Here is a 72089-nt window from a genome sequence, read left to right on the forward strand (position 1 = left end):
TACATCCCCCTACTTCTTCCACTATTCCAATGCTCCCATAGGAATAAGAGAAGACTTCGTGGAGGCTTGGTCTAAACTTCGGAAGAAAGAGGTGAAGCATATGGGTGTAAGGTCCGGTGTTGCTCATGAGGCCTATACACAGTGGGTGATAAACCAAGCTGAGGAGATTGGTATGCCTTACCCCCTCTATGAGATACGTGTCTGCATCTATTCCTACCATGCCTTTGCCTCTACTAACACCTACTCAGGAGATGTATCAGGAGCATCTAGCTATGGAGAGTCGGGAGAAGCATCAGTGGAGGACTAGATACTATGAGGCTGAGAACTTGATCATGACTTTGGACGGAAAAGATGAGCAGAAGACTCATGAGGTGTTGACACTGAAGAAAGAGTTGGCTAAAGCTAGGAGAGAGATTGAAGAAAAGGATAGGTTGCTTATGAGAGACTCCAAGAGGGCTAGGAGTGCTCGTAACTTCTATGCCCGATACTGCAGCTATGAGTCTGAGTCTGAGGATGATGCTTCCACTTCCTATGCTTGAGGATCTCCATTTCCTGTTGTTATTTCCATTTGTTTATGTTGTTTTACATTCCAAAGTCTGTCCCTTGGCTTAGCATTTCAAAGGGAATCGTCTTGTAAAACTATATGTTGGTTGTTTGTTTCCCGTTTATGTTAATTGTTGTTTAGTAATGTTTACAAGAGCTCCAATTTGTCTAAAACCCTTCGATAACATAAAAAGAGTCTTTTTGCATATGCATTAACACATTTCATGCATCATATGCATTCATTGGTCACAAAAGACTTCTCTCGTGCTCATTGCCTCCTGGTTTTGTCCGCCGCAGTCTGAAAAGTGGCTCGTGCTCGTAAGGTTTACCAACCAGATAGAGTTCATCAAACAAGATTTCACAAGAGAAGAATCATGGCTAATTTTGAAGAAGAAAATGCTCAGCTCCGTGCCGAATTAGCTGCTATGAAAGAAGACTTGGCTAAGGCTCATGACGCTATGTCAACTATGATGGCTGCACAAGAACAACCAGCCACATCTGTTCCAGTTTCTACTGAAGTGATACCATCTATCCCACTATCTACTGTGGTGTCTGATGCTCGGTTTGTTATGCCCAATGGGCGTCATTATGGGCTCTCAGCTTTCTATTCTCCTAATACTGCTGCTGGTGTCTCTGATTTTGCTGGTCAAGGACAGATTCCTGTATCCACCTCTATGCCTCAAGTGACTGTTGTCGTTACCGATCCTATTGTCCACACTATGCAACAGGTAATTGATGTCGATACTCCGCGTGGACAAGATCCTGCAATGGAAGCTATGAGAAGACAGTTAAGAGAGTTGGCTGGAGAACTCCGTGAGGTCAAAGCTAGCCGTGGGAACGTTGCGTCTGCTAAAGCTCGTGATCTATGCCTGGTATCCCGATTTGAGGTTCCTAAGAAGTTCAAAGTGCCGGATTTTGACAAATACAATGGATCTTCTTGTCCACATAGCCATGTCATCCGATACGTCCGAAAGATGGCCAACTACGCAGATAATGATGCACTGATGATCCACTGCTTCCAGGATAGCTTGATGGAAGATGCGGCAGACTGGTACACTGGTTTAAGCAAAGATAATATCCATACTTTTGAGGAACTTGCTGCTGCTTTTGAAAGTCATTATGAATTCAATACCCGCTTGAAGCCAAATAGGGACTCTCTTAAGTCCTTGTCTCAGAAGTCAGATGAAACCTTCCGTGAATATGCTCAGAGATGGAGAGGGGCAGCTGCCCGTGTTTCTCCTCGGCTTGATGAGGAAGAATTGACACAGACATTCTTGAAAACTCTGAAGAAGGAATATAAGGAAATAATGATAGTCTCTGCTCCAAACAACTTCTCCGACATGGTTACTATGGGAACTCGTCTAGAGGAGGTTGTCAGAGAGGGTATCATTGTTCTTGAAAAGGGTGAATCTTCAGCCAGTGCACCAAAGAAGTATGGTAATGGCCACCATAAGAGGAAAGAATCCGAAGTAGGAATGGTATCCGGTAATCAATTGTGAAAGACCTGATGGACAGAGGACGGTTGACTTTTGAAAATAGTGTTCCTCATGTTCTTGACAATCCACTTCCAAATCATGCCGCAGTTAACATGATCGAGGCTTTTGAAAGGGTTCCTGTTCCTTGAGAGGCTCCCATGTTGAATGTTCGTAATGTTGTTGCTCCTTTGGGGCCACTACATGTCAAACTTTGTCAGGCTTCTTTGTTCAGTCACGATCATGCTTCTTGTTCAGAATGTCTTCAAAATCCCATGGGTTGCTGTGTGGTGCAAGATGATATACAGAGCCTAATGGATGATAAACACTTGATTGTCAGTGATGTTTGCGTGATTGTGCCAGTATTCCATTATTCCCCGGTTGAAGTTGCATCTCAGACAAAGAGTGTTCAACCTTTGGTGATCAAGTTACCTGGTCCGGTATCTTATGCCTCTACAAAAGCAATCCCTTACAAGTGCAATGCAACCATGATTGAGAATGGAGTGGATGTGCCTCTGGTATCCCCAGCTACGGTTGATAATGTTACGGGGGAGATTACGGCTCTGAGAAGCGGAAAAGTCCGTCCACCCTTGTTCCAAAAGAAGGTGGTCACACATGTTGCTACAATAACTCCGCCAGTTGCTCCTCCTGTTGACAAGAGCCCCGGCCCATCAGGCCAATCTATTGACGAATCTAATCTGGACGAAATTCTGAGGCTTATCAAAAAGAGCGATTATAAGATTGTAGACCAGCTGCTGCAAACTCCGTCAAAGATATCCATCTTGTCTCTGCTCCTGAGCTCAGAAGCTCACAGGAAAGTGTTGATGAAAGTACTGGAACAGTCCTATGTTGATCATGAGGTCTCTGTGGATCAGTTCGATGGAATAGTGGGTAACATTACTGCTTGCAATAACTTGGGGTTTGGTGACGATGAGCTCCCCGAAGTCGGAAAACACCACAACTTGGCTCTGCATATCTCAGTGCACTATAAGTCTGACATGATATCCAATGTGCTGGTGGACACTGGATCATCTTTAAATGTAATGCCTGAATCTACACTAAGACAGTTGAGTCATCATGGAATTTCTCTGAGGGGAAGCAGCTATTTGGTTAAAGCTTTCGACGGATCTCGCAAGGATGTTCTTGGGGAGGTAGATCTACCGATTACCATTGGTCCTGAGACATTTCAGATTACTTTCCAAGTCATGGACATCAATGCTTCTTATAGTTGTCTCCTCGGAAGACCGTGGATTCACGACGCTGGGGCAGTAATTTCTACTTTGCATCAAAAGCTCAAGTTTGTGAGGAATGGTAAGCTTGTCACTGTGCATGGTGAAGAAGCATATCTGGTTAGCCAAGTGTCATCTTTCTCTTGTGTTGAAGCAGGGTCCGCTGAAGGGACGTCGTTTCAAGGCTTAACTGTTGAAGGGGCAGAACCCCGGAGAGCTTGTGCTAGTATGGCTTCACTGAAAGACGCCCAGAAGGCTGTTCAAGAAGGGCAGGCTGCCGGCTGGGGCAAAGTGATTCAGATTTTGGAAAACAAGCGTAAAGAGGGCCTTGGATTCTCCCCGACTTCAGGCATTAAAACAGGAACTTTCTATAGTGCTGGGTTCATCAATGTTGTTGCTGAAGATGCTGCTGAGAGTAGTTATGTGCCTACATTTGTTGTACCAGGAGGCACTGTGAGAAATTGGGAGGCCATTGATGTTCCTTTAGTCATGCATGCTTACATGTAATGTGTCTTGTTGCTCATGTTTTCTTTGTTTTCAAAATAACAATCCTTTCGCTCTGCCCAAGGCGAAAGTGATATCATTGTAAGGGCATGTTTGTTTCGGCATTGTCGTTATCAATCAAAGTTGTCGTCTTTTTCACGAATCTTTGTTTTTTACTTTTTAGTGTCTTTTTCTTGGAAATAATGGTAATGCCAGAAAAAACCAAAACATCTGTATTTTCTTATTAATTTCAAAAATCTGCATGAAAAACATTTTTCTAAAATCATCACAATCATATTATGCAGATTGAACCACAATATACTCGTTGAACACAGTGACCCTATGGTTCCTCCAAATTTTGAATTCCCTGTATATGAAGCTGAAGATGAGGAGGATGATGAAGAGATACTGTATGAGATCACTCGACTGCTTGAACAAGAAAGAAGAGCCATTCAGCCTCACCAGGAAGAAATTGAGCTTATTAACCTGGGTTCTGAAGAGAACAAGCGAGAGATCAAGATTGGTGCCGCACTTGAGCCAGAAGTGAAAAAGAAGATTACTCAGCTTCTCCATGATTATCTAGATGTCTTTGCATGGTCCTACGAAGATATGCCGGGTCTAGATCCCAAGATTGTGGAACATCGGATACCGACAAGACCTGAATGTCCTCCTGTCAAACAGAAATTGAGAAGGTCTCGTCCAGACATGGCTCTTAAGATCAAGGCTGAAGTGCAAAAGCAAATTGATGCGGGTTTCCTCATGACAGCTGAATATCCTGAGTGGATTGCCAACATCGTACCGGTGCCAAAGAAAGATGGGAAAGTTCGAATGTGTGTTGATTACAGAGATTTGAATAAAGCCAGTCCAAAAGATAACTTCCCATTGCCTCATATTGACGTGCTTGTTGACAGTACGGCTCAGTCTAAAGTGTTCTCTTTTATGGATGGTTTCTCTGGCTATAACCAGATACGGATGTCACCTGAATATAGAGAAAAGACGTCCTTCATCACTTCATGGGGGACGTTCTGTTATAAAGTGATGTCGTTTGGCTTGATAAATGCTGGTGCTACCTATCAAAGGGGTATGACTACTCTGTTTCATGATATGATTCACAAAGAGATTGAAGTATATGTTGATGACATGATTGTGAAGTCAAGTGATGAAGAGCAGCATGTTGTGTATCTGAAAAAGATGTTTGAAAGATTAAGGAAGTACAAGCTGCGGTTGAATCCTAACAAGTGCACATTTGGTGTAAGATCTGGAAAGTTGCTAGGCTTCATTGTCAGTCAAAGAGGCATTGAAGTTGATCCTGATAAAGTCCGAGCCATCAGAGAGATGCCGGCCCCTCAGACTGAAAAGCAAGTCAGAGGTTTCCTCGGACGTCTGAATTATATTTCAAGATTCATATCTCACATGACTACTACCTGTGGACCAATTTTCAAATTGCTCAGAAAGAATCAGCCTGTTGTATGGAATGATGAATGCCAGGAAGCTTTTGATAGCATTAAAGAATACCTGTTGGAACCACCTATCCTTGTCCCACCAGTGGAAGGAAGGCCTTTGATTATGTATCTGTCAGTGTTAGATGATTCAGTGGGTTGTGTCCTCGGTCAACAAGACGAGACTGGAAAGAAAGAACATGATATCTACTATCTGAGCAAGAAATTCACCGACTGTGAGACTCGGTATACAATTCTTGAAAAGACTTGTTGTGCTTTAGCTTGGGCTACCAAACGCCTGCATCATTATATGGTGAATCATACAACCTGGTTGATATCCCGAACGGATCCAATCAAGTACATCTTTGAAAAGCCTGCTGTTACTGGAAAGATTGCACGTTGGCAAATGTTGCTGTCTGAATATGATATTGTGTACAAAGCTCAAAAAGCAATCAAAGGAAGCGTCCTTGCTGAACATCTTGCTTGTCAACCCCTTGATGATTACCAGCCGATTAAGTTTGATTTCCCTGATGAAGAGATTATGTATCTGAAAGCAAAAGACTGTGAGGAACCACTGATCAATGAAGGGCCGGATCCCAATAGCAAATGGGGATTGGTGTTTGATGGTGCTGTTAATGCTTACGGTAAAGGAATTGGGGCCATCATTGTAACTCCGCAGGGGCACCATATTCCCTTCACTGCTCGAATAACTTTTGAATGCACAAACGACATAGCTGAATATGAAGCATGCATCTTGGGCATTGAAGAAGCCATTGATATGAGAATTAAGCACCTTGACATCTATGGAGATTCTGCACTTGTTATTAATCAGATAAAGGGTGAATGGGAGACTCATCATGAGAAACTGATCCCTTACCGTGACTATGCAAGACGTCTGTTGACCTACTTTACCAAGGTTGAGCTGCACCACATCCCTCGGGATGAAAACCAGATGGCTGACGCTCTTGCTACTTTGTCTTCCATGTTTCGTGTCAATCACTGGAATGGTGTGCTCGTAATCAAAGTACAGCGTCTTGATAGACCCGCTCATGTGTTTACTATTGAAAACGTGTCAAGTCAAGCTGATAAGGGTGTGAATGATAAAAAGCCTTGGTATTACAACATCAAACAGTTCTTGCAGAATCATGAATATCCACCTGATGCTTCCAACAGGGATAAAAAGACCTTGAGACGATGGGCTAGAAAATTCCTTCTAGACGGAGAAATCCTATACAAGAGGAACTATGACATGGTCTTGTTGAGATGTGTTGATAAACAAGAAGCTGAGAAGTTGATGCATGACGTACATGACGGTACTTTTGGGACCCATGCTTCGGGCCACACCATGTCAAGAAAGCTGTTAAGAGCCGGCTATTACTGGATAACTATGGAGCGTGACTGCCATAAACATGCTAAGAGATGCCACAAATGTCAAATCTATGCTGACAAGATTCATGTGCCTCCACATGCCCTCAATGTTATCTCTTCCCCGTGGCCTTTCTCTATGTGGGGCATTGACATGATCGGAAGAATTGAACCAAAAGCTTCCAATGGACATCGTTTCATTCTAGTGGCAATTGACTATTTCACCAAGTAGGTTGAAGCTGCTTCCTATGCAAATGTGACCAAGCAAGTGGTAGTGAAGTTTATCAAGAATAACATCATCTGTCGATATGGTGTTCCCAACAAGATCATCACTGACAATGGTTCCAATCTGAACAATAGCATGATGCAAGCTTTATATGAAGAATTCAAGATCGAACATCACAACTCTTCTCCTTATAGACCTCAGATGAATGGCGCAGTTGAGGCCGCTAACAAGAACATCAAGAAGATTGTTCAGAAGATGGTCACTACTTACAAAGACTGGCATGAGATGCTACCGTTTTCCTTGCATGGTTACCGTACTACAGTGCGCAGTTCAACCGGGGCAACTCCTTTCTCTCTTGTGTATGGCATGGAAGCAGTTCTCCCTCTGGAAGTGGAGATTCCATCTCTTCGAGTGATCATGGAAGCAAAATTAACTGAGGCCGAATGGTGTCAAAGTCGGTACGATCAATTGAATCTGATTGAAGAGAAACGTATGGATGCTATGGCTCATGGACAGTTGTATCAAGTACGAATGAAGAATGATTTTAACAAGAAAGTCCGACCTCGAGAATTCAAGGAAGGCGAACTTGTATTGAAAAGGAGGATAAGTCAGCAACCCGACCCAAGGGGCAAGTGGACACCTAACTATGAGGGTCTTTATGTTGTCAAGAAGGCTTTCTCTGGTGGTGCTTTGATTCTTACACACATGGATGGTGTTGAACTCCCAAATCCTGTTAATGCCGATATAGTCAAGAAATACTTTGTCTAAAAAGAAAAGAACAGTGTGGTAGGTCGAAAACCCAAAAGGGCGACCTAGGCAAAAATGCGCTTCCCGGTGGATCGAAAACCCGAAAGGGCGATCCAGGCAAAAGTTAGGGACAAAAAAAATGAATATGAAAAAGCTCGCTGAGATTGTACGCAACTCAGGCAAGAATGAGCGCCTCGATGAGCCGAAAACCCAAAAGGGCGGTCCATGCAAAAATGAGGTTGACAATAAAAAGACAAATAACTATATCTGGCAAATCACCAACACTCCTTGGGGCATCTACAACTATCAATGATCGTCTTCATTAGAAGCTTCTGTACTTGTGAATTCAAAATTTCTATGAAATGTAGCGGTCATTGTGTTCAATGTATCACCAACCAATAAAATTACCATTTTTCAAGCCTTGTAAATCCGTGGGGTTATGCCTTTGGCTGACCTTCACTCTTCTACATCAATTTGAGCCTGTGCTTTTGTTTGAAATTCTATTTTTCTTTCTATTTTCAATGCTATATACAAAATATTTTTCTTTCCGTTTTGATAATGTCAATGTCTGAAACAAACATTTTTGAAAAATTGGAAACTCTTTCCCTGTCTATTTTGAAAGCAAACCTGAGCAATAAAGTACATTCCATTGAAACATGCATGAATAAACGAGTGTCAATGCCTATTTCAATACATGTTACGAGCAGGTTACTCCCTAGGATGATCTATGGTCAATGGCAAGAATGAAAAAACAGAATGAAAAATCAAAAAAAATGCAAATAAAAAGCTCGCTAAGTTGAAAACCCGAAAGGGCGGCTTAGGCAAAAATGAGCACCCCGCTGATTAACAACCTATGAAGGCAATTCAGGCAAAAATGGGGCAATGAAAAGAATTTTATTCCCCGGTGAATCGAAAACCCGAAAGGGCGGTTCAGGCAAAAATGGGATTGAAAAATGAAAGAATAAAAGAATGAAATATTGAAAAGCATTGACCACAGATGCGAGCATCCAATGCTTACCCAGCACTGACACGCCTAACAACGGCGACCTGTATCCAAGGATCTTCCAAGGGTCCCTCCTCTACAAGTTTTATTGCCCTCAGCCATGGTTTTGACACGTCTCTCAACGACGATCTCTCCAAAGAGGATTTCTATGTAAATATGTTGCAGCACGAGCCACTACGTGCCCAATCTTCCAATGCTTTGTCTGTCTTTGGGAAATTTCTCTGTCAAACTACGAACCAATCATGCATTTCAAGCATTCGTACATGCACAATCATGCATTTTATGTGCTCATACATTCAATAATCTTGTTATACCATACATACATGTTGCATTTCCAATCTCAACTTTCAATCCAACTCAGTTTCCACTTTTAATTCAGTTCAATCTCCATTTTCAATTTAGCTCAATTCAATTCCAAATTTCTAACTCAACTCAATTTCAACTTCAATTTCCAACTCAACCCAATCTCCAATTTCAATCCAATCTCAATTCCAATTCAATCCAAATTCCAACTGTCAAATTCAACTCATTTTCAATTTCAATCCAATCTCAATTTCAATTCAATCCAAATTTCAACTGTCAAATTCAATTCAATTTCAACTTTCAATCCAATCTCAATGTCAATTTAACACAGTTTTGATTTCCAATTCAATTCAATTTCAATCTCCAATTCAACTCAATTTCAATCTCCAATTCAATTCAATTTCAAACTCTCAATTCAATGTCTATGTCTATGTCTCTGATCAATCTCAATTTTCAATCTCTCTTTCAATTTCAAACTTTCAATTCAGTGTCTGTGTCAATGTTAATCCCCTCTCAATTTGCTTTTGGGCCAACAAAAATGGTCATGTCTACCTTCAAATCAAGTCAATATCAACTTACTCTCAATTTGAATCTTTCTAAATCAAATTTCCAATTTGTATCTTGTTAGTGGTCAAGTGGCTAGTTCGATCCAAAGAACAGCTTGTACCTGCTTATATACCTATACTTCCGGACAAACAACAAGTTCGATCCAAAGAACAGTTTGTACCCAGCTTATGCTTTGTTATCAGTCAAACGACAAGTTCGATCCAAAGAACAGTTTGCACCTACTCACATGATGTGGTGATGATCCAGCGGCGAGTTCGATCCAAAGAACAGTTTGTATCTACCCTTTTGTCTATATCTCCAGCCAAACAGCCAGTTTGATCCAAAGAACAGTTTGTACCTGTCTATCTGTTTGTATCTTCAATCAAGTGTCAAGTTCGATCCAAAGAACAGCTTGTATCTGCCTATATATCTATGTTTCCGGTCAAGTGCCAAGTTCAATCCCAAGAACAGCTTGTACCTATCTCTTGTTTAGTATTCCTTGGTCAAGTGGCTAGTTCGATCCAAAGAACAACTTGTACCCTATTTTCTATCCCCTGGTTTGTCTACCCTGTCAATGTCCACCTGAATCCCCAGTGACATGACACGCTCCATAGACTCCAGTTGTTTGTCTTGCATTCATAATCAAAACACTACATGACATTCATGATTTTGAAAATCCAAGAACGTGTTTTTATGTCCAAAAACAGTGCAAATGTTGATATTTAAGTATCTTCGTCCCGTCAACTCAAAGACTTCGTCTCTTGACTCTCCGGACAAAGAAACTTAAATAGGGGCAGCTGTTATACCCTAATTTTGGACCTAAAAATACTAGCTCCATTCTTCTTTTTCTTGCATTTCAAGTCATTTGAACTGTCTCTGATCAATTACATCTTTCTCTGCATTTTATTTCAATGTTACTTGCAAAATTCATGAAAAAGGGCATTTTAGTCATTTCCTGTATCCAAGCTTATTTTAGTCTTTAAAAAATTGTTTGAGTCTTTTCAATTGATTTGAATAAGTCTCTATTTCAATTCCATGTCAAAATCCATTTCAAAAATTACATTTAAAGTCGTTTTGAGTCAGTTTAGCCCCTAGGGGCATTTTAGTCCTTTCATGTGTTAAAACTCTGTTTAATTTATAAAAATTTGTCTCTGAGTCTTTTCAACTTGTCTGAATAAGCTCTTGCTTTAATTTCATGGTAAAATCCATTTATAAATTGCATCTGAGTCATTTTGAGTCGTTTTAGTCCCTGGGGGGCATTTTGGTCATTTCACATGAAATTTTGGCAGAGAGAGGTTACTTTAAAGTACCTCATTTAGGTAATTGGTTCGTTTTAGTCCGTTTTGTTGTTTTTAATCGTCTCACTTTACGTTATTTTCAATATTAAGTTTTTTAAACCAGTTTTAGTCAATTTTTTATTAAGTCCTCAAGGTCTTCAAAATTGCATTTTGGTCCTTAGGTCAAACTTTTTGTTTTTTAGTCAATTGCAGAATAGTCCATATTTTGTCCAATTTTATTTTTAGTTTTTTTATTATTTTGCAGGTTGGTCCCTTAATATCCAGAAATTGCAAAAATGCCCTTAAATCCAAAATTGGTCCAAGGTCGAATCAAAACAAGTCCAGGGACACATGTCAGCAAGCCATTGGCTATCAGGGACACATGTTAGCTATAAATAGGCCACATCATCAATCACAATGTCAAGGATCAATCACTACGAGCCACATCACCATAAACAATTTACACATTTTCTCTCTCCTCTAACAGAATCAAACAACAGAATCCATCAAGAACGAAGATGAATCTCCATCTTCTTCGTTGAACCCTAACTTTCCAGTAACAACTTTTTCAATCAATTGGAATGAATTCAAGGCAGTTCTCAGAGATTCACTGAAGAATCTTCATCATCGAACCTTGACTTCTGCAATTCGAAGCTCAAATTCGTTACCTAAGCAACAAATTTGAACGATCACAGAAGCAAAAAGAGTGAGAAGAAGAGGATCGAAGCAAAATCACACCAGTGAAGAAGAAAGAGAAGAGAATAACTGATTTATTTTCAGTTCAAGACTTACCAGAAGCTTGCGTGGATCTTTTTGTTCGAATCTCCAAATCAAAATCAGGTAAACATACAAAACCTTCTCGTTGTTGCTTATAATCATCATCGAAGGTTCGTATTGGAAAATAAACGGTGAATCCAAATGAAAACCCTGAAAAGATTTGAACAAATTGAAAACCGAAACCCTAAAACGCATGAATCATGAAGATTCACCGTTTATTTTTTAACTCAGAGTTCAAATTCATCATTAGCAGCGAAAATCAATCAGATTAGGGTTTGGTTCCAAGAAAGCTTCAGAAATCTGAAACGTTTCGAATTTGTAAAGGTCTAAAACCAAATCTGTTTGAATCAGTGTAGATCGAAACGTTTCGAACATCTCTCTTCAAAAAATATCAAGATCAAAGCGTTTTGAACATTTTTCTTCGAAAAATATCAAGATCGAAACGTTTCGAACGTTTTTCTTCAAAAAATATCAAAATCGAAGTGTTTCGAACATCCTTCTTCAAAAAATATCAAAATCAAAGCGGTTTGAACATCTTTCGTCAGAAAATAACAAGTTCGAAACGGTTTGAACAATTTCCTTCAGAAAATATCAAGATCGAAACGTTTCGTGTCCAATCTATGCTGATTTGTGGATTAATTCATGGTTTACGACTCGAAAGTCATGAAAGAACGAGTGAAAAACATGAAGGCGGAGAGGATGAGAGGAGACGAGAGCCTTAGAGAGAGAAAATTAGGGTTGGAATGAATAATGAACCGGTCCTCATACTTTTATAGAGGGGTGAACCAGACCGGTTCACTTGAACCAGTCTGGTTCGTCCTTGAACCTTGATTACCACCGTCTGATTTAGGCTTTGGGATCCTGGGTCAATCCAACGTCCATGATGCGTTTGGATGATCCAGGATCCACGCAGGTTTGGGTTGGGCCTAGTTCCTTCGTTTGTTTTGGATTACCTGCTATGTACACCACTGGACCTTGTTTTTTACACCTCCCGCATGTAAAATTTTGTGTAAAAATTCCAAATAAATTCCCATGAGTTCTTGATAATTTTCTTGGTGTTTTTATAATATTTTTTGCATGATAAAATTTGATAAAAAATATGTGTATTAATTCTTGTTACTTGTTTACTTTTCTTGTTAATTTTCGAGGAATTTTGCTATGATTTTGACCATGATATATTGATGCATGATATGAGTGCTTAATATGTGATTTTAAGATGTGTTTGCCACTGTTTTGTTATGTTCACTCCACTGTTGTATGACTGATTTGTTAGTTTCTTGTTTTGCAAGTCTTGTGAAAACAAAGTGTCAAATGTGTCTAAAAAATGTATCATACCTTTTGACTTGAGTATATTCCTATAATTCCCATATTATGGCTACAATAAAACTCTTTGAAAACTACCATAATAAGAAAATTATAGGTCATGTACTTATTGAGAGGTTATGGTAATTTTTACTACATTTTGACACTTTATTCTTGTCATTTTTACTATTCTTTGTTTAGTATATCCTTGCCTATCTTTCTATCATTTTGTGCCTTAATTTCACTAACCATTCTACTTCATATTTCATACATCATGAGCATTCCACACTTCATCTCCTCCTTCACTTTATTTCTTGCACATTTAAATTTTACCAAGACTTAGAATGTAACACTTAGGAGTTCTTGTACTTTACTTTTATGCAATTTAATTTCTTGCAAAACCATAGAATGTATCTAGGCTAATGATGTAAAGGACAATGGACTCTAATGATGTACACCGACACAAGCACCGACACATGCACACACATCACATAGATATTTTTAGATGTATGGCTAGGATATGCATGTTTAGATGTATGTTTAGGATTGTATGTTTAGATGAATGCTTAGGCTTTACACTTAGAAAAATCTCTTTTCCAAAAAATATGAACAATATTACTCAAACCATTTTCTTAATAAACCTTGGGGTCCAAAACCCCATTGATTTTCTCTTTTATTTTCTTAATCAAAATTTCAATGAATCTTAATCATACTTGACTTCTTTCCAAGATCACTAATCAAACCTCAGTTTTTCTTAAAGTCTCATGCCTTTAAGGCCTCTCAATCTCCATTCTTCAAAATTCCAATTTTCAAACTTAAAATCAACCAACAAAAACTAAAAAACATTTTTTGGAAGAGAACTACGGTGGATTTGATCCCTTAAACGGGTACGTAGGCAAGGAATCAAAATTCCTTCAATTCAAATAAAATAAAAATTTAAACATCTTCTCCTCCCTCCAATTCTTGACTTAGTAAATTCTTAGGTGTAAATAACATTTTCAAATAGCATTTAAAAATAAAGCGCGCGCGTAGAAAGTAAAGACGGTTCCTATAGGTTACTATAGTCGTTATGGGTGCCTAACACCTTCCCGTAGCGAAAACAACTCCCGGACCTCGATTCTCAAGGGTTTTGCTTACTTTTTCCTTTCCCAAGAAAAATAAGATATCACCGGTTAAAAGGTTCAAACGTAATCAATGTTTGACACCCGAAAAACCAAGATAAAACACCGGTAAGTCACCCATCCTAGTACTACTCCAAGCCAAGCACGCTTAACTGTGGAGTTCTTATGGAATGGGCTACCGAAAAGAAGATGCATCTTGTTGATATGGGTCTCTGATACCATTTGTAACATCCCAGACTGCACGTGGAGTCATCCTTACGGATAGTGCCCGTTCCAACTAGCGGGAACCTTTCGTATCCAACTGGCGGGAGAAGATGCATCTTGTTGATATGGGTCTCTGATACCATTTGTAACATCCCAGACTGCACGTGGAGTCATCCTTATGGATAGTGCCCGTTCCAACTGGTGGGAACCTTTCGTATCCAACTGGCGGGATATCGAAAGCCACGTCGTGGGTGTTACATGCCCACCAGCTTCCGCCTGGTTCGTCCCCGAACCACACCGTACTGGGAGAGGTCTGCTCTGATACCATTTGTAACATCCCAGACTGCTTTCAGGATTGCCGACTAACCCCACAAACCAACACGAGTCTTTTCAGCATGCTTTGTCCTCACTCACATGCTTACCGGGAAACTTCCCGGTAGGTCACCCATCCTAGTACTACTCCAAGCCAAGCACGCTTAACTGTGGAGTTCTTATGGAATGGGCTACCGAAAAGAAGATGCATCTTGTTGATATGGGTAGTACCTAACAATTCTTATAAGCCTTCCTTCAACCATGTAGTCCCATACCTACACGGCCTCCGGATCCCTCTCATTCTGATGTGATTTGGTTCCTCTTATTAACGTGGAGTCATCCTTACGGATAGTGCCCGTTCCAACTGGCGGGAACCTTTCGTATCCAACTGGCGGGATATTGAAAGCCACGTCGTGGGTGTTACAGTAAGTTTCTTATTAAAAAAAAAATATTAGTCTCTAGTGAAAATTAAGATTAAAATAAAGATATAGAAGATAATAAGTTAATAAAAAAGAATATGGTTTATTCTTTTGGAAGTTAATAAGTTAAAAAAATGAAGAAGAAACATTCATAAACTTATTTGGAAGTAGGATATGGTTTATTCTTGAAAGAATAATAAGAGTATGAAGAAAAGTATCTTGGAGTATTATAAGTGAAAACCAAGGTTGAAGTTTATTTAATGACAAATATATATTATAAAAATAAAAAGGAGAAATCTCCGGCAAGAGTACAACTAATTATATAAATTAGAATACAAGAAATACTCAATTCAAGCGATAATAAAATGAAAGAATCTATTTCACAGGAAACAAGAGCGAAAACTAGAACACCATTAGATTCATCGGATAGATCGTAACATGTTTTGATGGTATTTTTTATAAGTTGTGGTTATTGCTTCTTCTTCGATGATTTTATTATTGTAGTTTTTTCTCTTGGAAATTAGGAGAAGAAAAATATAAAGAGGTTTTGCTTTGTGTGGTGATGATTGAAAGGTTTAAGTCTATAGTACAAAAATAAAATGTATCATGCATTTTTTTTCACCATTAGATCAATAAATCTTTTTTTTCACCATTAGATCAATAAGTCTCTGATCACTAATGGTGAGACTTATTTATCTAATGTTAAAAACAAATGTTTGCATGGTACAACACATATTCTTTTGTACACCATAAAACTAGCATATTTGATTATTATCAGTAGACAAAATGACAATAGTTATTAGAAACTCACACACACAAGTGGAGGAGCCGGTATTCTGAACTCCGGTCACAGCGTCCAGCCTAACAATTTCAGTATTTTTCCAATTGAGCTGTGATTTGTGAACAATTAGTATATTTGATAACATGGTAGTTTGAAGATATTGGTATATTCTACGGTGAAAGAACTTTGTTACTACACTACACAGTACAAAAATATTTCATACGAAATCTTGATAAAACAAGTAAATTACTGGTCAAACAATTTATGGGATTGAGAGGTATTCATTTTACCTGCTCTAAAAAAAGATTCACTTTTCCTCATTTCTTTTACCTTTTCCAAAATAACGTATAGGCATCACCAAAAAACCAATTCAATCCCAGCCTGGTCAAACAATTTATGGGATTGAGAGGTATTCATTTTACCTGCTCTAAAAAAAGATTCACTTTTCCTCATTTCTTTTACCTTTTCCAAAATAACGTATAGGCATCACCAAAAAACCAATTCAATCCCAGCCAATAATTCAAACATGTAAAAATAAATTCCATGTGATTTTGAAGCAGTGCAGAAAACAATACTCCATGTAGTCCAAAATAAAATGTAAATATTTAACTATTGTATGCCTTTGCTCCACAGAAGGGTTGTTAGCATGAAGAAATACAGAATATAAACAATAAATAAATGAGTACATAACAATCCCTGTAGTAAGTAAAGACTAAAGACAATACCCGAAAATAGTGGGTAATTTGGACAAAATTCACAAAACATGGGGCATCAGAAATTGAAACTGAAACTTTGTATGATTCTATGAGATCCAACTTGAAAATTTGATGGAGTTGAATAAAAACTATAAGGTATAGGGATTGTAGTTCAGACGAAATCTACTTTCCTAACCATAATGAGGTTGACTACCAGGAAAAGCACCGCCAAATGAACTGGGAGGCATACGAGAATGAGGTGAGGCACCGGCCGGAGGTACTATTGCCGAGGAATATCCAGGAGGAGTCGCTTGACCAGAAGGAAAAGTACCGGGTGCTGATAAATAACAATGCGTAACTTCCTGCTGATTTGGATCCCATGATGGCATTTGTCCCTGTGAACCAGACATAGTCGCAGCTTGAGTGGTCTGCCATGCCGGAGCTTGTGTTGCATGGAGACTAGGATCTAGCACTGTATAGTCTCTGCTTTTGTCACTGAATGCCTGAAACCAAAACAATTATATTAAGCGAATGTCATTCTAAGATTAAAAGAAACACTATGAAAGGTCAATCAAGTGTTGAGAAGCATACACTCGAGCATTATTTCTGATCAAGAAAATGTCCAACTTTCTGATATTCTTTCCTCATTAATATTAACTCAAACGTATTATTTTATACCTTAACATTGAGATCAGTATGACGAGAGTATGTTAGATGAAGCTTACAATAGCCACCATCATATATGCAATGTCCCTCCAAAGTTTCTTTGGCCGCTGCTGCTATCGTAATATCTAAAAGGGGAAAAAAGGTTACACTTACACATGATGAATAACCACAAAAAGAATTTATTGTTGAGCAAAGGATGCACAACTACAATAGATGGATAAATAAGAATTTCACTTGATTAATAGAGTAAGTTCTAGAGTTGCAAGAGTGAAAATTTGGTTTAACCATATATAACTATGTAAAACAAACAAAAAAAACTAAAATGGTAATCTATAGGATTTCACAAAACAACTAAAATAAGTCTCATAAAGGGTGAAAGCGAACTAGTACTGAACTCAACTTGAACATTTTTTTATCAAATTCATGTCCAAGCTTGATTCAAATTATGATTTTATAATTTTTAAAATTTGATAAAAACTTTCATTAATAAACTATATCGACATTAAATTAAACTCTATCAAATATAATAATAACATTTTAAGTAATCAATAGATTTTTTGTTGAGCCTATCAAGTTCGGACAGGGTGGACATGTTTGGTTTTGTGTGGAATATAATGTCATGTAAAAGGACCATAACTACTTTCCATCAATAAACAAGAAGCATCATCCGCAACAACCATTGAAGCAGAAAAAAAAAATCATCATATTGCATGAACACGAAAAACACAAAGACCCGCCAATGATAATGAAAATTACTTATATAAGCAATAAGACATGTCTTAATAAATATATATTGACATTTTAGCCAATTGTATACAAGTTTTGGACAATATCCGATCATATTTTACAATCTTGCCTTACTAATGATATTACTTTTAAAAACTTCTTTACATCGTGTGTGTGTGTGTGTGTGTGTGAGAGAGAGAGAGAGAGAGAGAGAGAGAGAGAGAGAGTGAGAGAGTGAGAATAAAGAATACAAACTCAAGAGCTTCAGTCAAATAAGATCAATACCAGGGTACTGAATCAGTGCATGAGTTTGCCCATTCTTTTCGAACATAGCAACTTTCTGAACAGTGCCAAATGCAGAAAACACCTGTAAATGCATGTCAGAAGTATTAAATATAAATCACCTATAAATTTCCCTTTTAATGAGAAATAAAATTCTCACCGAGTGAAGGACGTCTACGGGTACAGCATACTGCATATTTTCAATTGTTGCCAAAAGCACATTACTTTCGGGTTCCTTCCTCTTTCCGTCAGGACCAATTGCAGGCTGAACATCAAGAGTTGTTAGAACATACAAAAATATGCAAAACATATATAATTGAAGAAAAGATGAACAATATACCTGTAACGCACTGTCAATAGCAGCCTGATTAACAGGAAGCATGGGATTAGTATAGTCCCTACAAAAACAAAAACTAGGGATATAACCAAACCAGGCACTTAAATAGGACTAATATCTGCAGAACATTTATAAATTTATAAAATGGATATTTGAATGTGCACTTTCAAACAATCTCATGCAGGAGTTAAAGATCAAAAGAATTTAGTGTGTGAAATGGATATGAATGTAGAACCCTATGAAGCCCGGATACTCCAAAATGGTGCCGTACCCGTGTCGGATACGTATCGGATACCGATACTCCGCGGATACTCCGGATACCGTATCCCAGAAGTATCGGAATTAATTATTTTAATTTAAAATATATATTTTATCGGATACTTAAAAGATACTCGACGGATACACACAGATACTTATAAGATACTTCACACAGACGTATCCAAAAAAAAATGAAATGTATAAAAATGAGATTGTGTCGTGAAAATTTAAGATACAAATCACTATAATTACTTTTCAATTAACAAATTAAATATTATGATTTTGGTGGATGAAAGTAACGAGAGAGGGGAGATTTAATCAATCAACATTAAACAAACTTTGTTTTGAGTTCTTTTATTGATACATTTGTTGATATACTAACATATGAATGAAAATAGAATATGATTTATACAAAAACTTTACATTTTTTATTTTGATCATATGTATTTTTTTTTTTTTTTGTAAATTGTAACTTTTATGATTATATAGTATGAGTAATCAATGTTTTTTTTAAGTATTTTACACGCATATAAATTTTAATATAAATATTTTGTTAACGTATCTTAGCCGTATCGTATCCTAAATTTTAAAAATTTCGCGTATTCGCGTGCCCGTATCGTATCGTACCCGTATCGCACTACGTATCCGGGCTTCATAGGTAGAACCTATAGACCAAAGTTGATGACTAGCAAGATAAGTCACAGACGTGGTTAGACAAAGTGATTAGGTAACCTTTTAATACTAATTCTAAAAAATGCATAGATATAATCATAGATGTTAAATATTGTTTTGAACAAAAAATTCAATGAACAAAACTAGAAGCTTCCGTACACCTGTGATCTAGATGGAAAACAGCTACAAAAGGCAATTGCACATTCTTTAATATCAAAACAGTATCCATAGATACAGAAATCATGGAGAACGAATCAAATAGAGATTTGAGACAGCGTAATATAGTAAATATTAACATTCCAATATAATAAAAATTTACCGACATTCACAAAAATTAGATTTATGCAATCAGTTTCCATATGGAAAAAGGTAAAAGGATGTCATCACAAACAAGACAACTATATTCTGACTGACAAGCTAAACTAACTTCTAGATGAAAAAACTAAAGTACACATATCATTTGGTAAATAGGACAACATCATGATAAATTATTGAATTACATGCAAGGGCTTTGAGATATTTCTGACAACTCAAAGAGACAAACCAGTAAAGTGTAAATAAACACAACCAGAGCAAATAATATATGATAGTTTTGCGTCTCAAATTCTACCTGCTGCGATTGGATTGAAATTTGATATTCAGGTCTCGATGTGCTGAGTACGAGATACGCAAGTTGCAAGTTCCAACATGCTCTGGGAGCAAGTATCTGGAGATGAAAGCAATCACCACAGTTAATGATGAGGGTCAAGAAAGGAGAAAATGTAAAAGCAGAGCTTGCCTTGGTATGCTTCTTCCATCGAGTGAATCCCTAGCCGAAGAAGCAGTCTCAGCATCAGTGTACTGAATCAAAGCCTACCCATAAATAATACTCAGTGAATAGTGAATACTGATAAGATACATTGAAAGAAGTGCAATTCACTATTTCACTAACCTGAAAACCTGCAGTTTTTTCAAATGTGGCAAGTTTGTGTACAAAGCCAAACGCAGAAAACACCTGAGTAAAGAACAAAGAAATGTATTGATTCCACCAGAAGTCAGCTATTATACACTAGAAAGAAAAAAAAGTTTGTACATCGCACAGTTCACCCAAACAAGGTGCATACAACGTCACACGCAAATTCAAATCAACTAGCAACTCAGTATCACTTACCAAGTGGATAACGTCAATGCTCACATCTCCGGCTTCAACACCTTCAATGGTTACCAGCAAGACATTTCCAGGGATATCTCCAGGGGCTTTGCTGTTGACAATTTCATGTCTATTAGAATATTGAATGTAAACAGTCTTGCCACGAACACTAGCAGGCTCTGAAGATGAAGCATAATATGAAACCATTGAAATCGCTTGATTCAAATCCGCCTGGTAAAGCATTTATACTTAAGAGCTTAGAACCTTGAGTAGGAGAATCAATAAAGCACCAGATCAAGATGTGTCATCAAATATAAGAAAGCATATGATGCAGCACATGAACATAGTTTATATTTCGAATCATAATCATTGTTGTTTTTGTTCTCTCGTCAATTTTACATTGACGCAGCATTCTAATCAAGGAAAAAAGCTAAAAGAACATACAGGGAATCCAGTTTGATCACCAGTTGCGGAAACAAATAATTTATGGTTTGCATATTTCAAATTGATGTTCACTTGCAATAAAACTTCTAAAATTCCCATACATACATTTAACTTTGAAATCTGAAAATTCACCAAAAAATTTATCTAAAAACTTCTCAATAACTATTCATGTATACAATCTAGTCTCCAGTTCAATCTTTGTCATAAATACCTAGAAACTTAACTGTGGATTACATTACATTTTTGCTACTCCTAGGGCTACCATGTGATTTCGTCCTCTTGAGTCTTGACAACTTTTTCAGCAACGAAATCCCATCAATTTTTCAAATTAAAACAAATCCAGTCTCTCTCTCTCTCTCTCTCTCTCTCTCTCTCTCTCTCTCTCTCTCTCTCTCTCTCTCGGTTTGGTATCGAATTACCAACAGAAAACAGTGACATAACCAACATTTTACATGCAAGACCTGACATTTTATCACTACTGACTTAAACTTATCCAAATTCACAATTCCATTGTTTTTAAATAGGATCCGAAAATCACACATTGATCAATCATATTCAGGCTTAGATATTGTCATCATAATTGTGCAGTGCTGCAGTATATAAATCTAAAACGCGTTCTGTTAGACTGTTTGACACATACACTAACATCGAACATGCTATGAAGCATTGACACATTCACGGACATTGAACACGGCAGAGACAATGACACATATATAAGTAATAATTAAAGGAAAATATAATTGAATGTAACCACATACATCGGCATCGTGTCAGATCGGACATGCATTCAATCTAAAGTGCCAATGCTACACAAAATCTAATTGCTAGTAAATATGAAGTATCCAAAATCAAATTCAGTAAAAATTTGAGAAAAGGAAATTGATTTAATGTAATCACATGCATCTTTGCCATGTCAAGGTCATGCGCAGACATGTGTCGGACACTAGCTTTCAATCTAAAGTGTTGGTGCCTATGTAGCACCGACACTTCCGATCAACGGTGTGTCCGGTGTCCGACACATCACCGAGACACATGATTACATTCGATTATGTCATTTTCTAAAATGATTACCAGTGTCGCGTCGGTGCTTCGTAGTCGGTGTGCCCGCATACTATGAAGCTCGGATACGGACACTGACATGACACGGATACTACACGTTGACACCGCTAATAATTTGAGTCACAAAATTCAGTGTAATTATATATGATGGTGTCGTCTCGGTGAAAGAGACAATGACACATTCGCAGAAATTGAACATGACAGAGACAATGACACATATATACCAGTAAGAATTAAAGGAAAATGTGATTGGATGTAACCACATTCATGTCAGTGTCAGACACAGACATCTTAATATTAGACCTTTATTTCACACCTTTATAGTATCAATCTACAGGTGTCAAGCTATAACCAATGCCACATATTAATCACAACATTTTGAAGTACAAGTTTTTAGCTTCTTTTGGCATACAAATTCAAATCAGCTCTAGGACAAAAAAACCTTCAGCAAAGTTGGCTTGGCTTCCTTCATTCAAATTCACATATAATAATAAACTAATGGCAAGCGGTCCCACGCCAATTTAAAAGAGATCTAAAAGATTGGCTTCCTTCATACATCATCAGAAAATAGATCAAACAAAAACCAGCCGATAAAAATAATTAATAAGTATACCCATTTTTATCATAAGAAAATCCAGCCAATAAGAAAAGGGAACTCCACCAGACGTCAGATGTCTGTCTCTCTCTTCTCTGCTCTCATTTTTGGTTACAACAACATTCCCTCTCCATTTGATTTTCGAAATTCAAATTTTTCTTTATCCCTGTCTTCAATCTCAAAACTGACTTATCTTCTCATGGATTTCAACTTTTTACTCCAAAAAAATCCCACAATTATTTCTAACAATACTATGTCATTCCATCGTATGTATCTCTGCCTCATCTTAAGACCTCTATCTTTTCTATTATTTCAATACCTTCAGGGTGTTTGCGTTTATGTTTGCAGATCAGGGTGTCTCAGATTATGTTTGCTTTTTTATTGCATATTTATGTTTGCAGATCAGGGTGTCTTTCTTTTCTTGACCTGTTTCAAGGCCCATCTCGCAGGTAATTTCATTAGTGTCGCTTTTTTAGACTATTTGCTCCAATCTTAAATTTCTGCAGTATGTTCTTCTGTGATTCTGAATCGATGAATTGAATTTTTATAGTCTTTTTATTATTTGCATTGTAGTTGATGTATAGAAACTTAGATTGGGATTGTAATATATTCATTCTTCCTCATTAACACTTTGACTCATTATATTTTGCTTTATTTGATTTTCCTCTTTTATCTCTCTCTTTTATTATTTGTTGCAATCCTTATATTTTAGCCAACTTATTTTGATACAGGTTTTGTTGGTGAAGGTTCCTGCTGTCCTTGAAAAGCCTCAAACTTGCCGGAATGAGTGGTGAATTGGTAAGGAATTGGCTAAATGTCAATGATGAAACACAGTTTGTAGGCAAATTTTGATTTATTTTCCTTTTCTTATAGTTGTAGAACAAATAGCAGGACCTGCTTGCTAAACATGTTTCTTCAAAGAATTGTCGATGCATGTCCTCAATCAAAGAGCATCTCCAGCTCTTCTGTTAGTCATGATTGTTCAAGTTATATTCAAGAATTCAATAAGGTAGACTTTATCTCTTTGCATTGTGCTAGAGTATTATTAAGTCCATAAGTTCTTTGAATATATTGTGGTCTGTATGTCATTATTTTGCTTTTACTAGCTATGTTTCTTTTATCTAACCAAGTTGAAGTATCGATATATAGGCTAGATGTTTTATTTCCTTGGTAATTTTGAGAGGAGATTAGATCTGTGCTGAAGAATAATTTTGTGTTTTGTTTGCATCACCCTTTGTCATGCTTTAACAGGACTTCGACCTGCAGTTTTTTACATTAGTCTTTGCATACCTCATAGTTCCCTAGAAAAATTCCATAGGATTTTGTTTTTTGAAGCCCATGTATTAAACAATTACCAATAGAATTATCTTTGTAATCAGTGTATGTGTTAAATTAACAATTAACAACGAACTATTGGAAAACCAATATGCAATAGAGATATTGTCATTGTTACTTCATGTGTTATCCAAAATCTCAAGATATACTCCAATGTGAAGAAGCTCTCCAAGTTAACCACACTAGACTTTCAACTTCCACCGAAGATGAAAACTTAAAATTGAGAAGGCTCGCAGCTTTTGAGTATGATGTTGGGTTTATAATTATGTCTTAATTTGTCTTCTTCGAAACTCTGTATTACTACTTTGTATGTCCAATGTCTCAGGTTTGATTCTCCCTAATGTCAATTTAGACGGACTAATAAAAAAAATTATTTGGACAATTTTTATTGTGAATTAGTGTATGTCTTTTTAATACTATCAATCACTGGATTCAGATTCACCACTTCTTATTCCCATCATTTTAGTAGTATTATTAGTATTATTTGTGCACATACATATATAGTGTATTATCATAAACAAATAGTATAAACAATTTTTTTTGGACAAGAAATAGTATAAACAATTATACGTATAATAATCAATTAATAATATCAATCAGACTTTCATATGTGCATATTAGTATAACTAATTGTCTGTGAAGTATATTGACCAAAAAAAGAAATTGTATGTGAAGTATTAGTATTGGTATAACCACATAACTACACATGAAGTATGTAATTGCTTTTACAAGGAATTTCAGAAAATTAAACCAACACCATAGTTTTCAAAAAGTCTAATGTATGTATTAGTTTTGCTAATATTAGAGGCATTGAATGTTGATGGAATAATGTTATAAATTTCTTTTGATTCACATTGCACTCCGTTGTTTAGTTAATTGTCCCCGTGAGCTTGGCTCAGTTGGTAAGGACAATGCATAATATATGCAAGATTCGGGGTTCGAATCCCGGACACCACAAAAAGAAAGTTAATTGTCGAAAATGTTTCACTTTTTATAGTGTTTTATTTAGTTTTCTTATCGTTAAGGCCTACAATTTTGTATTTCTAAAAAATACGGTAGGTTATAGAGTTTTATATAGTTTTGGTATCATTAAGTCAAAAGTAAGCATGGGGGGCTATAGATTTTTATGTAGTCTTAGATTGTTAAATCTTAAGTTTAAAGTCTAAAAAAAAATTACACCCATATTAGATATAACAAACTACATGGATATTATAGTAGATACATGTTCCCTCTATTTCTCCGAGCAAAATTCTTCGCATTGCAATGCCTATTGTATCTGCTTGACCTTTCCTAAGTGGAGACAGAATAAAGCGTCCATAATAAAGACGCTTATTGTCTACCCTTGATTCAACACACTTCCATTGTAGTGTCGGATTATCATTCTCAAATGGTAATTACAAATATTTTGCAATTGACACATTAACATTAACTATCAACGTTAAGCATGGAGTATCCCGTGCGTTGCACGGGTATTATTACTAGTGTGTCACATACAGGACATGCATTCAATCTAAAGTGTCAGTGCTACATAGCCATTAAATATGAAGTATCCATCTTCAAATTCAGCTCAATTCTTTCTCAAAATTCAACAACAACCTAACCAATTTCTAATGCATAAATTCATAAAAAAAAAAAATCATAAGATAAACCCTAACACATTAATAACACAAAAAAATTATAAAATAAAATAAAATTCAACAAAATTAATAAACATGCTTACGAATTCAACAAAAGCTTGATTCCGATTAGCACCAACATTACACTTAGTATTCATCACTTTTCCAAAAGGACTACAAAGATCAGCGAGTTCTTCATCGCTACACTCCCATGGAAGGTTGCGGAAGTGAAGAACCTTGGATGGAGTTTGATTGTAACGGAATTGTTGTTGTTGGTTTGAAGATGACATTGTTGATTGATCGTAACTGAATTGAATCAGTTGAGATTTTTTCAGATGAATGGAAAACTGAGGGAGAAAATTTTACAAGATTTTCCCGAGAAAATGTTTGAGAGTGTGTTTGTTTGGAAAATGTTGGTAGCTGACGTTGATGCATTCACCTGGGGTTTATGCCCGTATATGGAAATTCTTTTTATGTTTATCTTAAGTTAAAAACATATTTTGATGCAATGTATTGCTGTTTTAAGTTAGGAAAATTCTATGGTGAAGTCGTAAGAATGATTTTTTTGGTGAAGTCGTAAGAATGACATCAAAAATGTAATGAGTAACACCCCAGTGTTTGTTCAATGACATCAAAAGTTGAGTCTTCATAATATCATTAATTCATCAGATTAACAAGATTACACTTAATCTAATTTTATCCTACCTTGTTATAAGCGTAACACCCCACAAAGTGTAACACTTATGACTATGACATAATATCATCAACTTTGTTTGCATGTTAAATATTTCAACGATAAAATAGTACATGTAAGTTCAAGATGTTGCAAGCATTACTAGATGAATTACTATTGATCATTAATCAATATTCAACAATTTAAAAATGAATCAAACATTAAAATCAAAATTAACTTTTTCAAAAAAGTCAGTTTCCTGACTGCACCGTAGAAGCTCCCTTTAAGTTATTATGTTGGTCAAATACTTTTGTCGTCTTGTAATTAAGTTATTAAGTTGTATTTTTGAGCATAGCTCAATTTGTAGAAACATTACATGTATGTAGGGGGCAGAGTTCGAACTCCGGATTCCTCACTTATTCACCTAGGTATATTTTGTTGAAGTTTTTTTGAGGGGAATGGAGGTGATATTTTTAAGAAAACCTGTTTGGTTCAATTTTTCATCAGATCTAGCAATGTTTCCAACCACACAATATTTGGTTCAATTAACGCATATTAGGCCAACCCATGTGCAACTTTATTCCCCTCCCTCTTAGTAAAACTATACTTGCAAAAGACAAAGTTTTGGTTAGTCTTATTCCCAAGCAGAGTCTGTTATCCTTTGCTTTCTTCAAATTGGGCCTCACGGTGGAACTTGCCTGGGCAATTGGATTAGCCTTACGGGCCTTCCTCACTAGCGAAACCCCTTTTTTGGCATGTGGGCGGGATCTGGATCCGACTCGAGTTTTGTGGATTAGAAAAAGTCATTTGCAAAATCCTAGGAATTATTTTCCCTTCATATGTTTTAGAGACCTCCCATTTCTCATGAAGCTTTGACACCACCACCTCACAATCACTCTCAGGAATGATCTTAGTGAAACAGCAATCAATAGCCTAATGCAAAGCTTTAAAGATGGCGAAAGCTTCAAGAGTGGTTGGGTCTTCAAAACCTTCGACACACCAGGTAGCAGATCCCAACACTTCACCTTTGTCATCACAAGCAACAACACATAATCCCCAAATACCCACCTCAGATACGTTTGCATTTGTATTGATTTTAACAAAACCTAATTCTGGTATTTGCCACATCACATTCGTGTTTGATCTTTACATGTGTAGGTGCGTGGGAGCTAACTAAGAGATCTTTGCATGTGTTTCGATTCCTGAACATAATATTTTCCCGACTTACAATCCAAAATTGATCTTTTAACTTAAAGAGTTAGACATAGAATTTCATTATAAGGGAAATGGGTAGAGGCATTTGTAGATACTAGTTGCAACACATTGGGCTAGATTTACAATCACGTACACCCTCAAAATGTAATGTCATTCTATAAGTTAACTAAGCGAAATTTCGAAAGTTAAAGGATGTAATGGATCTCCTGTTATCTATGAGGCGTTGAGATGTACAAAGGGTGATCGATTAAGGTATAATTGAAATAGGAAGAATATGTAATCAACCAAAGAAAGACATTTGATGATAAATTAATGAAACTTAATCCCAACAATATTATCTCTTCATTCTTGTTTTACTCTTTTAACGATTTATGTCAATTCATGTACAAACAATCTCTCTTCTGTACTTGAAACTATATTAATTGTTGAATTTTGTAAGGATTTAGTATCACACGAGTTTATGTGGATATAGCTCTAAAAATTTACTTTTGATTTGTAAATCTACATCTATTATAAGGCTGCAATTGGGTTTTTGTTTTATGACATCAAAACATGTTTAACTACACATATATAGTCATTGTGATCAATCCAAGCAACTTCAAAACAAAAAGGTCTAGAACCACATGCAAGAGGGAGGCCACTAAAATGGAGGCGGGAAAGAACCTCAACAAAAGTTTCAAAAAAAATGTCAGGCGCCAAGGGACATTGAAAAAACCACAATAAAACTTTTCAGGTAGAAGGCGCAAATCATGAATATTGTGATGCCAAGTAAAGAGGACACCAATATATTAAGGTCAAGCAATTAATGTCGAGAAAATCAACAAAAACAGCAGCATGGAAAATGGTAGGAAGAAGATACCACCATGTTCTTGATCACTTCGAAGAAGAGTTTCATTTAAATCACCAATGAGCATCCAAGGATCAGTGATGATGGGTCGAAAGTGTTGTAGAGGCAGGTCTATAAGGTAGTACAGTTGAAGGGGTCGAGGCTAGAATCAGGGGCAGATATAATGTTGGGTCATGTGTGGCTAAAGCCACACATCCATTTCCCAATTTTTTTATAAATAAAACATATAACTATATTAAAACATTTCTCTCTAGCGCGAAACAAATAAGTGCAACACATTTTTAATGGTTTATAAGCTTTTGAAATTGGTTTTGCTCTTGCCGGTAACAACTGCAAGTGTTGAACGTGTTTTTTCAATTATGAAAGTTGCGAAAAGTCAATTATGTAACAAAATGAGTGATCACTTACCAAATGACAGTCTTGTAACTTATGTTCTTTTAACAATTAGCAATGATATCATTTTAACTCATTTTTAATAAATGGATAAAAGACAATTTTCATCGTAATTGTATTACATTAAGCAATGTTATTTCTTATTTTTAATATAGTTTGCATTATTGTTTCTTTAAAATTTTAGTCACATATGTATTGAAGTACATGAATGAGATAGTAGCCATTTTGATTCTAGAAGGTGGACAATCTTTAACGAGTTTCTATGATAACGAGTAAATTAGGATTGCACTTTCTGTGACATCTTTCGAGTAAATTAGGATTGCACTTTCTGTGACATCTTTAACGTGCCTTTTGACAAAATATGGTTGGCTCCTTCGATATTTAAAGAAAGGATGGACGTATTGTTAAGGACTTCCATAAACACTTTTTTTTTGAAAGGACTTCCATAAACACTATAAATGGTGAAGAAACTATAAAAAGAAAGGCACTAACTCATTGGACAGATAGTAGTTAAAGAAACCATGAGTTGATCCTACTTGTTCGTTGTTTTTCTTTTCATTCAATTATTTATTTTGAAGAAAAGGGTTTTTGAAAAGTTATCTTTTAAAAAAAAAAAATCAAAAAACTATCCAATGACATACAATGATACAATAGAGAAATTTATTTGTATATAATAATAGAATAAATAATATACAAATAAAACATTTTCACGCATAAGAATAAAGTGTGAGAATACTCTTGGATTGGTTTGGTGGTCTTAACTTGAGATCTTAGAATGTGCTCCTAAATTTAGATGGCCTGATTTAATTTCTTCACAAAAAAATAATAGTGTGACTAATGTTTTATTGAAAAAAATTGGGCAAGATCGACGTTTTTATTAATTATACAGTCTCATTTAATAATATTATAGTCAATACACAATAATAAATTTTAATTATTGTAAAACAAAATAATGAAAATTTAATTAAAATGACATAATTTAATTAATGGGCAGCTGATTTATGGCCCAAGGGGATTGAAATCCATCAGTGCACTGATACCGACTATTAATGATACCGACTATTAATCCATCAGAGGATCCACAATATAGAAATTCATTTTTGGGTAGTTATATAGATCAAACGTGTATATATCACTTATTTATAATTTTAGTGAGAGGATGATAGCCGAGTGAAGATAGAGAAGATTGTATAGCTCAAAAAACAATTACAAAATATTTTACTCTCTTCTCCCTTAATGACATTTGTTAAACCCGAAATCTAAACTTTTAGATAAAAAAAACCTGTCTTTTTACTATATATCAAACTCATTGAATAAATTATAAAATATTATACTCTCTCCAATCTCAAATATAAGGAAAAAAAAATAAGAAAAAAAAGTCAAACAAAATTGATATACTTGATTCATATTTTTAATAAGATAGCATAAACGTTTTTTGCCTTTTTTTTTTCTTTCTTATCTTTAAGACAGAGTAGTATCAACGGAAAAGATTAATTATTGACTAAAAAACCAACTAGTAGTGCCCATTAGTGCACTAATACCGACTAGATCCATTAGTGCCCGAGTGTATAGACTATTAATAGTCAATAGATGTTAAAATAGTAAAAAAGAAAACAGCCATACATGTTAATGCCATAAACTATATTTGAATTGTGAAAAAGAACTATAATTATTGACATTTTTTTGGTCAAGAATTATTGACTATTCTACATCAACGAAAAATATTAATTGTTGACTAAAAAAAACCAATTAATTATGATGCCATTTTTTTTTGTACAAATTATGACGCCATTTTACACACATAAATGTTTGTATATCTTTGTGAGATTATATTGAATGTATTAAAGTTTTTTTGAATTAAGGAGAATTGAAGAGAAGATATCAAAGTAGAATGGAGAAATACAAGGTTGCAATGTTGTTGCATTGGGCATTTTTTGTTGCACGAGCAATATCACTTTCAGAAACTGAAATTGAAGCCAAATTGAAACTCCATAACAGGCCTGCAGTGAAAACCATCAAGGTATGAAATTTGGTAACGTTTCCATTGAAGAATATCCATTTTGTAAAATTTCAATTTATTACATTATTTTTCCGTTTTTTTTTTGTACATTTATATATCCAATTTATCACATGTTTTTACGTTATTTGAATGACTTTTGTTGTTATATTTTGTGAAATTTCCATTGGACATCTCTCTCAATTATGTAACATATGGCTTTAAATTTTGAGTTAGATTTTGGGAGCCATTATTTGGGAGTTTAGGAATGAATAACACTTCAATCTCAATTATGAAATAGTCTCTATGAACATACTTCAATTGATAAAGATGTTGCACTATGCTGTGTTCATGATTCGAATCCCAGATTTCTCATTTATTTACCTTAAATATGAATTTCTAATCGTTAGACTACTTAACCAAAAATAAGGATTAACACTTCGACCTATCATATTCTTTCAACATTATGTTTTAAAGTATTTGGATTTATTGGATTTGAAGCGCTACTTAAGAAATGACTTTTTTATGCAGAGTGAAAATGGAGATATTATTGATTGCGTTGACATTTACAAACAACCTGCTTTTGATCATCCGGCCTTAAAAAACCACAAAATTCAGGTGCATTATTGTAACCCCCGCGTTCCTTATTACTTGTTGTTGTTGTTATGATATTTTCTCTCATTCTTCTCATACTATTCAATTTTTTAATCTTTTTATTTAACGAACCGTTTGTACAGAAAATACCCACATTTTTTAAAGAATCACAACATTCAAGCAGAAAATACACTTCCAAAAAAAACTTTAAGTTATCCCAAACATGGCATAAAAGTGGAAGGTGTCCAAAAGGAACTGTCCCCATTCGAAGAATTCAAAAGCAGGACTTATTGAGAGTTGCGTCGCTAGACCGCTTTGGATTAAAACAGTCATCATCGTTTGTGAATTCAACAAACACCACAATCTCGAATTTCTCCAAACTTAGTGGTTCCTCCAACGTTGTTTCAGAAGATCATTCGGTATGTACATTTTATGATTAATTTTGTTAATATACTAGTACTAGTATGTATGTATGTATGCACATATTATAATATCTAACTTTGATTTGTTAATCAATGGTTACGGACAACACTTTCAAAACCTTGTTTCTAAGTGTTAACTTTTTTTGATAAATAAGTTCTATCATTTCTATTGCTCTGTATTGATAACATTATAATGAATGGTTATAAATGGGTTATGGTGATGTGATCATGCAGGGAGTACATCTTGCAGCATCAGGATCAAATTTTATTGGTGCAGAAGCAGATATTAATGTTTGGAATCCAAAGGTTGACCTGCCAGATGATTCCACCACTGCTCAAATTTGGCTGAAGGCTGGAAATGGTAATGAGTTTGAAAGCATTGAAGCTGGTTGGATGGTTAGTGCTTTCTTTGTTGTTTCTCAAATAGTTATATATAGGGAAAATAGTGATTTTCGTCCTTGAATGGGTAACGAATTGCTACCATAGTCCTTTCATTAGCGAAAATAAAATACAAAATATTTCCTGATTGTGCAATTTGGCAGTCAAAATAGTCATTGACGTTAAAATGTTTCCTTTAACGTCATGGTCTTGGAGCTCTTGAAGAGTTAAAGCGTGTAGGGTTAATGCTTCTTGATTGGAAATAGGACCATTTGTTCTCGTTAGAGACTATTTTGACTAACGGAATGCATAATCACCATTAAAATGAAAGCTTATATATTTTTGATCATGTTTATAAATTTTTATGTACATATATAATTATTTGATATGTCATTGAAACATATCAAGATTAATAACTTATGAAATTTTATTAAACAATGTCAATCCTAACTTATCTCAATAACATATCAAATGATATTAAATTTAAGTAAAAATTTTCACATATGTTCTATATGATATAAATTCTCAATTAAGCTGTAAATTTTGTTATACATGTGAATAATATAATGAATAATAATGTGTAAGTTAAGTCACATGAACATAACAAATTCTCTATGTTGATTTTAGGTGAATCCAGGGTTATATGGCAACCATGACACACGACTATTTAGCTACTGGACTGTAAGTGCTTTTTTAATTGAAATATCAATCATGTCAATTTTTTTTTTAGTAATTTCAAATCTTAGTTGTTATGTATAACCACAAAATTGAAAGGGGTAATTGATTAAACATTTTTTTTAATAAATTCTACTCTGATACAGAAAGATTCATATAAATCAACAGGATGTTTTGATCTCACTTGCTCTGGATTTGTGCAAACATCCAACACAGTTGCTCTTGGTGGTGGCATAAACCCCATATCATCTTACTCTGGTCAACAATCCTCTCTTAATATAAGAATCTCCTATGCTGGTGAAAACTCAATTTTGACCTTTAATTAATGTTTGACACGTGTCCAATTTGAGGGTAAATGTTGTCCTAAATTTGCTTTTTGCAACCAAATCATTTCTGTTTGCAGCAATTCAGTTTGTTTGCCTTTTACAACACCTTTTCCTTGAGAAGTAACTAAATATTTGCCTTTTACAAAACAAATCCACTTTGAGAGGATATGTGGTTACAAGTTTGCACGGTTACCAATATTTACAGATTGGAATAATGCTTGGCTGTCAAATTTATTTTGGCTCTCAAATTTGAAATTCAAATTTATTTTGCTCAAACATAAGTTTCCCACAAATTTCAATCTTTCTTCACACTATTTATCTCTTTTTCAGTTTCTTTCTCTCTCTGCATCTCTTTCATTTCAAATTGCATTTGACTCCTTCCTTTTTGCTTTCATTTTCCTCCCTCTTTTGTAATTGTAAACTTCAATATCTAATAATTTTTTTTTGCAGATAGCTTGAAAGATATACATCTCTGCACAACAAAGAAGAAGGAAACGGGTAAGTAAAAGACAATAACACCAATTTTTTTGCCTACACATATGCATTCTTCATTATTATTTTTTATTTTGTTCATATCATCTTTAACATACTACCATGTTATTTCTTACATTTTCTTGCTTAGGTTCATTAGCACACATATTACACATAAATGATAATCTTATACATATTTTCATTCTTCCTTACATGTAAAAGAAGCTTTTGTTTTTCTTCAACTTCAATATCAAAATTGTACAAAAAGATTTGAAGAGAATCTAGAAGGAAAAAAGATGCAAGTAAACACTCCAACTCAAGAAGAAGGAAACAGGTAAGTAAAAGACAATAACCGATTTTTTGACCTACACATGCATTCTTCATTATTATTTTTTTAGTTCATATCATCTTTAACATACTACTACCATGTTATTTCTTACTTTTTCTTGCTTAGGTTCATCAGCACACATATTATTCATAAAGGATAATCTTATATATATTTTCATTCTTCCTTACATGTAAAACAAGCTTTTATTTTTCTTCAACTATAAACACTCCAACACAAAATAACATCTATACTTCGGTAAAATACATTATAATTTCATTTGTAAGGAAAAAGAAATCCAGATCAATTGATTAACAAACAACAAGCATAAATAAATGATGGGGAAGAGAGTTACCGTACCTTTATTTTCATATTCATTATTTGCACATTTCATCTTCAAATGAAGTTCTTCTGCAACAAATGTTTTTTTTTTGCAGGAAACCCGAATGATGTTGTCCCTCCAAGAAACTACAAAAAAAGACATGCCTAAATAAATGATGAGGAAACAACGGGAGAGAGTTCGAAAATAGTTTGATTATGAGAGTTTGATTTTGTGGACATTATGTATCAGTGTCTTTTATGTTGCTAATAAGATTGAAAAATATTAAATTTTGCAGGAAAGTTGAATGATGTTCTTATCACTTTAACAAACTGCAAAAAAAGGGATGCTTAAATACAAGATAAAGGAAAACCGAGAAGAGTTTGATTAGTATATTCTTGTGTGATTTTATATTGTTTTGATTCTGTTCATATCATCTTTAACAAACTACCATGTTTTTTTTTCTTTTGCTTAGGTTCGTCACCCCACACATACTACTTACAAATCATTTTTTATGTAACTTTTTCAATTCTTTTTCTTCTTCAATACACAAGGACAAGGATAAGTAAAGTACAAATAACACCAATTTTTTATCTACACATGCATTCATCATTCTTTTTTTTTTTTTTTTAATGTTGTTCATATCATCTTTAACAAACAACCATGTTTTTTTTCTTAGGTTCATCACCACACATATACTACATAAACGATAATCTTTTATCTAAATTTTTCAATGTGTTTTTTCTTCAATAGATGTAGTATATATGTGGTGATGAACCGACAAGGACAAAGGTAAGTAAAAGACAATAACACCAATTCTTTATCTACACATATGCATTCTCCATTATTTTTCTATTTTTTTCATATCATCTTTAACAAACTACCATACCAAATTTTTCACTTGCTCTGTACTGATTCTGTTAGTATAGAATGAAAGTATTTCAACTTCAAAAAAAATAATACCACCATATTTTTTTTCTTAGGTAGAAGTAAAACAAGCTTCTATTTTTCTTCAACTTCATTTTCAAAATTCTACAAAAATATTTGAAAAGAATTTAGAAACTAAATTGAACATAAAAGAGAACAAACTACAAGAATAAATAAATGATGAGGAAAATGGTTACTTTACCTTTTTGTTGATATTATATTTGCATATCTCATAACAAATGTTATTTGTCCAGGAAACTCGAATGATGTTGTTGTCCCTCCAGAAAACTACAAAGAAAGACATTCCTAAGTAAATGATGAGGAAATAGTTTGATTATGAGAGTTTCAATATGATATGTTTTTTGTGTGATTATAATTGTTATGAAAAACAGAGATATATAAGAAAAGAGTTTAGTTGTGGTGCATACAAATAGACCACAATGGCTTGAAAACAAAATTTACAAGTTAACTATTTTTTTTTTTTTTGAGAATTTGAATTGATAGAAACATGGAATGGAATGAGTTGATAAATAAATATTTGATTTGTCATTGATGAGGGAGATGAATTTGGTTTGGTAGAAAAATAGAAATAAATAGTTGATTTGTATGCAATTTCAATTCAATGTCAGACCAAAAAACACAATGTGTTTGCAAAAGAGAGATGAAGAAGGAAAGGCTTTTGAACTTACAATAACATTATCAGAGATATAAATCTATGTCATCACCAGTACAAACAATGGTGATTTTAAACATAGAAACAAAATGAAGTAAAAATTATAATTATTATTTTCTGTAAAATATTTGTTAAAATTATTATTTTTTATTTGAAAAAAAAAAATACCAAATGAAATCTGGGTATACATACATACTCATTTGAAAGAAAAAAAATATAAACATAATAATAAATAACAAAATTTAAAATGAATCATTTATTTTTTCATTAATAAGTTAAAATCTGTTTTTACTATCCACATAAATCAATTAAATGATAGAAAAAAAATATTAAATACAGTTTACACATGAAATTAAAAAAAAATCTGTTTTTTCTATCATGTAAACAAACCTACTTAGTTCTTAAACAATAGTTTTCATTTCAAGGAATTTGCAATATAAAAGGTTCTTTATCAAAGATTCGGTAAAAGTATTAACAAAAGAATACCAGTAGTAATAGATCTAAATAAAATCCTAAAACAGATTCATAAATCTACAAAATAATATTCTTACATCTCTTGAAGATACAAGAAAATCGCATCAAATTTCATCTTCTGAATTTGTTGCATGTTTGATGAAGCTATTGCTGTTGTCTCCAAAAACAGTTGCTCCGTCCTTAATTTTTGTGGGTTTTGTTGTGGATGTTAAGAGTAAGTAAAGTATCAGTTTGATTTTTTACATTGGAGGCTCACGGTGGCAGCAAAATCGGTGAAATAAAAAAGGGTGTTTTATAAAGAATGGAGAGATTAGTATAGTTGTGGTGGTGGTGCATCCAAATGTTGGCCGGAAACCTCATTTTTAAAAATGAGAAATTCTCAAGCTATTTCCTTTTGAAAATCTAATTTGATAGAAAGATAGAGGAGAATGAGGTGATGAATAATATGTAAAAAAAAATTAGTAAAGGTCGCCGGAAAGATGTAGATCTGGTCAGAAGTTGCGTTGACGGTGGTTCATGGTGGAGGAGAAAAAGATACGGATGGGGAGAGAGAGTGGGAGGGACGATTGAAATGAAATGGAGAAGAAAAAGATCTGATATGTTAAAAATAAAAAATTTATTAAATAAAATTAAATAAAAAAAATTAAAAACTAGAGAGAGACGTGTGAGGATTTGAGAAAGTGAATAGAATGTGTAGAGATTTGAAGTGGGGTGGTAGGCACGTGTTGTGTGGAACAAAATTTTTAAACTAGCATTAAAACAAATTTATAATTAATTAATATTTTTTAATGGGACAATTAAATAATGAATACAACAACAACTAAATTTTATTCCACTAAGTGGGGTCGGCTACATAGATCAAATGACGTCATAGTGTTCTATCAAAAACCATATTTGGATCTAACTTATTGACCTCTAAATAAAGAATAAATTTCCAATTTAATTTATGTCTTTGTAAGTCATTCTCAGGATTTTATTAATATTTCAAAAATAATTTTTATCAAAATTTTCTCAATTAAATCTTTATCTTTGTGTTTTGTCACACAACGAGTTGCTTAATTGATAAACTTTTGACAAAAGTCGAGGGTATTTTGAAATATTATTAAAAGTTCTATATGTCATTTGAATTTTCGTCCATGAAATTACTCATACCATGGATGATAAAGGCCACTGAATTTGCAATAAAAGGTCTTAAGAGATCAACTTATTTATTTCAAAGAAACCAACAAACTAGGTATATGGTACACAAGAGAAATCAAATCAGTGTTGAATTAGTACTGAATAAATAATAAATTAATAGTTGATTTGTTATTGATGTGTGGTTAAATGTTATGACATACATCCCGTGAGAGTAGTTGAGAAATCTGATGTGCGATGACCAAACTTTCTTTTTATCATTTCCATATATTAAATGAATAAAAGAGTTTTAATTTCTGACAAAAAATAAAGTGGTGAAAATTAATTTTTTTGGTATAATCTGAGTTGTGATTTCTTACCAAAAAATTGAGTGGTGATAATTATATTTTTGTGGTATAATGTGTCGAAGGAACTTTGTTTTAGATTTCAATTAAACTTCAGACCAAAAAACACATGGTAGGTACAAAAGAGAGAAAAGGAAAGAGGAGAACTTACAATAGCATTAACCGAACTTAAATTCGTGTCATTACCACCAAAAAAGAATGGTGATTTTAAACCATAATGTCTAAGCAAGATGAGAGACAAAACGAGAGGGTCGATCAGAATTTTGTTGAAATAAAGTTCAGAGTCAACCATAGTATCTGCAATGAACGGTAATAAACTATTAGCAACACAAGAAACTCAAATTTTCTCAGGAAATCGATAATCTTCGGGTATGGACTAGACAAGGAATAAGGTCTCAATGAAACACTAGAAAGACACTTAGAAAGACACATATTAAGGTCTCAACCTACTTCTTTAAATATATTGATAATATATTTAACAAATTGTACAAAAAAAATAACATTATTGTTCTTTAAATTAAGAAGATGATGAAGAAGAAACATAGATCCAAAAACATTTTTAAGAAGGAAAAAAAAAAGATAAGTTGTCATTGACCAAACTAATCTTGATCTACATGACAAGCTGTCATTTAAAAATATTGTTCATGCTAAAATGTTTAAACTATTTAGACTATCATATTGCCTAATTCTTTAAAGATATCAAATAATTATCGAACATGTGTATAAATTAAGTAATTTTATTTTTTACAATTGTGTTTTTTTAGTTCACAACCACACGTGTGAACCCCGGACACCCCACTTATTCAAAAAATTGTCAAAAAAGAAACCACACGTGTGTATAATCCCTCAAAAAAAAAAAACCACACGAGCTAAGTCTCCGGTGATAAAAATTTGGAAATAATTGTTATAAACATTACAAGTTGCCACTTTCTTTATTCAAAAAAAAAAAAAGTTGCCACTTCTTAAAATTTATAATTAATTATTATACAAATTTCATTATCTCCCATATTTTAAATTTGGCAAACATATTCCAAATCTAATAAGTCGATATTTTTTTTGGAGAAAAATTATATAAGTTGATATCATTATTATTTTTTTGGTGGTGTCCGGGATTTGAACCCCGGATTATTATACACGGGACATGTCGACATTGACAAAAAATTTAAAATAATTATTATACACGAGCTAAGTCTCCGGTGATAAAAATTTGGAAGTAAATTTTTTTTTTTTGACAAAAGAAATAATTGTTATAAACATTACAAGTTGCCACTTCTTAAAATTTATAATTAATTATTATACAAATTTCATTATCTCCCTTATTTTAAATTTGGCAAACATATTCCAAAATCTAATAAGTCGATATTGGTTTTTGGAGAAAAATTATATAAGTTGATATCATTATTGTTTTTTTGGTGGTGTCCGGGATTCGAACCCCGGATAATTATACACGGGACATGTTGACATTGATAAAAAGTTGAAAATAATTATTATACACGAGCTAAGTCTCCGGCGATAAAAATTTGGAAATAATTGTTTTTTTTTGACAAAAAAATAATTGTTATAAACATTACAAGTTGCCACTTCTTAAAATTTATAATTAATTATTATACAAATTTCCTTATCTCCCTTATTTTAAATTTGGCAAACATATTCCAAAATCTAATAAGTCGATATTGTTTTTTGGAGAAAAATTATATAAGTTGATATCATTATTGTTTTTTTGGTGGTGTCCGGGATTCGATCCTTATCTCCCTTATTTTAAATTTGACAAACATATTCCAAAATCTAATAAGTCGATATTGTTTTTTGGAGAAAAATTATATAAGTTGATATCATTATTGTTTTTTTGGTGGTGTCCGGGATTCGAACCCTAGATTATTATACATGGGACATGTTGACATTGATAAAAAATTTAAAATAATTATTATACATGAGCTAAGTCTCCGGTGATAAAAATTTGGAAATAATTGTTATAAACATTACAGGTTGCCACTTCTTAAAATTTATAATTAATTATTATACAAATTTCCTTATCTCCCTTATTTTAAAATTGGCAAACATATTCCAAAATCTAATAAGTCGATATTGTTTTTTGGAGAAAAATTATATAAGTTGATATCATTATTGTTTTTTTGGTGGTGTCCGGGATTCGAACCCCAGATTATTATACATGGGACATGTTGACATTGATAAAAAATTTAAAATAATTATTATACACGAGCTAAGTCTCCGGTGATAAAAATTTGGAAATAATTGTTTTTTTTGACAAAAGAAATAATTGTTATAAACATTACATGTTGCCACTTCTTAAAATTTATAATTAATTATTATACAAATTTCCTTATCTCCCTTATTTTAAATTTGGCAAACATATTCCAAAATCTAATAAGTCGATATTGTTTTTTGGAGAAAAATTATATAAGTTGATATCATTATTGTTTTTTTGGTGGTGTCCGGGATTCGAACCCCAGATTATTATACATGGGACATGTTGACATTGATAAAAAATTTAAAATAATTATTATACACGAGCTAAGTCTCCGGTGATAAAAATTTGGAAATAATTGTTTTTTTTGACAAAAGAAATAATTGTTATAAACATTACATGTTGCCACTTCTTAAAATTTATAATTAATTATTATACAAATTTCCTTATCTCCCTTATTTTAAATTTGGCAAACATATTCCAAAATCTAATAAGTCGATATTGTTTTTTGGAGAAAAATTATATAAGTTGATATCATTATTGTTTTTTTGGTGGTGTCCGGGATTCGAACCCCGGATTATTATATACGGGACATGTTGACATTGATAAAAAAATTTAAAATAATTATTATACAAGAGCTAAGTCTCCGGTGATAAAAATTTGGAAATAATTGTTTTTTTTGACAAAAGAAATAATTGTTATAAACATTACAAGTTGCCACTTCTTAAAATTTATAATTAATTATTATACAAATTTCCTTATCTCCCTTATTTTAAAATTGGCAAACATATTCCAAAATCTAATAAGTCGATATTGTTTTTTGGAGAAAAATTATATAAGTTGATATCATTATTGTTTTTTTGGTGGTGTCCGGGATTCGAACCCCGGATTATTATACACATGACATGTTGACATTGATAAAAAATTTAAAATAATTATTATACACGAGCTAAGTCTCCGGTGATAAAAATATGGAAATAATTGTTTTTTTTTTTGACAAAAGAAATAATTGTTATAAACATTACAAGTTGACACTTCTTAAAATTTATAATTAATTATTATACAAATTTCCTTATCTACCTTATTTTAAATTTGGCAAACATATTCCTAAATCTAATAAGTCGATATTGTTTTTTGGAGAAAAATTATATAAGTTGATATCATTATTGTTTTTTTGGTGGTGTCCGGGATTCGAACCCCGGATTATTATACACGGGACATGTTGACATTGATAAAAACTTTAAAATAATTATTATACACGAGCTAAGTCTCCGGTGATAAAAATTTAGAAATAATTGTTTTTTTTTTTTGACAAAAGAAACAATTGTTATGAACATTACAAGTTGCCACTTCTTAAAATTTATAATTAATTATTATACAAATTTCCTTATCTCCCTTATTTTAAATTTGGCAAACATAATCTAATAAGTCGATATTGTTTTTTGGAGAAAATTTATATAAGTTGATATCATTATTGTTTTTTTGGTGGTGTCCGGGATTCGAACCCTGGACCTTACCAACTGAGCTAACCTCACAGGGACATATAACATTTTTTTTTGAAAGAATATAACATTATTGTTTAAACTTTTATATACATTTTTTTTTTCATTTTTTAAACAATTGGTTTTTTAATACAACTTTTTTTAATCTATTTTCTATACTTTTCAAAGTTAATAATAATTAACCTTTAAATGGTCTAAATTTAAAATGTTAACAAATGCATATTGTCAAGTTCTAACTACAAAAAATCATCCACGACCAACCAGTACCCGTGCGGATGCACGGGTATGTTACTAGTATGAATTAAATATTGGAATATTCTTGGTAATTATAACAACATTATTTTCTTATATTCATTTCATTTCATCACATATGCATATATGCTATTGACACTCAAATAATTTCATAGCTAGAATGACTGATTTTTCTAAAAAGTGCACATGCTATGTTTTTTCTAGAAATAATGGTGGGGTTTTAATTGTCCCATTTCTAGAAAGAAAAAAAAAACATAGCATGTGCACAAATGTTTATGTATTACGTCTTCGTGAACTTAACTCGGTTGGTAGAGACAATGCATAATATATGCAAAATCTGATGTTCGAACCCCGACCACTAAAAAAAATGTTTATGTCTTACAATTGACCTAGATAGATTTTTTCATAACACTTGAATAGATGTTTATTAATCTAATATTTTTTTTCCTATGTTGTGATTTTAGGATGAGTTAGGGCATTGGTGGCTTAAAGAGAGTCATGACATACCTATAGGTTATTGGCCTGTTGAATTATTTACCTCTTTGAAACATAGTGCCACATTGGTTCAATGGGGTGGACAAGTTTTCAGTTCACAAGTCAAAAAATCTCCCCACACAAAAACACAGATGGGTAGTGGACATTTGGCAGATGGTAAATTTGGTCAAGCATGTTATATACGTAATATAAGGATTAAGGATAATTCACTTATGCTTAAATATCCAGAATCTATAAATGTAGCTTCTCAAGAACCTAATTGTTATAGTGCTTTTAATGATGAAGATGTACAAGAACCAACCTTTTATTTTGGAGGACCTGGACAAAGTTCCTCTTCTTGTCCTTGAATTTTCATTGTAATTTTAGTATAGGAGATAGTCTTACATAGACACAAATATAAAAAAAAATTATTTAGACAGACATGTAGTAACATTCTCTATTTTTTTCCCTGACAGCTAGTAGATTTAAAATTATTTTTTTATCATGTTTTTGTCATTTGTTGTACATTCATGACTTTGGACTTCGACGAGAAAAAACAAATATTCGGTTCTTTGTGAAATTTAAAAATTAAGAAAAAATATGGTGAATTAGTGTTCTTTATTGTCATTTTTAATCCATGATGGTGAATCAGATACATGAAAATATGCTTTAAAGTGTCTTTCGTTGCCTCATTTGTAATCTTTTTAATAAATATCTCCAACTTTTGCAAGTTAATCGTCTAACCAAATATTTCCTCGTAAGTCTTCAAAGTACTAGAGAAGAAATTTTTCTCGCTTCCTTTGCCTTACGAAATGGAAAACAATCATCAACAAATAAAAGATGTGCTAGAAGAAGTATTCCCCAACACACCTTGATCCCATGGATATCCCCACGAGCCTTTAGTCTCTTCAAGAGAACAGACACATCCGACACATATGATAAAAAGATACATAGATAGAAGGTCACACATGTTGCAATCCACTACCCGAGTTTTGTAAACCAATATTATCATCATTAACAAACACTCGCTACTTCACATTAATTATACACATACCCACTAAGTTAATCCTCTTCTCGTGAAAACCCATCTTTCTCATCATACTTTGAACAAAAATTAAGCTTACTCTATCATACGCCCTACTGATTGCAAACACAATAAGGACATTATCAACAATCGATCTTTTTTCCACAACTTCAAACTATTCTTACACTTTGGTAAAACAATTTTAATTCTATTTGCAAGTACCTTAAATATGATCTTATATAGGATATTGCAAAGAGATATGAACTTGAGATCCGACGATTAAAAAAAACCATGTTTACTTCATATTACAAAGATTAATGTAATTATGATACTTAATTTTACTTTTTCTAAAATTCAAATTTTTTGGTCCCGCGTTTAACTTACATATTTGGCGTGATATCTTAATCTTAATAATATACAAATGTGAAGAAACAAATAAGGAAATTTTTTTGAACCAATCCAATGTGTCAAAATTCTAAGGCCTCTACAATAAATCATAATTTTTTATTGACTCATTTTATCATCACTTATAGTAATAGGACCACAAATAGGAAAAAAATTTGCTCCAATCCAATGTGTCAAAATTCTAAGCCTCCTACAATAAATCATAATTTTTTATAATCTCATTTTATCATCACTTATAGTAATAGGGACCACAAAACCATTTGAATTCTCACATGTTCACAATTAAAAATGCATCAATATTCACTTTAGAGCATAAACATTTTGAAGTGTTTATTTCCCTCCCAAAAACATCATTTTCGGGTGTATTATTAGGAAAAAAACAAATGTTTCATTTGATTTATGGCCCAATACACTCAGCCCAACACTAAAGTAGAACCCCTTTACAGATTTTTATCCAGACATTAATTGCAAAAAACGTAAGAGGGTTTGCTTTTCCCCTGTTCTCACGCTGCTGATGTCAAAATAAACCTTCAAAGTCAACAAACTTCAGCTAGGAGACAAACACCATAAATCTGCACAACCCTCAGACAAGTTTCACTCAATTCAAATTCAAATTTTGAATCCCCCCCCTCAACAAATCTCTCACTCTTTCTCTCTTTCTCTGTACGAATTCATTCTCTCTCTCTACGAATTCATTCTCTCCTCTTCCTCTTTTCCGCTCTCCTCTTCCTCTATTCCAATCGCAAATCGCTACCAGGTCGATTTTACGACCAAACACACGAACGACGACGGAGGTAAGAATTATGAATCCATTTTTCTTTTTAAATTCCTGAAGCGTGTTCATGTTCTAAACCCTAATTTCAATTTTTTCTTCTCCTGTAGTTCAGGAGACACGATTTTGAATCACTGTTCTTTAACAGCAATCCTTTTATTTGAAGGTAATCCGTGTCTATAGATAGTAGTGTTTATGGTTGAAATTTTGCTTTTCTTTGTTTTGAGTATCTGATTGATTGAACTTTGTATTTTTGGGTTTCTTAAAAGAGAAATGATGAAGAAGAAGGTTCTGAGAATCAAGAGATGAAGTCAATGATAATATGAGGTAGATTGTTCTCTAATTTATTTTACAAGTGTCATGAATATTTTTTGAAAATCATATGAATTAGATTGTTGTTGTTGTTGTTGTGCTATATTGTTGTTGCATGTTATAAGATGTTTAGATCTAAATAGTTATTTACATGTCATTTTCTTTGTGTAGTTGATATAGTAGACTAATGATGATATTTGGAATTGTTTTGAACAACAGTGGACCTAAAGTCACTGAAAATGAAATATGCAATGTGCAATCTATAGTTCTGTATCATCAACTACAACTATATTTTTTTTAAAACTTTAATTTCTAAATTGAAGCATTGTGACTGATAATATATTCACACTGAAGTGAATTTTGATAATATACACTTCTAGAAATTTTTGGAAAACTTTTGAATACCATTAGACAGTTTATATGTTATTAAGGTTGTCCTTTTATGTTGATGTGGAGTTCAATTGATCTTGGATGTCGAGTTTTGAGTATAGAGGTTGGCTATTAATTGTAACAATACATATTTTGGGTGGTTTTTTTTTATACTTTTGCTTAGTTTGTTTTTAGTATTTGATTGATTGAACTATTTGTTTTTTTGGTTTCTTAGGAGAGAAAGGGGTTCTACTTGAAGATGGTTCTGACAATAAAGATTTCAAATCAATGATGAAATGAGGTAGATTGTTCTCTAATTTGTTTTATAGTTTTTTTTTTTGAAAGAGTTTTATAGGTTTTATGAAATTAGATATATTGATGATCATATGAATTAGCTTTATTGAAGTGGAAACAATTCTTTGTGACTTTGTCATTATGTCTGTTTTGCAACAAAATTATATTTACCATTAAATCTTACCAAAAAAATATAAAGATTTCTAATCATATGGACTTTTGATTAAATGTGGAGTTATATTGGCATTAAACATTTTGAAGATTAAATCTCTAGAGTAATGACCATTGATTCAAGGTTTTTTTTTATCAATTGGTATTCTGCAAGTTTTCATCTGTTACATATGGACACGATTTGGAGAAATTGAGTGATAAGTTCTTTAAAAGCTAAATGAAAAAAATGAATACGGGACTTAATCAACTATACAAAATAATTAACTACGTAACTAATCTCTCTAAACTACTAACACCATTTCATTCTCATATTTATATTGTAGTTCATTCCTTATAATGGTTAGTGATTATAAAAAAAGTATAATGCAATAACATAACTTATTCCACCTTAGTTTTTGTTTCGCTGCTATTCTTTAACCTCTCTCTACTTTGTTGGTATATCTTATAAAGCATATAGTTGAACTTTGTGTAAACAAAAATGCTATCTAAATTTATGTTGTAAATGGAAGTTTATGCATTTCATTTTTTGTGTTTGCAGGAAGAGCAAAAAACTGAGCAAGTGATGATGGAAAGGAAAATAACGCTTCAAATCTTTGTCTCAACTCTCAACGTATTTCTTTTTCATGAATCTTCTAGGTTTGCCTCTTCTATATCCTCTATTGCAGAAGATATTTTGTTTAATTGGCTAGATCCATTTTGAATTTCATTATACTTTTTGGAGTTTTGTTTTTCAACGCATATGAGCCCCCCCTGTTTTCTTCAAACTTTATGACAAGAATGGATGAATAAGGTTTTTGTGATTTGAGTCTCATGGATGATAAATTATTATTTTTATTTTTTACTCATTTGTTTGATGCTTATAATTGAAAATGGATTTTACAAATATTCTGCTATAACACTTATTTATATGATATAGCCTTTTTTCTTTGCTTATCTTTTTATAATTTAATTATATTTTCTAAATTTTATTGGTCTTTGGCGTATGAGGGTTTGAATTTGAAGATTGTGGCATACATTTTTTGTTTTACCATTATATTTTGTATTAATTGTTTATGTTTCCAATTGAAGTATCAATTATTAAAACTTTTCTAAAACTGATGATAGTATGTGAAACTGCTGAGTATTTAAGGGGGCCAATCAAGTTATGTTCATGATTGACAATGTAATTGAATGGCTAATCTAAAAATTATTTGTTTGTGGCAGGGTAATCTGGAATTGAGAAAAGGAAAGTAAAGGTTGACATGGTGCTTTGTCTTCAATCTCATGACCTTCCTTTACACAATGTGAGTGGATATCTTGCTATAAACTTTTATGATTTATTTTTCATTAGAGGCTCCTCCTATCTTAAGTATGTAAATCACTAGAAAACTAGCTACTCTACATGAAGAGGTAAATTCTAAACACATAAACAAATAGGATCCCTTCACTATTAAAGTATGATGATGGTTGGTGAAGAGATAAATTCTAAACACATAAACAAATAGGATCCCTTCTCTATGTATTTAATATGAGTGGTGAATTGAAAAAGTAAATTCTAAACTCATGTATTTATGGGACTTCAAATTTAGGGGACGAGGATGTAATCTAAACTATTATCAAAATTAAAATGCAATCACTTTTTGAAAAATTAAGTCTCTTTTTGAGGGTTACTTTTGTCTTTATTTTTTTTAATGTGCCTGAATTTTCATTTTCATAACAACGATCTAACACTATGTTGATTTTTTTTTTATAGGTTCATTTCTTCTTTTCAATTCTAATGGAAAGGTAATATATTTTATATGTTGCTACTGTGTGTAAATTAAGATTGAACTGTGTTCTGAATTTTGCTAAGTTGGCTTTTCTAAATTTGTTTTATTGTTTGTATTGTATCCTTACTACCATTTTATTACCAAGTATCATCATATTTATTAGTTGCTTCATCTCTACAACTTGATTTGAGGTTGAAAGGGGATTTCATGTCAAAGTACTTTCTTTGAAAAATAGCATTGTTTGTATTTTTTTGTTAGGGCCACAATTTTTGTATTATTTTATCTTTTTTGGAACTGTATTTTGGAGAGACAAGGGGTAGTTGGATATGATCACACTATGACTATGGTCAATCTTTCTTCTTCTTCTATATTAAAGATTCTGCTTGGGGATTGAAATAATTGTCATGAAAATTGCATTAGTATTGAATCACGACCATTTTTAGGTTTATTTTAATCACAACTTTTTGGACTCTATATTTTATATAGTTTATATATATGTGCCTACTTCTTGCCGATGAGTAGTTTTGTTAATTCAGATTCCAAACAAATTCTATGAATATATTTTTTTATAAAAATGAAGTTTTTATGCTAGATATGCATTATAAATGTTCAAAGGTATATAACAGATATTGTTACCTCTATTTCGTATTGTGTTTTTAAATTTGACCCAAACATGTTGACCTCACTACATGAGTAATGCCAAGCTCTATTTGCTGACTTAGTTTTTCTTGACAAATAAAGGATCAAACATTGCAAATTGATTATGCTGTTTTTGCCACATTAACCGTTGAAGTTAGCTAGACTTTTATTGACCTACAATAATTTTGTCTTACCTTTCAGGATAGGCGTATGGTCCTGTTGTCAGTGCAATCCTTTTCACAAGGTAATTTGTTTACCTTTTTTTGTCAACGAGATTATTAATCAGTAATCAACTATAGTGATCTACTTTTCCGTGACATATGATTTTCAAATATTTACTAGAATCTTTTATTAAAGATTATGTCATATACCGTTGAAAGTTATTATGAAATTTAATTAGTAACCAAATCTTTTCTAAAAGGGATTGAAATATACTTTTGAGCTATACTTTGTATTAATATATTGTTAACTAAAGTTGACTGTCATGTCTAATGTTTCATATATCTGTCAAAGTTTAATTCATTATGAATTTGAAAACGACTTATCAAACTCAAGGGACTACTAGCAACTGTGAAACCGACTTATTAAAACCTATTTGAAACCGATGAGTATGTGAAATTGTCATGTGAAACTGATGAGTAGGTATAAGCCTAGAAAAATTAACAATTTACATCCCATGTTCTGACCTTACATGTATGTGTAACTGGCTCTTTGAGACCATCAAATATATATTTGGTTTTGTGAAATTCTCATATGAAACTCATGAGTATTTATTAGCCTAACAAAGTTAACTATCTCACATCCCATGTCCTTCTTTCAAAGGTTTTAATTTGAATGTTTGTGATTTGTATTAAGTTGATCCACTGAGTTTAAAATCTATTACCATTTCTTTGAGATTGGGATTTAGCCAAAAATTTAAAAATTTACATAATGTTGAAGTTCAAAATTTGAATCTAAATATGACGTCTCTTTCTTTTGGTTTTTTCTTTGATAATCTTTGTGTCTGGATATTTTGCTATAAAAGGGTAGTCTTTGATTGAATATAATTTTACACACATCTGAAAAGAAACGTATGTGTTACACACATGCACACATTGTGTATGCTGCTCTGTTAAATAACAAAAGCCCAACTTAAAGAGACATTGCTATAATTTTTCAATGCATATAGAAAGATAGGTAGATCTTAGAAGTGATTCTCACAACAATTGGTTATAAGATTTTTTGTTCTATAATTGTTGTGGTACATGTTCTGTTTTAGTTATTTAGTATCTTTATTCTCTAAGCAATTTTGACTAAGATGCAAATTTATGTATATTTGACTCTTCAAATATGTTACATTGATAGCATGTTTAAATCTGTTTTTCTTTTTCCCTTCAGTTCTTTGTCTTTCATTTAACAAAAATCAAACACTTAATTAATATGAATCATGCTCTACATTTAACGGCTTGCATGATAGACATTTCCAACATTTTGATAGGGTTATTTTATTTGCAATACATTATGACCGAAGAGAATGGAATAATTTGTTTATTGATGAAATAGTTTTATATATATATATATATATATATATATATATATATATATATATATATCTATTTCTTCCTATTGGTTATTTCTAATATTATTTATCGTTCTTCAATCATATTAGATATTTATCAGTTTGTTTATTCTGTTTTGACAGGTTATTTTCTAGGGTATTGAACTTATAAACATGGTGTTAGTCCAGCAATATAGTTACAACAAATTTATGTATAGATCATGAGTAATTTTTAATTTAAATTTTTAAACCAAAGTCATGTTGTTCTAATTCAAAATTGTATAGCGTATAGTTGATTTTGTGTTTCATATCACTGTAATATGTCTCTTATTCAATTATATGATTAAGTTAATGAACTATTGAAGAAAATATGCAAAATGGATATAAATTCATGCCCTATATAAGAAAGAATAATATAATGTAAAATACTACACGGGAGACTTTTGAAAGTATCGACTACTCTTTTGTGACATTTATAACATAAGTAGTCATTAATTATTATTGGTCAGGGATATGTAATTGCTTTAAATTAAATTGAACTATATGTCAAACGATGACATTTTTAATTTTATGAGGACAACATAATCCAATTTGTCTAACAACTGCATTATATGTTTGTATTTTAGTGGAACGTTCAAAATAATAATTTGTTAACGCCACAAAAAAAAAAATGTTTGCCCGTGCGTTGCACGGGTGGAAATACTAGTTTTTTACATTCCCAACCAATCACAAAACATTGTTTGTATCACTTAGGTTAGATTTAATTAAGAGAAATGATATTTGTAACAAGTGTCCGATCCTAATTTTCTAGTGAGAGATACTCCAACTTCTCTCTATACTTTCTTTCTCCTTCATTCATCGAGGAGGGGTTGTTTTATGTTATTTCTTTGACCTAGAATCACCCTTCTTCATCTTTTTCCCCTTTTCTTGGTTTTCACATATATCAAGTTTTTCCTTTTGTGTTTTTTGTGATTTCGTCGTCTAAGTGTGGCGTTGTGTTGTTCGTCGTTTGATTTCGCGTCTTATCGCGGTGGTCATTTAGTTCATATTGAAATATCGACATCAGTCAATTACAAATTCAATCAATGATTTGGTGTCAATGTTGCAGATCCAGAAACATGTGTATTTCAGTGACTTAGATTTTATAATACTATTTGTAGGCATTTTGCCGTTGTATGCTATTAACTTGGGTGCTGTGAGTTTGTTCACAGATTCACCTAGGCATGGCAACAAAACCCAGACCCGCGGTTACCCACCCGAACCAAACCCAATTTGACGGGTTTTCCCCGTTTTGACTGGGTTTGGGTATGGGTATGAGTTTTCCCCGATTTCAAAACACGGGTATGGGACGGGTAACGGGTATATAGGTACCCACCCCGAACCCATACCCAAACCCGTCCCAAATGTAAAAAATTACTTTATGTTGATATATCATTCCATCTAACAATGTTAAAGTGAGTGTATTGTCGGAAAATATATTACAAAGTTGCTCTTGGGGATGCAAAAAAACTTCTATTTTTTATTAAAATAAATTATTCAATGCGGGGACGGGGATGGGGAGGGGATACCCGAACCTGTCGGGGACGGGGATGGGATTCAATTTCTCGTCCCCGTTGGGTATGGGTAGGGTAACGGGTAAGTATTTGAGAATTGGGTATGGGGACGGGGAAGGTAAAACCCGTCCCTACCCCGCCCCATTGCCATGCCTAGATTCACCCTTTACGTTTTTAGCAATGTTTGTATCTGATGTACTCTATCAATTTGAATGAATGAATATCGTTTTGTTTTTGTAAAAATAAAAGAGAAATGATATTTGTAAAATCATTTTGTGATACCTTTTTGGACAACTATTTCTCTCATACTTAGATACATCTTCAATGGGAGTCATTTACTTATTAATGACCTCAACCTATTAATGACCCCCATTTAAGGATGTAAATGAATATCCATGGATGCGAATACTGTGATATCTGTGTCTGCTCCGTTGGATAAATATGAAATTCATACCCTATTTATATTCGCGCGAATATCTGTTTAGCGGGTAATCCACAAATTTTGAGGTATCCGCGGGTTTATACATATATCCATGGATAAGATTTAAATAAAAATAAAAAAATTGTTAATATTTTTTAGTTGAAAATTAAAAATAGATGTTCATCACATGCATTTCTTTTCTTTTTAGCAGAACATAATATCCATATATTACAATAACAACAAAGATCATTGGCTCACCAAAAATATCAATAAAGTTACATTTAATAAAAATAAAGTTTTTTGATTTAACAAAAGTATAAACAAAGCATCATATTCAACAAAAATAAAGCTTCTTGCTTAACAATTCTGACCACTTTCACTTCCCTTTAAAGGAGCGTAATACAAATTTGAACAATCGTGTAATAACTAATAACACTCACAACACTGAGGTTTTTTCTTAGGACGTTGAAAGGTATTAATGTTATTTATGTAATTTACTCTATTTCATAGCGGGTATGAATATCCGCGGGTGCAGATACAATTAAATTCACATCTGTATCAATTAATTAGTGGGTAGTTAAAATATCCGTTTATTTTATCCATGGATATCCATTCAGGTATCTGCTCCGTGTCCATGACGAATTTTATCTGCGGATATCCACGGAGGCGGATTTCTTTGCCATCCCTACCCCCATTTGAGGAAGAAAAAAAAATTAAACATCTATTAGTTACCGACAATTGTACAAGGACTATTTCTTCATCAACTAATGGGTTCGATGATTTAAATAGGAAAGAAAGTAGATAAATGTTGGTTATACCATCTTAAATTTATTTGATTCTTGCTCTTTTCAATGTTTTTTATTTATACACTTAGACTATCTACAATGGAGCTCCCCAATTTAGGTGCTTAAGTGGGTCCCACATGTACACATGATTCATGTTATAAAATTTTTATGTCAATACCTAATAAGCACCAAATCCCTTCAACCCAACACCACAACAAAATTAATTAATAGGTCCCACTAATAACTCTATTAAAACATTTATATAATGCTCATTTATTTTATTAGAAAATATTAAATGAAATTCAGACGTAAAAATGAAGAGAGAGAAGGTCCTTATACATGCACCATTCTCTATAAGCATCGATAAATATCACTCCACAATGAGGGTAGCTAGGTGCTAAATAGGTGAAACATCCACCATTGTGGATGGTCTTACTAAAGTACATGTTAATGAATCTATTTAAATTTTTTTTTTAATTTACTGCCATTGTAGTCATTGAGTCATTAATAAATACTTTATTTTAAAAAATTATTAAATATTTTTATTAAAAAATTATAAATAAATAATGTGTATACAACTCATTGGAAATATTGTTAAAGAAAGTTGTCACATATTTGTCATCAAATGATTTCATCACTCCTTGTTCAAAGTAACATTTCTTTTATGATCTCAAAATTATGATTTTACTAAATGTAAACCAATTAAATTAAATTCTTAATTATGACATCATTATGATTTTTATTTTAATATATATTTTCACATAGTATCTTTGATTCTTTGATATAAACAACAAAAAACCTAAACTGTGACATTACAAAGGATTCCTTCTTTCTCTTCTACCGACGACTTTTACTTCCGCGCTTCAATCCTCTCTCTACTGTAAGCTTCTTCTCAGATCTCAATTTTTTCCATCACCAACTTTTCATTCCATTCATCGATTTCTTCAATAAAATCTTCTTCCAATTTTTTATATATATTTTTTTAATTTTTCAATTTGGAAACCCTAATTTTTTCAATTTCAAATTTTTAATTTTTCCATTGATTTTAGTGTTAAGTTATTATCGTAATGCGTCATAATGTTGAAAAATTTGCTTAATTTCTTATGGGTTATTCGTAAATCTGTGTTTCAGATGAAATTTTTGTTGAAATTGTAATTTGGCATGTGAAAAAAAAAACTAATATTTTTTAAATTTTTGGACATGGCTAATCCTTTTTATTATCTTTTAAGGTTTATGAATTGGGTTCAGAGATTTGTGGTGGATTTTGATGTTTTTAATTTGTTTTTCAAGTTTTTTGACTTCTGATGTTGAAATTTGATAATTTATGCAGTAGAGTAATTTGCTTTTTGTGAAAAGTTTTGAATTTGATTAAGGAGCTGAGACTAATAATTTAGTGTGATGGGTGGTCAAAGAGAGTATTTGGTTATGAATATATTATGTATGATTTGGAATGAATGTTGATGCTATTAATCTGTTTTTTAACTTTTGATGTTGTAACTTGTGAACTTTTGCAGAGTAATTTTGTTTCCTTTAGATTTTTTTCTTTCTTTCAGATTCTCAGTTTTTGGAAGCCTGTAACAAACATATGCGAACTTCTAAAAGCAAGTATTTTGTTTAAATAAGTGCCTTTTTTCATTAAAAAAGCTGTAACAAACGAGCTCATTTGGTTTATCTAATGTGTTTATATTGTTGAATATATTATGTAAGATTTGGAGTGAATTTTGATGATTTTAATCTGTTTTTCATCTTTTTTGACTTTAGGTGTTGTTATTTGAAACCTTTGCAGAGTAATTTGCTTTTTGTAAGAAGCATTGAATTTGCTGACACTAAGAATTTTCTGTGATGGGTGGTCAAAGAGAAAGAAATAATTATGGTAAGCGTCCTCGATCCCAGTCTGACTATGACGGCGCAGGAAATAAAAGGAGGAATGGAGGTGATCATGACAGGGATAGGGAGCAGTTTGTGATTAATAAGGAAGATACTGTTTTTCGCTATTTGTGTCCGGGGAGAAAGATTGGTAGTATCATTGGTAGGGGAGGTGAGATAGTTAAGCAATTGAGGGTAGAAACTAAGGCTAAGATTAGGATCGGTGAGACTGTGCCGGGGTGCGATGAGCGTGTTGTTACTGTCTACAGTTCAAGTGATGAGACTAATACCGTTGATGACGGTGACAAGCGTGTGTCACCTGCTGAGGATGCATTGTTTAAGATTCATGATAGGGTGGTTGCTGAAGATTTACAGAGTGATCAGGAGGAAGAAGGTGGTCCCCAAGTGAATGCTAAGCTGTTGGTGCCGTCTGATCAGATAGGTTGTGTTCTTGGAAAAGGTGGGCAGATAGTTCAGAATTTACGTAGTGAAACTGGGGCTCAGATTCGTATTCTTAAGGATGATCACGTGCCTGCGTGTGCCTTGAGATCTGATGAGCTTGTGCAGGTAAGTTAGATGGCATTTTATTAGAATTATGTTATACTTATGATTCTTCACATTTATTAATTTTGCTTCCTTGGTAAATAATTTTTTATAATGTTAGCGGTTTACTTACCACCTCTATCCCTAAATATAGCCCCTTTTGAAAAGCAATTTGTCCCTGAATGTAAAAGTTTGATTTCAGATTACTAGATACATTTATTATTATACATTTATTATTATTTTTTCAAATATATCCATAAGGGTCTTGGAAGATGAATTTAAGCTCATTCATACACAGTAGGTTATTCATACACAAAATGGACACACTAACTAGTAATACACTACCTATTTTTCTTAATATGTGAAAATTGCAAAAGAGGCTTATAATAAGGGATGGAGGGACAAAAGTAGTAATTGCTATCTGGAAGATTTGATTTTGTCCAACAATTGTCCCCAATGGGACAAAAGTAGTAATTGCAGTAGTTGTCATGACAAATTTTTAGTCAGAGTTTGCTTATATGAATTTTAAAATACTGTTATATATGAGCTGAAAAAGTATCATATATTTTTGCTTATAATGAGTTTTCCTTATTGGTTTTGAAATTCCAGATTTCTGGGGATGCTGCAGTTGTGAAAAAGGCTTTGCATCAAATTGCATCTCGACTTCATCATAATCCTTCTCGAACTCAGCATTTACTTGGTTCTGCTGTTCCTTCTGTATATCCCAGTGGTGGTTCACTCATGGGTCCAACTGCAGGACCTCCGATTGTGGGGATGGCTCCTCTTGTTGGTCCTTATGGGGGATATAAAGGTGACACTGGTGACTGGCCACCACGGTCTATGTACTCGGCTCCGAGGGATGAAATATCTTCTTCAAAAGAATTTTCAGTTCGATTGGTTTGTCCAACTGGAAACCTTGGCGGCGTGATAGGGAAAGGTGGAGGCATAATAAATCAAATAAGGCAGGATTCTGGGGCAACCATCAAAGTTGATAGTTCTGCAAAAGGAGATGAGTGCTTAATAACCATTTCAACTAAAGAGGTGAACTATTAATCACCCGTGGACAATTTTTCATTTTTGTTCTATTACAATTGTGGTTGTGAGGTTTGATAAAATATGCTAATTTGCCGTTCCAATGAAATGGAAATGTTATTTCCTGGCTTGCAATTTTTGTTTGTCTTCAAAAATTGATTTCTGTGTATTAATATTTTCTGAGTTGTGCTAATACAGTTCTTTGAAGAAACTTTCTCTCCAACCGTAGAGGCAGCCGTGCTTTTACAACCCCGATGCAGTGAAAAAAGTGAAAGAGATTCTGGAATCATCTCTTTTACTACCCGTCTGTTGGTATCATCAGCACGAATTGGCTGCCTTATTGGTAAAGGAGGATCTATTATAACTGAGATGAGAAGGCTTACAAAATCCAATATTCGCATACTGTCAAAGGAAAATCTTCCTAAAATTGCTTCTGATGATGATGAAATGGTGCAGGTAAGGGTACTTTTTTTCTCACTTTGTTTGGTAACGTTGCCTTCTGTGTGATAAAAAGTACTAAAATTTTGTCCTATAATGCTGGCTTTGCCCGTATCTGCTTTCTTGATTAGATTTCGGGAGACCTTGATGTTGCCAAAGATGCTCTTGTGCAAGTTCTTACACGATTGAGAGCAAACCTTTTCGATAGAGAGGGTGCTGTCCCTGGATTCCTTCCAGTTCTACCATATATTCCTGCTCCAGTAGATGGTCCAGATGTTCTTAACTATGACAGTAGGGATGTCAAAAGACATGGACGCGGACATTCATATTCAAGTGGCTATGGAGGCTCAAGTGATTTAGGTCCTGGTGACACTTATGGAAGCTATGCAAGTTCACAGGTACTTCTATCCATGGTTGTCAAAATCGAGATCTCATCCAAGATCGTTTGGGTATAAAAAAATCGTAAATCGTGAGATCGTAACAAGGATCGTAAGATCCCACCAAAGGCAAGATTATAATATAATTAAGAAACACACTTAATATTACTAAATATAGAATGTTTCTTCAAAAAAAATATACTACATATAGTGTTATATTATTAAATTATATGATTAAATTAAATAGTACTTATGTTAAATAAATAACCAATTAACTATTTAATTAATTTTTATAAGAACAAACTATTTAAATATTTTTTTTTTGACAAAACTATTTAAATATTTGTTAGCATAAAACTTTTAAAATATATGAAATAATATATTAAATATAAGATTTATTAAGGCTAAAAACAATGCAATCTTTTAAAAAATAAAAATTCCTCTAAAAGAAGCATTATAAGCACATTTTCCAAAAATAGTAAATCAGCTTTTATTATTGACTGCGTGAAAGACAAGCTCAATTGTTTTGACTTTTCAACATCCATTTCTCTTCCGCTGCAAAGCATGTCGTTTTGGGCAACAAACACTTCTCCGCGAACCGGGTCAAAACGGGTCATATGGGTTAAAAGGTACAAATTCGGTTCGAGAAAACTCGCCGCTTCCACGATCTTGCGATCTACCTCTGCGCGCCGGCCGCGCCGCCCTCTTTAACGATTTTCGCACCGCGTCGGCACGGTTTAGGGAGAAGAACGCGTGAGATCGTACGATCTCACGATCTACAGCGCGCGCTTAACAACCTTGCTTCTATCTAACCAAATTTGATTTTTGAAGAACATTTTCTTGTTGCTGAGTTCTTTAAAAGATTATCTCTCATCTGTTGTTTGTAATATTGTTCCGTTTATCTGTAGCTTGCTGGAGGCAGTGGCTATGGGGACTATGAAAGTTATTCTTTGGGACGGAATAGTACTGTTTGGTAACCAATCTTCCTCAAGTCTTGTCTTTTTTCTTCACTTTTTCCATTTCTTCCTTTCTATGAATGTTGTAGATGAAAGAGATATCTGCTTTGTAGGTGAACCTAACAAATTATAACTGCTTAGATAAACCTTAGATATCTGCTTTGATATTTTTTAAGGTCTGAAAGGTTTGGTTAGGTGCTACTATGAACCTGATAGAATCTGGTAGATAATTGGCAGAATCTAGTGAATAGTACTTGTATTATACTGAATAATATCTGAGAATAAACTTCTGCAGAGTTGGTTACAAGGAAATACAGTGGAAATACAAACTGCTGGAAATAAAGTAAATAACCGCTTGAAACTAACACAACCTCTAGGAATTAGCGAGCCTAGTCTCTCCCAATCAACCAAGCATTATAACTACCGAATGGCAGTCTCATTGCCATCCTTATTCTATTTAATTAAACCATTGGGACTGCTAACATAACCCTGTGTGAAACATGTTAGAACTTGGAAGTTGTTTTTTTGATAAACATGTTAGAAGTTACTTCATGGAGATTTGATTTGTACTATTTATGGCTGCATTTATTTTGCATTAATTAGATTTTCAAGATTTTTTATTTTCTTGTGTTAGATTCCATATATTGTGTGGCCTACTATTATTTGCCACCCATAAAAGGTGGAATTGCCTTGATTTTCACAAAACAAACGAGAGGATTCATGAATCTTTTATAAAATATTTTCAACTTAAATATCCTTTTGGCAAATCCTTAGGTTGTAATACATCATGGAAAGTTAAGGGACTGTTTGTAGAATTTTTATTCTTTTATTTATAGAAAAGTGAACAATTTTTTTTTCACTGCTATATAAATATTTGAAATATGAAAGTAAGTGAGAACAAGATGGCATTTTTGGTAATTACAAATGAAAATAGAAAATGTTTTCTTATGCTTAAGCATACCCACAAATGAAAATAGAAAGTATTTTCTTATGCTAAGCATATCCTGATTTCCATAATCAAGTTATGTTACATTCCAAGTCTCTTCCCTGTCTGTGTAAAGAGTCTACTCTTATATTATGAGTGCTCTTAAGTTCACCTCTTTTTTATATTCGTATTTGTTACCAGGTTGCCTAGTCAGAACAATGTTTCTAGGAGGAGAAACCATGCTTACTGAACTTGATCAGTCGCCCCAGGTAGATTATAATTTTCATAAACCACTTATCCTTTATTTAGCAACTTCCTATGATTTATATAGGTCAGTCACATTATTATATAAGGGACTGATATCTTACTGATATCTTAACCTGACCAGTGTCCCGTTTAGAATTCTGATGCTCTTGTTTTACCTTTGTTCCCTTTCCCTTACCATCCAAACAGCCGAGATGTGTGAAGCCCGCCAGCCTGCCTACTGCCTAAACCAGAAGACCAGATGAACCAGGACTTGACAAATTTATGGCCTACCTTGACGCATCTACTTAGAGGACCAAACTTATGTGGAGCCTATATAAATTGTCCATGTCCATTTTACCTTAATTCCCAAGTTTGATAACTTGTGCTACCAAGAACCTATAATGCTGGCTTGCCTTCATTTGTTTTTTATTATTCTCGTTCCTTTGATTTTGGAACTAAAGAACACCACGTAGCTATGATTTCCTGCAGTTGTATACTTTTATTGCTGGTTGTGTTTAATTTATCTCTTATTTCACTATCCAATCCAATAAAGTACGATCTTTGTTGTTATTTGAATTTCATGTGACAAATTTGGTGGAGTTTGGGAGTCATCTGTATTTCAGGGTGGCAGTATTTCAGGGTAGCCAGGTAAAGGTGTAAGCATTATTTGACTCTGATAATCCATACTAATAATGGGTGATGTTTTGGGTACTTCACATGACTTTTTTCAGATTAAGGCATGAAAACTGTTCTTAGGGGGTGGGGTGTTTGTTTCAAGTTTAGTAGATTTATTCCTAAGAGTAACTTTCCTGGAAATATAAGGATGATATTTATTCCAAGGTATTTTTTAAAAAAAAATGTTTGGTTAATATAATAATATTCCTAGGAACCTTATAATTATAACTTGGAGGTTTAAAGATATTATACATAAATTTATCTCCATCTTCATGGGAACTTTATTCTCACCCTTTTCTTTGGAAAAACCTTTCTATTCCCTTGAACATTTTACATCCAGGAATAAAATTTAATAAACATGTCACAAACGTAGTAAAACACACCCATAGTTATCTTGTTAACTGCAATGCTGAAGCTTATAGTCAATATTCAAGAAAAACAATGCTATGTAATCCATGCATGGTTTTTGTTTGAGCTTAATTAGCATTAGCCATTTAACCGCATTGGATAATAACCCAATTGGGTTGGCCTGATGGTGTTGACTTGAGACCTTGGAGTGTGCTTCTCTCAAGGTCTCATGTTCGATTCTCCCCGATGCCAATATTGGTGGGATGTTTTGCCTTAAAAAAATCTGCATTGGATAACTCTTCATTTTCCACGTTCTGATTGTTTGTTATCAATTTATTGGAGTACGGCTATTCGAAATGGTGCTTACAAAAGAAGACATCTGCTATAGGCAATTGGGTCACATAGATCCAAGTCTTTTGGTAATTGGTACTGTCAATGATCCATTGGCCCCTATGTAAGGGTGTGTTTGTGTGTATGTATAGTGGTGCTTCTATAATACTTAATTATTTGTTTGGAAAAATGGTCCAAGGATGGTATCAACCAAGTTTTGGTATCTTTCACCTCTCCAAGTAGTAAGATAATGCTGGACAACATGGAATTCAGTGGCTAATATTGTAGGTTGTCTATTATTTTGAATGTTTTTACTTATTTGTAACTTTAAACTGAATGCAACTTGATTTATTGTGCGCAATAACTCATATGGGGTTGGCTTATGAGGTATAAATATATGTAGTTGGGGGAACTAATGAAAAATTTGGTTTTTCATAGTTCTCGACTTTGTTTTATTATTGTTATCTCTTTTTCCGACTCTCTTATCGATGCAATATACCAAGCTACCAAAAAAAGAGAAAAGATCAAGTGCAGAACACAATGAGCCCCATTGCCAAAGATCAAGAGCAAAAGAGCAAGCTCACAAAATATAGAAAACTTGAAACCGCCTGCTTACTAATCCAACTAAGATTGCAGAACACCAAAACTAATATTTAGGTGGGTTTGAAACTGAGTGTTGAGTAAAAAAAAATCATTGTGACAAATCTAAAAAGATTGAAGAGCTTACAAGAAAAAGCCATAAAAACACCAATAAGAACCCCCTTTAATGTGTATATTTCGAGAAGGAAAATAATTCCGTGCCTTCTGTGTGGTATATGAAATCTTTTGATTTATGTTTTTTGGTATATGAAATCTTTCGAGAAGGAAAACTTCTTCTACTTAAATCGAAAGATATCCTATACCTAATAGAAGACATCAACTTATTTTTCTTTCTCCTTACTAATTTGCATTGGTGTTTTTATGGCTTCTTCCGGTATGTTTTACAACCTTTTTAAATTTACCTCAAAATGATATTTTTTCTCAACACTCAATTTCAAAGTTTATTTTACAGCGAGTTTGCATGAAAACTTATTTTTTATAAGTTATATCGTCCTAATTATTAGTTTTGTTGTTCTACAATCTTACTTAGATCACTGAGTAAGCGGTTTGAAGAAATGTCTCTTGTTCCACAATTTATTACAATATGTTGTCAAATTTCAATTATAATGCCGTCAGTTTTCCATCATCTACTATTGCCAACATTGCTTCAAAGGATTGGATTCGACTAGATTTTTTGCGGTAGTATATTTAACAATTTATTCACAAATGATTGGATTTAACTAGATTCTAGAAATAATGTCTAGCCAATAAGAAATAATTGAATACTTTGGTGATCATAGAAAAATAATGGCCAATCATAGACTGACTAGCTATATGTTCATGCAATTTTGTGCAATTACCACTTTGTGCTGTGTAACATTTTCTTTCAAATGTAGTATTGACATGGCTACTATTTGCGAATATATTCACAATTTCAAATTTTGGATTTAATCAAATGCAAGTAGATGACCATTATATAATAGTACAGCTCATCAATTTTCAATTGTGGATTTAATGAAATGCAAGTAGATGAACATTATAAAATAGTACAACTCAAGATTAATACCAATACAAATGTGGCAAACGTGGTAGACATGGCTATTTGGTTTAGGGTTTGATTTTTGATAGGTGCGTATGGAGAAATATTTGGTGGAAGAGATCAACCATTTAAACTAATATTTGAAGTAGTCTTTGTTGTTGCGTGCAGAAGATAATGTTAGATTTAAAAAAATAAATAAATAATATCAATCATATGCTAACTTGATGAGATAGTCTTCAACTAGACATGAACATACTTGGCAAAGTTATTTCAAGGGATATCTAACTAATAAAAAATACGATTGAATGCTTGTATAATAATAATATATACAACCATACAAAAAAAGTACGCTGTTTTTTCTGAAACAAAATTCATATATCTGCCATAACATTCAAATCCTTTGTCTTTATAGTCAAATGTAGTAAATTATACCCACCTAACTCAATGAACAATGTATTTTTATTTCTTTTACTTTATCAACTCTATGACTAGTAAAATTGTTGTCATGTGTTAGAAACGTCATATATTCAAGTCCTAAAAACAGTCTCTTGTATAAAAAACAAGGTAAAATTGTGTATAATACACCAAATCATGGGACTCCTTCCTCGACTTTACATATGAGAGAGCTTTAGCGCATCAGACCATCCTACTTTATCAACAGTACAAGTTTAAATGTGATGCAGATCATTGGACAAAGTCTATAGTTCTCTTCATGACACATTATAGATGTGATCTTAGATACCTACTCAGAAGTGGGGATGCACTAATAAATTCCTCATTATTTCTTGAATTCTTCACCCATGCAAAGTCACATCTAGCTATAAGAATCCTCCACATTACTCATTTTTATTAAATTTCCCTTAAGATGAAGGACAAAAATTGGACAGTTATAGTACTGTTCCCTCTGCAGGAATTCCAAGAACTTTTAATGCAATTCAGTTGCCAACTTGCCATTACCATGTCAAGTATCATAAATAATTTGTTTATATAAATCTTATCAGAATGTGCTTCAAACCTCATTCGGCTATTTTCTGCCAAGAAAATTGTTGGTGTCCAATTGGCTTCTCCTTCTCTACCAGTTATCATAGATACCCTATGAGAATCCATGTTTTTTTCTTCTCTTGTTTTTATCAAATATAAAGAGTCTTTTCATCTCATTCTTGTAGGGAATGCTGTCTTCCTCATTTGGGGAAAGTTCCTATAGTTTTCTAGTTCTGTTATTGTGGCAGTATTGACACTATTTGATTGGTCACACTTATCATTGTTTTCTGCAAGAATAATATTCAGCTCCATTTTATTTTATTTTTCCCTCTTAAGTTAACCATCCAGTTCATAGGGAAAAAGTCTTGATAATTTGAAGTTAGGTCAGAAGATAAATAAAGTCAGATCAAAGATAGTTCTAGTTAGGGTTTTCAGCTCATGGTAATACAAATGTCATCTAATGTCTTGCATGTGGGAATGAGGTCATATATGCAGCCAAGGATGACTTGCCGGCGAGCCTCTTTCGATACTTTTATGACATAATTAATCATGTGGATAGCCAAGGCACTAAACTCAGTTTGCACTAAATATTATTTTTTCTTACTTTAGTGCAATCTTAGTTTAGGCGCCTTGCAACGGCTAGCCAAATGCCGTAGTTTCAGTGTGATTAGTTGTCCGGCAAGTCGTCTCTGGCTAAGTAAAGGCCTCCTTTTCTCATGCTAGATTTTTGATGATTTGATATAGTCACACATATTTTGGAATGACCAATGGTGAGAGTGATGCACAAATTCTAGGTGAAAACTAATAATATAACTTGAATATATAAATTTAATTGTTGGTTCTTTGATTTAATTAAATTGCTGGATTTTGCAGGTATATTTCATCATTTTGTCAAGTAGTGCTTCAAGTGGTTACTTACAATTTAAATTATCAGCCTAGTGTACTATTTTATAAGCATTTCCATTTGTTTATTTTTTGATTAAAAATATTATTCCTCTTTGTAGTGTTTTCATTCTTCAGCTTAGATGAGAAAAAGCTTAGCTTATTTAATTTGTGGAGTTTTTTTCACTGTCATTTATTTTGGCTTATGAATGTTTTGATATAGCCAGTGTATAAGTTATAAAATGTTTTCATTACTATTTTGAATGTAAGCTAAAAACAACTAAACATTGCATAAGTTGTTTTCACAAGTTCTCTCAAAGAGTCCCACAAATATTTATGCTAGTAGATAAACTCAAATAAACCAATACAAACAAGCCCTTAATAGGAAAGTTAAATGTATGCGATTTTCTTCAAAGGACTTCCCCTTTCCCATCTAACAAACCTTGACTCATGCAATTGTTATTTTTACCCTAGTCATTATATATTGAAAAGATCATATGTGTGCATGTTTTGATAAGGTTAATATAAACACGATTTTTGAATAGAATTGATTTTGTAAAGTTGATTTAGTTAAAATTGTGTTTGAAGGAAAATCATTTGCGTCAAATATTTTTACATATGCATCTCAAGAAACAAATTGTTACACTACAATTTGTGGCTTTTGCTTAATGTACGACCAAACACACGCTAAATGAAGTAGTTCTCAAATGTGTTTGTGCATGTTTATTTGTCTGTAGATGAAGTGACAAATATCACCTAAACTCACACATGCGCGATTATGCTAAACCCCATTTTTTTTCCCCTAAAATACAAAAAAAAGAAATCTGATCACACAAAATTAGTACCTCAAGAAAGTTACGTTGAGTGAAACAGGGTTCTATTTTTAGAAATAAAGTATGCTTTATGTCTGAAACATTATGCAGTTATGACCGGACACAAATTTTAATCTAAACTGTTCAAGACATCTATGTCAACCATTAATGTCCTCACATGCATAGCGGTTTAAACTAATTTTATGTTTGGACCTATTCTCATAAACTAATTTTCTATTTACCATTTTGTTGCAAACAGTGAAGTGTATGAATATTTATATTCTTTTTGTGGGAAATCAAAACTATATTCATATCATTCTTTACAAAATCCTCGAGCATTATTGGACCGCATGAAAATAAATCAAAATCCTCGAGCATTATTGGACCACATGAAAATAAATAAGGGTCATGCTAACCAATGACACCGAAACACCGATTAAATAAGCTACGAAAGAAAAAATTTAAGTTAAAAATGTTACTTTTTAGATGTTTGACGAGTTAATCGCACAACTTTTAATATAATTATGCTATATTTGGTTAGAGAAATGATATTTGAACAACCATTTTTTGACAACTTTTGTGACAACTTTCTCTCTCATACTCACATTATGTTTTTACTTTCTCTCTCTCTATTGCTTTGGTTTTTGTGTCAATCCCTCATTTTCTTTGTAAAATTTTAGTTATCACAAGGGTTGTCATAAAAATAGATGTTCAAATAACCCAACTCATTTGGTTAACATTTCTCTAAATAAAACATCCCTAACCTCATTCTAGGGTTTGGAGTGTATAGCTAAAATAGGAAGAGAAAAAAAAATTGTGGGGCCTTAGCCCTTGTTAGTTGTCACTACTATGCATTTAATTAGAGCCAAGAGATGTTGTCTTTTCGGAATCCCAATGGCTTTGAAGTGTTTGACCAGATGCAGTACTCATAAATGCTAATATACCCTAATAATCTTTTTTCTTTCCTTCATGAAACTAATTCATTTTTTAATGAATATAATTCTCAGCCCTAAAAATATAAATATCTGCCACCAGGTAGACAAATGAACCAGCTACTTGAAATGTAAGTAAACAATTGAAATATAATACTCCCTCCGGTCCTAAATATAAGCAAATTTGACTTTTTACATTCATTCAATTAATGATGTATGTGGTCCATAATATGAACCACATACATCATTAATTGAATGAACCTAAAAAGTGAAATTTGCTTATATTTAGGACCGGAGGGAGTACATGAGCTCAAAATATAAACAAGTTTTCCCACAACCCTTCATAAACCAATATTTAATTCAAACTCAAAACATGAAAGAAAAAAAAAACTTACAAGTAATTAAAACATCCCATATGTGCCATAAATGCTAATATACCCTAATTATCCTTTTTTATTTATGGGCAATGCTAGGGGTGGCAAAACGGGTCTGACCCGTCGGACCGGCCCGTTTGACCCGCTATTTTTGGCGGGCTGAGTCGAAGTTTTGAACTCGCTTTCTATAGTTGGCTCTGCTCGTCTCGTCTCGTTAAAATACGGGGCGGGCACGGGGCGGGCCGGGCCGGCCCGCTTAACTTGTTGGAAATGGGACGGGCATGAGGCGTGGCAGGGCGGCCCGCTTAACTCGTGTTTCAATTTGTTATTTTCAGTCTTATTTTATATTTTTGGATTTATTTTGGTTGTTAGATATATATTGACACTTATTTTATGCTTTTGGATTTATCTTGATCGTTGAGTTTATTTATTTTGAAACTTATTTTATAATTTGGTTGTTGGATTTATTTATTATTTGTTTTATGTTGCGCATTTACCTTATTTTGCTATTAGTTATGATGTTGAATTCGACAATTCCATAATTATCTTGTTTTTTACAAATTTACTAGCTACCTATTCTTTTATATTTTTTTATGATAAAAGCAACATAGTTTTTTTTGTAACAATTAAGTTGTTAAAAAAAATAAAAATAAAAAGTTTTTGTTTGGCGGGCCGGCCCGCCAACTCGCAAGCCCGCCACTAAACGGGGCGGGGTGAAATTTTGGACTCGGTCACAAAATTTGACTCGGCTCGTCTCGTCTCGTTTTTAGCGGGCTTAGACGGGGCGGGCCTAAATGGGGTGGGCCGGCCCGCTTTGCCATCCCTAGGCAATGCTAACCAGTGCCCCGGGACACTGGATAAGGAACACTAAATAGGCTATTAATATATGGATCTCACTTAATTCACCTTAATTAAAGTGTAAAATATGTCAACTAATTAAAAATAATAAAAGCTATATTTAATACTCTTTCAATTCTCAAAGGCACGACTATTACTATATAGGCGCCTCCTTTCCATTCCATTTGTTTACACAACCATATGACTGCTATCTACCATCTCTCTACCATCATCAGTACTATATTTAATTTTGCAGGTATTATTCAAACTTCTTTTTTTTTACGCTATTTCTTTTATACGCTTAATTTATTGGAAGTCCCAATCTATTATGTATTATTCAAACTTTCAAACTTCTTTTTTTTTTCTTCTTGTTTTTATATGTTATTGTTTTTACACCACGTAAAAAAAATTCCCTTGAGTAAAATTTGTAGGGAGAAAAAATTATTAAGAAATGAAGGCTGGATATAATGGGAGTGATTCCCGAGATTGAAATCACAAAGGAAAAGAATGAGTGTGGTATTTATCCTTTTTTTGAGAGAGAGTGTATTTATATTTGTAAAGGAAAGAAAATTTGCAACATTAAATACAATTATTTCTTATTTTAATTAGTTAACATATTTTACACTTTAATTGAGATGAATTAAGTGAGATCCATTTATTAATTGTCTATTTATTATTCCTTATCCAGTGCCCCGGGGGCACTGGTTAGCGGCACCCTTTAATTATTTATAAAAACTAATTACTCGTATCATTTTTTAATGAATACAATTCTCAACTCTCAAAATATAAATATCTGCCACCAAGTAGACAAATGAACTAACTACTTGAAATAAAAGTAGACAATTGAAATATAGTTGAACTTAAAATATAAATATATAATACATGAACATCAAAATATAAATAAGTTTTCCACTTTTCCTTCAACCGTTCATAAACCTATATTTAATTCAAACTAAAAACATGAAAGGAAAAACTTGCAAGAAATTAAAATATCCATTAAAGACTATTACACATAAACTTGTAAAATTCATAGATATAGATGAAGGGGGAAATTGAAGGAGAAAATGAAAACAAGGATGAATTACAAAGGTATAAGACCTTCTCCTACAAGCAATCCCAACATGAGAACAAGGAGACCAATTGTGATGCTTTGACTTGGTGATATGAAGGTTTGTGAGTAAGCAAATAAGGTAAAAGCTGCACCAATTAATCCAATCAGAAGTGCTTTTGTGTTTTGACTCATTTTCTTCTTCTCTTCCTTCTTTTTTGGATGAGGGATTTGAACTTTCTTTTTTGACTTCATGATGGATCTGATCTTGAAGATGCTAATTTTTGTGTCCAAGTTTTGATGGTTTGCTAATGTTTAGCTATGAATCAATCTTACACACCATCTTTTATATTAGTCTTCCTATGGCAAGTCAACGCTTTGTATGAGATGATGGTATATAGTTAATGGATTGATTATTGATCCACTTGGAAATAAAATATCCACCTAAACGAAAGTTGATTGTACAAGCAACAAAATATGTTAGGTAAATTTTTAGTTGTCATAATCTTAGTGCTTGTTTGGATGGGCGGTGGAAGCAACTTTCTCGCGTCCCAAGGCAATTTTTGCCGTGATTTGGAAAAGCTACAATATGTAGCTTCATTGTAAACGTGGTTCTTGCCATGCTTTTGGCCTTGTGTTGGATCTTGTGTTGGGGGTCTGCTGCAATAACTTGACCAAGAAGATGATGAAGATGACTATGATGAAGTGTGCACATAAATTCCAAAGATTTGTTGTATATCTTGATTGTTGGGAAGATGCTGCTGTACTTGAAACCTGAAAAGATTAATGGTTATGCATGCAAACTCAAAGCGTATGGGGTTGCCATACTAACCTTTAGGTTCGATTCGCCCCCACCAATAACTGTATATTGGATGCAATAAGGAATGACCGGCGAATCCCCTTCAGGATACTATGAGTTCCTTGACGTGTATTGCACAACCACACCAAGCGTATCTCCTAACAGTATTTTACAGATTTATGGTTCCAGCAATTCACTCATGCATTAGAGAATTGATGGATGATTTAGAGTAAGAGAATGATGGAGAATTATGTTGTTGTTCTTTTTTGTGTGTCCAACTAATGCCCAAATGCCAAGCATTTATAGTGCATTATATGACCCTTCATATGAGAGAAAACACCCATTTGATTTGAAACAATGTTATGGTTCATTAAACATCCCTTTGTCAAAGGTTATAATCATATACATTTGAATCAATGCAAAGGTTCATTAAGCACCCTTTTGTCAAAGGTTATAATCATATACATTTGAATCAATGCAAATGTTCGTTAAGCATCTCTTTGCGAAAAGTTCCAATGTATATGAATGATTCCCATGAAGAGTTACAACTTTTGATTTAAAGTGATTCCATTATTTTGGAAATCACCAACAATCCCCCACCATTTTCAAAATACTAAATCACATAAATCCGGAAATTCCATGCCTTCAGATAATGGTATCTCGCGATTTGAACCATTACTTAGTAAGTTAAGTTTTCGCTCATTCCCAAATAGTATGGTAGGCAAGCTTTGAACCAACTATCCATTAGAACAAGTGTGCATAACTTACACATAGAATCTCGGTACCATTGATAAAGAGACTTGTAAGATGACACATTAAGAAGGCCTTGTGTCATATATCCCTTTTCATGAGAATTTAAGAGTCAAACCCTTGAACTCCGTGAAGCGGCCAAACTTCATTCTCACATAGGTAGACTATATCGGAAATGCCCCATAAGTATGCATTCCAGCAAATATATGCTATATGTCCATTAAGAGGAAAACCTCATCCTACCCTTTTTCTTCTTATGGTCCAAGTACTTTTACCCCTTGGGATGTTATCTATTGTCAAGTACTTCAATTACTCTAATAGTGTACTTTCACCATTGAACCCAAGACTTGATGCTACTCAAGTGTGGGTTGAGTTTCCACCATTGGTAATCAATTAGATTTGGGTTTGTACCACATCCCTAATAATGTCTTCAATGTATTCAACATCATTTCCAAAGACATCATTCCTTGTCAATCATTTCGTCAAATAATTGCAAGATTTTCTTTTAACTTTTATAAACTTTGAATATTCAATTCTTCACATAGATTTTGTATTCTCATAACTATGTCTATGGATCAACTTATATACTCTTGATAGTATTCACCAACTATCATCAAACCATGACACACTTTTGTCAATTGAGTATATTGTAATAATGCACAAACTTTTATGTCATTACACCTTTGCTATAACAATATTTAACATGCATTTCAATTTGAACTTCAACTTTTCTTTTATATCTAGCCAAGATATATCATACATTGAATGCATTAAACATACATAGCAAAATAAAAATTGATCATAAAAGAATGTCATAACCAAACTTCATAAGATGGGATTAAACATGTAAGTCATATACTCCACATAAAATTAAATATAACACAATCATTTTGATCTTAGTTATCATATAACTAATACATATATCATAAATTCATTGTGTTAAATTCAAGTTTATGTTTAAATATGTTCAATACTAAATTTCAATAAACAATGACATAGAAGAATAAACAATGAACCAAAATCATTAATATTTTCTATGACTTTCTTCCATGAACATATATCAACTTACAATAATTCAAAACATACCCAAATTATTTTAATATCATGATAAACAAGAAATTAACCATTACTTTTCATATTATCATGTACATATAATATCAACACAATACTAATGATAATAATCTCTTACACAAAGTAAATAATATCATTAAAGCAACCACTTGATATTTTGGCAATTTATCTACACTACTTTCATAAATAAAATAGTGTTTAAACATTCTTAACGTATTACTATACTCATCAAAATTCATATACTTGAACAATTTCTAAATCATGCATATATATGTCACCACATGTTAAATCTAACATATTCATATTTTACTTAGATACTATACACATGCATTTAGAACACTAAATATTTCATAATACGTCATCACTTATATGGATATTATCTCATGTTCAAATTAACATTAAACAGATTTCAAACGATAAATTTTATACATATCAAAATTTATCATGCATATATTATCTACAACCACATGTAAATTTAACATAAACACATCACATATGAAATATTTATCCATAAATTTCCATAACATATATTCATAAAAGGAATTTGTTTACCGTTCACCGTAGTCATGAATGAAAATGTAAGCTTTCATCTCACCAAAAATTGCAGCCATTAATCACAAGTAAATCATAAATCGAACCTAAAGATTGTTGGATCTTGTGTTGGGGGTCTGCTGCAATAACTTGACCAAGAAGATGATGAAGATGACTATGATGAAGTGTGCACATAAATTCCAAAGATTTGTTGTATATCTTGATTGTTGGGAAGATGCTGCTGTACTTGAAACCTGAAAAGATTAATGGTTATGCATGCAAACTCAAAGCGTATGGGGTTGCCATACTAACCTTTAGGTTCGATTCGCCCCCACCAATAACTGTATATTGGATGCAATAAGGAATGACCGGCGAATCCCCTTCAGGATACTATGAGTTCCTTGACGTGTATTGCACAACCACACCAAGCGTATCTCCTAACAGTATTTTACAGATTTATGGTTCCAGCAATTCACTCATGCATTAGAGAATTGATGAATGATTTAGAGTAAGAGAATGATGGAGAATTATGTTGTTGTTCTTTTTTGTGTGTCCAACTAATGCCCAAATGCCAAGCATTTATAGTGCATTATATGACCCTTCATATGAGAGAAAACACCCATTTGATTTGAAACAATGTTATGGTTCATTAAACATCCCTTTGTCAAAGGTTATAATCATATACATTTGAATCAATGCAAAGGTTCATTAAGCACCCTTTTGTCAAAGGTTATAATCATATACATTTGAATCAATGCAAATGTTCGTTAAGCATCTCTTTGCGAAAAGTTCCAATGTATATGAATGATTCCCATGAAGAGTTACAACTTTTGATTTAAAGTGATTCCATTATTTTGGAAATCACCAACATGTACCGTATAGCCAAACATAGGCTTAGTTGTGTTCTCGTGCAATTGATTTATGATGCAATTTGAATTTTTAGATTAAGATCGGACGATTTATATTTTGATTTTGATAAATTAGATCTAAAATACAAAGTCAAAATATGAATAGTGCAATCTTTATATAATACTAAAACATGGTTCCATTAATACATATAGAATTGATACCATAAAATAAATCAAAGTAAATGGATAACCGCTATATGTTCAATTTTTCAATGATCATCAACAACTTTTGTATCATTCAAGGAGATCTTGAGCACCTTTCTTATCATCATGTTACTTACCAAAGGCAGCAACAACAAACTATTGTAAGGATGGATGTTCTAAATACCTTCTAAAATTGTTATTTACAATATTTTTAAAATATTTAGATAAACCAAGGAGATCTCTAATACCTTTCCACTTTGATTTTTTAAATTGATGTAAGTACTGTTATTGGAGAAGGTATATACCATCAATAGAACTGCCCCATGCCAAGGTATTGGACAAACTATTTGGGTCAGGGGATGTCTCTTAAGATACAAGACAATTGCTTTTTAGACATCTACTGATTGCTCACATGCATTCACTAAATGACAATTGACTGCCGTTTAATACTTTTAAAATTGTTGGAGACGCTTTTTAAATCGGTTCATCCAATTTCAAAAGTGTTCCAAACGGTCCAACTTTCTTAAATGTCTAAAGAGCAATTGTAAAATTATAAATCGCATATGGAGGGCCATTCTCATTAGCCAACACTGCATCCTTGACCCCCCCATGCACCTTTTGAATTCTGCTCTTCTCCCAACACGTTTTGC

General features: G+C 33.1%; 4 protein-coding genes and 3 long non-coding RNA genes across 15 annotated transcripts; 4 read left to right on the plus strand and 3 right to left on the minus strand.

Annotated features, from left to right (window-relative positions):
* Positions 1–16098: 16098 nt before the first annotated feature.
* Positions 16099–25794, minus strand: LOC146912458 (polypyrimidine tract-binding protein homolog 1-like). Its single transcript, XM_085720586.1, has 10 exons — positions 25468–25794; positions 20336–20545; positions 20117–20179; positions 19964–20037; positions 19796–19891; positions 18259–18316; positions 18079–18183; positions 17922–18003; positions 16923–17035; positions 16099–16747 (listed from the first exon to the last, which is right to left on the minus strand). The coding sequence occupies exons 1-10, from the start codon at positions 25651–25653 to the stop codon at positions 16436–16438; spliced, it is 1299 nt and encodes a 432-aa protein (XP_085576712.1). The 5' UTR covers positions 25654–25794; the 3' UTR covers positions 16099–16435.
* LOC146912459 (uncharacterized) lies at positions 22539–23423 on the plus strand. 2 transcript variants are annotated; one of them, XR_015016487.1, is made up of 4 exons: positions 22539–22678; positions 22761–22861; positions 23144–23210; positions 23286–23423. It is a non-coding gene; the product is annotated as an uncharacterized LOC146912459 (long non-coding RNA). The 2 variants fall into 2 exon arrangements; XR_015016486.1 differs by having other exon boundaries at positions 22541–22678; positions 22814–22861.
* Positions 25795–30280: 4486 nt separating the features above from the next.
* LOC146912460 (protein neprosin-like) lies at positions 30281–42461 on the plus strand. Of its 5 annotated transcripts, none has more exons than XM_085720587.1 (8): positions 30281–30511; positions 31019–31105; positions 31225–31500; positions 31738–31899; positions 32509–32562; positions 32703–32822; positions 41556–41582; positions 41977–42461. In XM_085720587.1, exons 1-8 carry the CDS (start codon positions 30383–30385, stop codon positions 42352–42354), a joined length of 1233 nt encoding a protein of 410 aa, XP_085576713.1. In that variant the 5' UTR covers positions 30281–30382; the 3' UTR covers positions 42355–42461. The 5 variants fall into 5 exon arrangements, 1 of the variants encoding a protein (XP_085576713.1); XR_015016490.1 differs by lacking the exons at positions 41556–41582; positions 41977–42461 and adding exons at positions 33576–33687; positions 34116–34390 and having other exon boundaries at positions 30282–30511; positions 32703–33384; XR_015016489.1 differs by lacking the exons at positions 41556–41582; positions 41977–42461 and adding exons at positions 33576–33687; positions 34116–34390 and having other exon boundaries at positions 30282–30511; positions 32703–33380.
* On the minus strand, positions 33004–36868 carry LOC146912461 (uncharacterized). The gene is made up of 4 exons (XR_015016492.1): positions 36149–36868; positions 35127–35212; positions 34039–34146; positions 33004–33354 (listed from the first exon to the last, which is right to left on the minus strand). It is a non-coding gene; the product is annotated as an uncharacterized LOC146912461 (long non-coding RNA).
* A 1430-nt stretch (positions 42462–43891) lies between the features above and the next one.
* LOC146912462 (uncharacterized) lies at positions 43892–49626 on the plus strand. The gene is made up of 9 exons (XR_015016498.1): positions 43892–44209; positions 44298–44353; positions 44457–44514; positions 45104–45169; positions 45872–45969; positions 46537–46616; positions 47066–47097; positions 47922–47964; positions 49402–49626. It is a non-coding gene; the product is annotated as an uncharacterized LOC146912462 (long non-coding RNA).
* Positions 49627–52827: 3201 nt separating this feature from the next.
* LOC146912463 (RNA-binding KH domain-containing protein RCF3-like) lies at positions 52828–58975 on the plus strand. Of its 4 annotated transcripts, none has more exons than XM_085720594.1 (8): positions 52828–53617; positions 53803–54449; positions 55035–55466; positions 55656–55913; positions 56027–56293; positions 57181–57245; positions 58355–58422; positions 58607–58975. In XM_085720594.1, exons 2-7 carry the CDS (start codon positions 53859–53861, stop codon positions 58401–58403), a joined length of 1662 nt encoding a protein of 553 aa, XP_085576720.1. In that variant the 5' UTR covers positions 52828–53617; positions 53803–53858; the 3' UTR covers positions 58404–58422; positions 58607–58975. The 4 variants fall into 4 exon arrangements, with proteins under 4 accessions (XP_085576720.1, XP_085576719.1, XP_085576721.1 ...); XM_085720593.1 differs by having other exon boundaries at positions 52828–52896; positions 53778–54449; XM_085720595.1 differs by having other exon boundaries at positions 52828–52896; positions 53778–54449; positions 57181–57235.
* An 8049-nt stretch (positions 58976–67024) lies between these two features.
* Positions 67025–67588, minus strand: LOC146912464 (uncharacterized). The gene has a single exon (XM_085720596.1). The coding sequence runs from the start codon at positions 67489–67491 to the stop codon at positions 67270–67272; it is 222 nt and encodes a 73-aa protein (XP_085576722.1). The 5' UTR covers positions 67492–67588; the 3' UTR covers positions 67025–67269.
* Positions 67589–72089: the final 4501 nt, after the last annotated feature.

This window comes from Medicago sativa, chromosome 6, assembly GCF_051527215.1.
Source record: "Medicago sativa cultivar Bolivia chromosome 6, Bolivia_mono, whole genome shotgun sequence".
NCBI classification, from domain to species: Eukaryota; Viridiplantae; Streptophyta; class Magnoliopsida; order Fabales; family Fabaceae; genus Medicago; species Medicago sativa.

What these genes read in the sequence shown, in the direction of transcription:
- LOC146912458 (XM_085720586.1), bottom strand. Translation starts at nt 25,653, where the DNA reads ATGTCATCTTCAAACCAACAACAACAATTCCGTTACAATCAAACTCCA. An exon ending in CTATTGACAGTGCGTTACAG is followed by an intron (nt 18,184 to 18,258) that starts GTATATTGTTCA and finishes CTTGATGTTCAG; the next exon opens with CCTGCAATTGGTCCTGACGG. An exon ending in TGCACTGATTCAGTACCCTG is followed by an intron (nt 17,036 to 17,921) that starts GTATTGATCTTA and finishes TTCCCCTTTTAG; the next exon opens with ATATTACGATAGCAGCAGCG.
- LOC146912460 (XM_085720587.1), top strand. Translation starts at nt 30,383, where the DNA reads ATGGAGAAATACAAGGTTGCAATGTTGTTGCATTGGGCATTTTTTGTT. An exon ending in TTGTTTCAGAAGATCATTCG is followed by an intron (nt 31,501 to 31,737) that starts GTATGTACATTT and finishes GTGATCATGCAG; the next exon opens with GGAGTACATCTTGCAGCATC. An exon ending in CATCTTACTCTGGTCAACAA is followed by an intron (nt 32,823 to 41,555) that starts TCCTCTCTTAAT and finishes GTATGTTACTAG; the next exon opens with TATGAATTAAATATTGGAAT.
- LOC146912463 (XM_085720595.1), top strand. Translation starts at nt 53,859, where the DNA reads ATGGGTGGTCAAAGAGAAAGAAATAATTATGGTAAGCGTCCTCGATCC. An exon ending in TAACCATTTCAACTAAAGAG is followed by an intron (nt 55,467 to 55,655) that starts GTGAACTATTAA and finishes GTGCTAATACAG; the next exon opens with TTCTTTGAAGAAACTTTCTC. An exon ending in AACTTGATCAGTCGCCCCAG is followed by an intron (nt 58,423 to 58,606) that starts GTAGATTATAAT and finishes CCATCCAAACAG; the next exon opens with CCGAGATGTGTGAAGCCCGC.
- LOC146912464 (XM_085720596.1), bottom strand. Translation starts at nt 67,491, where the DNA reads ATGAAGTCAAAAAAGAAAGTTCAAATCCCTCATCCAAAAAAGAAGGAA.